We start from the raw sequence: 51,422 nt of genomic DNA on the forward strand, positions 1-51,422 counted from the left end.
TTTCAGAACTGGAATGAATCTTACAGCTCATCTAAACCAGATGCCCCATTTTACAGAGGAACGAGGCATTCAGAGGCTAAGTGACTCATGCAGGTCCCCCAGTAGCTGACGGCGAGGCTGTGATTTCGGACCTCCACTTCGCTCGAGCAGTGATGGGAGGCTGTGACTCCAGGCTCCGGCAGGTCAGCCCGGGGTGCAGGAGGCCGCTCCTGGGCTCCTGCTCAGCAGCAGCTGGAGGGGGCACCCCCTTCCTGAAGCTTTGAGAGCTGGGGTGCTGAGCACATTCTTGGACTGTTGGGTGACACCATTCCCCTCTCTGAGTCCCCCAAAGGAGTGGCTGTGGCTTCCCACACTTACAGGGCTTCCTATATTATTAAATCTCTGCTCTTCGAAACACCCAGAGTGGTTTCTCTTGTTCCGACTGGACCCCAGTTGAAACAGATGGAACACCAGGAAAAGAGCCCGGGATTTCAAAGTGAAACCTGGTTTTGCCATTTACCATCTGTGTGGCTTTGGGTAAGGCATGTAACTTTTCTACCTTAGTTTGTCCATCTGTAAAGTGGGCATATTCATACTTCAGATTAGGTCTATAGAATAGACATTTCATCAAGGTTGAATTTTTTATGTGCTTATATAAGTGAATATCTTTCTTTGTAGGAGTACATGGGCTTGATGTTCATTTGTAGGGATAAATGGGCTCAGATGGCTCAGAAAAAAATATGCACTTGCACGTGACACACACACAGAATTATTTAGCAAATACATAGACAACTGGTCAGTGTAGGAGAAGGAGATAGAGGTGTTTTTCAGTTTGAAATTGTTTCAAAATAAATGCTTTCAGGTCCGGCACGGTGGCTCGTGTTTGTAATCCCAGCACTTTGGGAGGCCAAGGCAGGCAGATCACCTGAGGTCAGGAGTTCAAGAGCAACCTAGCTAACGTGGTGAAATCCTGTTTCTACTAAAAATACAAAAACTAGCCAGGCGTGGTGGTGCGTACCTGTAGTCCCAGCTACTCAGGAGGCTGGGGCAGGAGAATCACTTGAACCAGGGAGGTGGAGGTTGCAGTGAGCCGAGATCACCCCACTGCACTCTAGCCTGGGCAACAGAGTAAGACTGTGTTTCTAAAACAAACAAACAAACAAACAAAAATGCTTTCAGGAAGGAAGAGACAGATATGCTAATTTACATCTACTGACCTTTCAATAAATGTGCAGTTTAATGGAGGGGATGTTTGTTTATTTTCTATTGCTATGTAGTGTTCTTTAAAACACACATACACACACAAATTTTGTGGTTTAAGCCCCACCCCTTCATTAGCTCCCGATTCTGAAGGTTAGAAGTCACACTGCCTGGCTGTGGCTCTGCACAGACCTCACCCAGCGGAGATTGAGGTGCTAATTGGCTGAGTTCTCATCGGAAACCTCTGGAGAAAACTCCACTTCCCAGCTCCTCCTTGCTGGCAGAATTCAGTTCCTGTGGAGTGGGATTAGGGTTCCCATTTCCTCACTGGCTGTCAGCGGAGTCACTTCTAGAAGCCACCCTTGTTCCATGCCACCTGGCTCCTCTTTCCACAGGGGCAAGGGCAGGTTGGATCTTTCTCGTGCTTTGAACACTGATGTCTTCTTCTGGGTCCTGCAGGAGAAAGCTCCCTGCCTTAAAGGACTCAGGACCCCAGCAGTCTCCCATCTTGCGATCAGCTCATGGGGACCTTAATTCCATCTGCACAGCCCCCCACCAGCAACTGCTAGGTTAAAGCCAAGCTGAACACCTGGGAGGAGGCGCACACAGCAGCAGGCTGCTGGTGGGGGCAAGGGGCTCCCCAGGGCCCCATGGTCCGCCTGGCCCGGCCCGGCCCTAGGACAGCTGGTGTGCTGTGCGCACCCTTTCTCTCCTGGATCATCCTCCCCTCAAAACGCAACTCCTACGTGCTGCCCTGGCTCTGGGGAAATGTGATGAGTTATCCTTTCTCCTCCACTCAGCCGAAGTTTCAGACATCAGGACTTCTCTCTAGGGAGAGGCTCTTTTCTTCTCTGCGGCGAAGTCCCCGACAGAAGAAGAGGAGCATTGTGTTGATTGTCCCGCCGTCCTGGCAGCTCCACAACCAGGGGAGCAGGACAGTGCCCAGGGCCAACAGGTCAGGCAGCCACCCCTTCCTTCACAAGGGATGAGAAGTCACAGGGAGGCTGCAGAGTCAGGGGAAGTCTCTTGCCAGCTGTTCACAGTGTCACTTGGGGCCTCCACAGCCGGCTGAGCCAAGGACAGTGTCACACGGGTGACAGAGGCCCTGAAGACACCAGAGCCCTCAAGCATGCTCATCTGTTCCCTATCTGCCTGCTCTCAGAAAGTCCAGCCCCTGACAAATATGCAACAGGCCTTTTTCTTTTTCTTTTTTTTTTTAATGTTACAGAGAACCTTCATATAATTTTTCCTACAGCATCCTGACAAACTCTTGATTCAAGCAGAGGCAGCGTTCACCCATTTCACTGCCAACAAAGCTGGCCTCAGCCAGGGTGGTGACTTGCCCTGATTGCTGAGCCAGACCAGGGGCAGAGCCCCAACCCCAGGTCTCCTGGCCAGGCTGTGTCTCCTCCCGCCTCCATCCTCGTCCAAAGGTTGGGATGTCACAGTCCTTGGAGGCTTGCTTAGCTAGGAACTGAGGACCTTCGATCTCAGTGTACTGAGTCTTCATGACCTGCGTAAGGCGGAGGAGCCTGGCTGCCTCTTTCCCAGAAATTAGTCTCGGTCTCTAGGGCCAAGTGGTTGCTTTCTACTGCATTGCGCTCCTGGAATACGCTGCTGTCTTCTGCAGAGGAAATCAAAGTCATGGTGACTTCAGATTAATCACATACGCACTTCCAGAGAGAAAAGGGATTCTCTGTGGTGGGGTTGCACTTTGCCTGTAATAAGGACGCTTTAGAGGCCAAACTAAACCATGCAGGAGAGCCAGGCTGTTGGGGTGGGGCTGGGCCTCTGCTCTGGGCATGCTCTTCCTTCACCTGTTTCCTCACCTGTAACATGTAGGCAATGTTGATTAGTGGCCAAATGTGAGGAGCAAATTACTCTTTTTTTTGTTTGTTTTTTGTTTGTTTGAGACAAAGTCTTGCTCTGTCGCCCAGGCTGGAGAGCAGTGGCACACTCTCAGCTCACTGCAACCTCCGCCTCCCAGGTTTAAGTGATTCTCCTGCTTAACAAAATAGATTCTCCTGCTTAACAAAACAGATTTTCTCCAGCTTAGGCTGGAGTGAAGTGGTGTAATCTCGGCTCACTGCAACCTCTACACCCCAGGTTCAAGCGACTCTCCTGCTCGGCCTCCCGAGTAGTTGGAATTACAGGCATGTGCCACCACGCCCGGCTAATTTTTGTATTTTTAGTAGAGATGGGGTTTTGCCATGTTGGCCAGGCTGGTCTCAAACTCCTGACCTCAGGTGATCTGCCTGCCTCAGCCTCCCAAAGTGCTGGGATTATAGGCGTGAACCACCACGCCCGGCCTGTACCCAGCCTATTTATTTATTCTTAACTTTATCTTTTTTTTCAATAAGACTTTTGCACTCCTACATTTATTTATTTTTAACTTTTATTTTAGGTTCAGGGATACATGTACAGATTTGTTATGTAGGTAAATTGTATGTCACAGAGGTTTAGTGTAGAGATTATTTTGTTACCTAAATTATAAGCATAGTACCCAATAGGTAGCCTTCTTTATTATTATTATTATTATTATTATTATTTTTAATTTGAGGCAGGGTTTTGCTCTGTCACCCAGGCTGGAGTGCAGTGTCATGATCACAGCTCACTGCAGCCTCGACCTCAGGCAATCCTCCCACCTCAGCCTCCCTAATAGCTGGGGCCACGGGCATGCACTATCACATCTGGCTAATTTTAAGTTTTTGTAGAGATGGGGTTTCAGTATGTTGCCCAGGCTGATCTCAAACTCCTGAGCTCAAGCGGTCTGCCCGCCTCAGCCTCCCAAAGTGCTGGGATGTCAGGTGTGAGCCGCCGCGCCCAGCTGATAGGCAGCTTTCTGGTCCTCACCCTCCTCCCACCCCCCACCCTCAAGGAGGCCCCGGTATCTGTTGTCCCCTCCTTTGTGTCCTTGTGTCCTCAGTGTTTAGCTCCCACTGATAAGCAAGAGCATGCGGTATCTGGTTTTCTGTTCCTGTGTTAGTTCGCTTAGGATAATGGCCTCCGGCTCCATCCATGTATAACTTTATTTTATAATACAGAAAACATTGAGCCGCCATTGTTAAGGAAAACTTTGATGACTGTTCCTATTCAGAAATTTACTTATTTAAATGTCCTTGAATTTTTTTTTTTAAGACAGATTCTTGCTCTGTCACCCAGGCTGGAATGCAGTGGCGCGATCTCTGCCCACTGCAACCTCCACCTCCTGGGTCCAAGCAATTTTCCTGTCTCAGCCTCCTGAGTAGCTGCGACTATAGTCGCACACCACCATGCCTGGCTAATTTTTTGTATTTTAGTGGAGACGGGGTTTCACCATGTTGCCCAGGCTGGTCTCGAACTCCTGAGCTCAGGCAATCCACCCACCTCAGCCTCCCAAAGTGCTAGGATTATAGGCATGAGCCACTGCACCTGCTGCCTTAAAATTTTCTTTTTTTTTTTTTTTTTTTTCTGAGACAGAGTCTTGCTCTGTCACCCAGGCTGGAGTGCAGTGGCCGGATCTCAGCTCACTGCAAGCTCCGCCTCCCAGGTTCACGCCGTTCTCCTGCCTCAGCCTCCCGAGGAGCTGGGACTACAGGCGCCCGCCACCTCGCCCGGCTAGTTTTTGTATTTTTTTTTTTTTTTTAGTAGAGTCGGGGTTTCACCGTGTTAGCCAGGATGGTCTCGATCTCCTGACCTCGTGATCCGCCCGTCTCGGCCTCCCAAAGTGCTGGGATTACAGGCTTGAGCCACCGCGCCCGGCCAACCTTAAAATTTTTAAACTGCATTTATAATATTAATACTTTATACTTTTAAATACTTCAATTTACTCACAAGCATTCTCAAGTGCTTAACAACTAACTATAGCGCACTTCTGGTTTTCTTAAATGTTCCCATACTGCCTACAATCTTAATAAATTGGCGTTGAATATCTGAGTTTAAATCACAAATCTATATCAATTACCCAATTACATATTTTTAGTTGTAATCAAGAGGCCGGTCCATTCATTGCATTTAAAATTACAAGTTAAAATATGCCACATTCTCTTAAAACAGCAACTTCTTAAAATATCAAATACGTACAGATCACCTAAACGTAACCCCAAAATATCAAAAATAAGAGTTTGTTTCACGCTGCTCTGTGTAAACAGACTTTTCTAGGGTTGAGAGAGACTTACCCAGTAAAGAAACAACGACGTCATACCAGCAAGTCTGGGGTCCCGTCCCAAGGAACTGAAGTTGCTTGTTGACCAGGACAACCCCTGCTCAGGACCCAGAATTGAATTCTTGCCTGTAAAAGGGACAGAAAATATGGAGGCCTGTTGGAGCTCTTATAACAGGAGCTCCTGGCCCCCCACGGGGAAGGGGTCCCCACCACTCTTGTTTCCAGACCTACTGACTTTCCTTCAAAGACCACAGTGGCCTCAAAGGGTCAAGAGCCCATCCATGCAGGTGCCTGGCTGGTTGGCTTGGGACATCCCTGGCCCAGTCACACCCCAACTCAGGTGACAGTCCAGGAGCTGTCAGCAGAACCTCCTCCTGGGAGTATGGAGAATTAGCATTTCTCCACCCTTGCCAGAAAGCAATCTCAGTTAGTGCAGATGCAAGAAACCCACATCATTTTTCTCTCCCCATGGGGGAAGAGCTAGCTTTATTAAATCTGGTGTACAAATTAGTCATCACTGTCATTCCAGCTAAATCGAGGTCAGCTTTCTCCCAATTTAGACTGAAATTAGCAAAGACCCTTCTGATCTGACAGTCAAATGGGAAGGGAATTGTTGGATCCCAGCACAGAGTTTGAAGGTGAGAGGCTGCAGGGATCCGCAGGGTGCCCTGCGCTTCTGTTGCAATCTTTTTTTTTTTTCTTTTCATTACTTTTTCTTTTTTTAAGACGGAATTTCACTCTTGTTGCTCAGGCTGGAATGCAATGGCGTAATCTCGGCTCACTGCAACCTCCGCCTCCCAGGTTCAAGTGATTCTCCTGCCTCAGCCTCCCGAGTAGCTAGGATTATAGGCAGGTGCCACCACGCCTGGCTCATTTGGTATTTTTAGTAGAGATGAGGTTTCCCCATGTTGGCCAGGTTGGTCTCGAACTCCTGACCTCAGGTGATCCACACCCCCCACCCCGCCCTCAGACTCCCAAAGTGCTGGGTTTATAAGCGTGAATAAACCACTGCGCCTGGCTCTCTGCTGCACTCTTGATGCCACGTGCTTTACTCCGTCTCAGAGAAAGAAAAATTTTTTTGCTCTCTCCCTAGAAACCAAGAAAAGTAGGCTAATCAGGCAAACAAGTGGTAAAGATAAAAGACTCCCCCGCTCCCCACTGACCCCACCACACACACACACACACACACTCTCACACACACACTCACACACACTCCCCCAGGTCCTAGCTCTCCTCCTCCTGCCCCAGCAGCTGAGCCTGCAGCCCTCCCTGCTCCCACCCCCACCTCAGGGGCTTGGACTCCTCTGCCCTCTGCTCACCTTCCCCATGGCTGCCCAGTCATCCCCAACTGGCAACATTCACTGCGATGGGAAGGGCACAGGCAGCTCAAGACTAAGTCGTTTCAGGAAGATGGGAATCCCCCTGTTCACACCACAGAATGAGGTTTCCTGTGTGCAAAGGAGGAGGAGGGCTGGGAAGAAGCCGGAGACAGGAAGGAGTGACGTGCAAATGACATAAAGAGAAAAGACACTTCTAAGTCATCAAGAACAGAATGCTAAGAGGAAAGAGGTCTGTACTGGAAAATGAAAGATTAGGATTAGATGGAGAAATTTTCTGAAAGTTAAATCTGCTACAAATAGATTTGTAACGGGCATGGTGGCTCACACCTATAGTTCCAACACTTTGGGAGGCCGAGGCAGGCAGATCACCTGAGGTCAGGAGTTCAAGACCAGCCTGGCCAACATGGCAAAATCCTGTGTCTACTAAAAATACAAAAATTAGCTAGGTATGGTGGTGCACACCTGTAATCCCAGCTACTCGGGAGGCTGAGGCCGGAGAATCGCTTGAACCAGAGTGGCAGAGGTTGCAATGAACTGAGATTGTGTCATTGTACTCCAGCCTGGGTGACAGGACAAGACTCTGACTCAGAAAAGAAAAACAAAAAACCAAACCAACCAAACAAACAACAAAACAAAACAAAAAAAGAAAGAAAAAGAAAAAGAAATGGCTTCTGGGATATAGGATCTGCAATGCGTGAAACCACAGCCTGGCTTTCTGTCCCAAGCTCCCGTGCTGCCGTCCTCACCCCTGGCTGTCCAGGCCCCTCCTAACAGCTGTGTGTGAGTGTGTGTAGACACCACACAGATTGTGTGTGGCTCTGCACGTAGAAGATCAGGCATCAATAACAGGACTGCTGGAATTATTTTGGATAGGGAGGCCACCTCAGTGCACCCCAAATCTCACCCCCTGGGGAGATCACTAAGTTGAAACCAGTGTTGACTGAAACAGGTTCATCCACCTCACCTGATGGTTTTTGCTGATGGGTTAGAATCTTATCTCTCGAGTGTGTTTGCACACTTCAGAAATGCTTTCGGCTACATGTAAATGAGAACCTGACTCACGGAGGCTTAAACACATTGGGATTTGTTTTTCTCACAAAACAGGAAGGTCTGGAGGCAGCAGCAGTCAATCCTGCTTTGGAGGCTGAATCATGTCAAGGACAGCCTCTGTAGCTCCCGCACCCTCTTCCCCAAGGCTGCAGCCAGGCTGCGGTAGTGGCAGGCATCACGCTGCATTTGGGATTCGGGCAGCAGCATATGTCTCTTTAATCCGGAAGGCTAGGCGCTCCCAGAACCCCCTCCCCGCCCCCAGTGGATGTCTGCTTATGTCTTCTTGATGAGCTGCAAAGTGGTGCTGAGAGACAGAGCAGATGGAATGTTTCTGAAAAGTTAAATACAAGAAAGGGTTTGGGAATGAGAATCGGGTTGGACTTTTCCCAGGTCAGCCCCAGTGCACCTCTTTCTAGATAACACACTGCCCCGCCAAAGGCTTGGAGGACCACCCTCAAGACCACCCGAGCCATGGCATCCAACTGCCCGAGTCCTGCGTCTCCAGATGACATGCAGGTGTCCCCTTGGGGTCCAGAGGGAGCGCCTCGTGATCCCACCAGCTATAGCCCAAAGACAAGTAGCCCACCATCAACACAGCGAATAAGGAATGGTGGAAGAGGAAATAGATCGTTGCAATAAAAATCCCCCTTCAGAAACTCAGAGGATGGGAAGACAAAACGAGTCACACTCAAGATCCCGCTGAAAGGAGCAGTGAGGTCTCCCTGCCCTGGCGATAGAGCGAGCTCCCCGGTGAGCCAGCCTGGTACCTCGTGTCAGACCTTCCCAGTGACTTCCATGGTCTCTGGGAGGGTCCTCCACGGCCTCATTTAAGGAGGGCCCAGGGCAGGACATGCTTGATGGAGAATGTAGGGTTTTGCGATTCAGTTCCTGAGTATGGGTTCAGGAGCTGCAGATGGCTTCATGGCCTGAACAGACAGGGGTTACTGCTAGCCAGCCTGAGGGCTTCTTTGTTGCTGTTTTTGAGATAGGGTCTCACTCTGTTGGCCAGGCTGGAGTGCAGCAGTGCAATCATAGCTCACTACAGCCTCGACCTGCGGGGCTCAGGTGATCCTCCCACCTCAGCCTCCTGCGTAGCTGGGACCACAGCAGGCACGTGCCACTGCACCCAGTTAATTTTATTTTTATTTTTTAGAGATGGGCTCTCACCGTGTTGCTCAGGCTGGTTTCAAACTCCTGGGCTCAACGGATCCTCCCACCTTGGTCTCCCAAGGTGCTGGGATTACAGGAGTGAGCCACTGCACCCTTTGGTTTCTGGGACAATGTAATTACCTTACACAGTTGTAAATTCCTGGTCTATTCTATTTAGTCGCATGCTTGAGCAGCCATAGCAAAGGCCTTCTCTCCACACATCATCCAACCTAACACCTTCCCTCTCCCAAAGGCTGGCCCTGGTGACCTGCCCACCTCCTCTTCTGTCTCCTGGAGGCTGGCCCTGGTGACCTGCCTCCCTCCTCTTCTGTCTCCTGGAGGCTGGCCCTAGTTGCAGGAAAACAAGCTCAGGGCTGCCACTGATTCTACATTATGGTGAGTTGTTTAATTATTTCATTGCATATTACAATGTAATCATAATAGAAATAAAGTGCACAATAAATGTAATGCGCCTGAATCATCCCCAGACCGTCCCTCAACCCTGGTACGTGGGAAACTGTCTTCTACAAAATTGGTCCCTGGTGCAGAAAGGTTTGGGAACCACTGTTTTATGCTACAGCTTTAGTCTCTAGGTCTCACAACAGGTGAGCATGCAACTGATCATTTACCATCAAGTAGGACCCTGATTTTCCAGGCTGAAGGAATTGGGTCCCTGCCCCACCACTGGACCTCCTCTTAGCCAACGCCATACATTAGTGTGTTCCCTGGCACCACTGGCTTTCAGATACCAAATTCCCTATCCGTTAGGTGTAGGTCTGTTTTTTGTTTGTTTCTGAGATGGAGTTTCATTCTTGTTGCCCAGGCTAGAGTGCAATGGTGCGATCTTGGCTCACCGCAACTTCTGCCTCCTGGGTTCAAGTGATTCTCCTGCCTCAGTCTCCCAAGTAGCTGGGATTACAGGCATGCGCCACCACGCCTGGCTAATTTTGTATTTTTAGGAGAGACAGGGTTTCTCCATGTTAGCCAGGCTGGTCTTGAACTCCCGACCTCAAGTGATTCGCCCGCCTCGGCCTCCCAAAGTGCTGGGACTACAGGTGTGAGCCACTGCACCCGGCAGGCATACGGCTTTTAAGTAACAGAAACCCCAACTTACCGTGACTTAACAAAAAGGGATTTCTTTTTCTTGTAGAAGTCAAGGTGAGCTTGACTTCTCCGGGACTGGTGCAGAGCTTGACTTCTCCAGGACTGGTGCAGAGGCCGGATAATGTTCTATTCCCCCCACTGCAGTGAGCTGGAGTTGCTCACGGTCTGAGCCCTCCCCTGCATCTTCAGGCACCGGGCCCCAGTTCAAGGTTGAAGCCGGGGACACAGAAGTCGCAGCAGCAGCGTTTTTCCTTTTACCAAGAAAATGAAAGCTTTCCCCAGAAGATGGAGATATTTCCACTTTCATCTCATCAGACAGAATGATGGCACTTAGGTGCTGGGGAAGTGAGAAATGTGTTTGCTACAGAAGGGGTTTCCCGGAGAAGGGCTGGGGATGACGGGTCACCAGCTCAGCGAGGTCCACAGCGCTGCTGTCTGGGGAGGAGGAGAGGGCCTCCGCCGGCCTGCAGGGCCTGTTCAAAACCCCCTGAGCCTGGGGTGTTTAAGGTGCTTGGTACCTGAGTCCTTACAACTCACTCAGAGCAGATGGTTTAGACAAGCACCAATCCTGAAGGAACTGAAAACACTTTGCTAAATAAAATGAATGATTTCAGATTCCCAAGATTCACTGAAGTTCTGTAGGTGGGCACAAAGTCGTGGCTTTGCTGTCTGATGGAGGACGCACAGCGGTCGTCTCGGGCTGGGTAGACTGAGACCTGAAGGCTGAGGGACTTAGGACCAGCGGTGCCGTCTAGGCCTGGCTGCAGACGGTGAGTCGCTCTGCCGCTCAAGGATCGGGCAAACGTGCGAGCCAGTGTTAACTTTTGAAGTTTTGGTGTGGATTAGAGTTCAGTGGCTTCAGTGAGGGGTTTGTGCTTTGGAATTAAAATTTTTTTTTCTTTTGTTTTTTAATGTGAATCCTCAGTCACCAGAATTTTTTTTGTTTGTTTTAATAAGGCTGTAAAAGCCAGAAAGGGGGAAAAATAATATATTTTCTCTAAGCTCTGAATGTGCGGGTTTCTTGGGCCAAATTATATTATACCTTCATTTGTTTACTAGCATTGTTGTTTACATATTTTAGAATCATATTTGTGTCTTTTTGAATAGGATTTTGGGGTATCTAATACTTTAAACAAATTCTCATACTGCCTAATAGTAAGCACTTAATAAATCCCTCTTCAATGGTTAACTTCAATGCTATAAAAATATATACTTTCCTGAATGTTTCTTACTTACGTAGTTAAAGTACAGAGGTGGCATCTTTCAGTACTAGAAAAAACAAGTTATACCACTATTTCCTCCTTATCTAATATTTCCAAATTCATTTGTCTCAAAAAGAAGTTCCGCCTTGAGCCTCTCCTTCCCGTCACGCCCAGGGAAGATAATTTATCCAACACAGATCAGCTCACTACGGGCCACCAAACAGCTCAGCAAATCTGGCGGCACCACCCCCATCGGAAATGTTATTTCAGTCTCTGGAAACAAGTTCCGGGTCTGCCTGAAGAACTGTCATTAGCGGGAGGGACTCGCTTCTCGGAGCGAGAGGCTGTGTGGGAGAGCAGTGGGAAGCCTGAGAGGACATGTGAGCCAGAAGGATTATTTTTGTCATAAAACATGCTTTGTCCAAAGGCTTGGAGGAAAAAAGCACTGGCTTCATTTCTGCACAGTCATTGTTGTTAAAATAGCACAATTGGTGCCATGCAGCAGAATGTGAAGATTCCGTATCCTCCTCCTTGCAAGGGTGAAGGTGTTCATAAGCTTTATATGCCAGTGTCCACTGTGAAGGCCACAAGGCATCAGAGCCTTTTTTCTTTTCGAGATAGAGTTTCACTCCGTCACCCAGGCTAGAGTGCAGCGGCACAATCTCGGCTCACTGCAGCCTCCACCTCCCAGGTTGAAGGGATTCTCATACCTCAGCCTCCCAAATAGCTGGGATTACAGGCACATGCCACCATGCCAGGCTAATTTTTGTATTTTTAGTAGAGACAGGGTTTCACCCTATTGGCCAGGCTGGTCTTGAACTCCTGATCTCAAGTGATCCAATATTGTTGAGCTGGATCAGTGGGTGTTAGGCATCAGAACTGCCCTTAAAGGCTGGTATGGTGGCTCACACCTGTAATCCCTTGCACTTTGGGAGGCCAAGTGGCGAGGATCACTTGAGCCCAGGAATTCAAGCCTGGGCGACAAAAGCAAAACTCTGTCTCAAAACAAAAACAAAAACAAAATAAAACAAAAAACCGCAAAAAAAAAAACCCCAAAAAACAAAACAAAACAAGAGCTGAACGTGTTTCCCTTTGGAGAACGAGACTGGTGGAGGCAGAGTGCTGTTCTGATTTATGAGTATTTGAAGAACTTAGTTGATTTTATAATTATGTACATATATTATTTTGACAAAAACTAAAATTAAATAGGAATACCAACTGTAAACTTACTTTTCAATCCAAATTTTGGTAATAATTATGCAAAATTCAGTTCAGAATGACTTAATCCAGTTGCACCCTCATACAATACCTATGTATACAGCAGTCATCCGGGAGAGTTTATTGTCACCATCAGCTTAATTCTGAAGCGACTCAGCATCAATGATTGTTACTTAGTTCCTTATTCTGAACCTAAGTACAGTATTGCAAGTAACTGCAAAGCACGTCTGCCAAATTATCAGACTTTTATTCCATTTGTTCCTTCTGCTTTTTTCCAAGAGAAATGAGTAATAAAGTTCCCTTAGCAACCCCCTTCTTGTCAACCCACTTCCTCCCCTCATGTGAAACCTGGTTTCAGCAAGCCAGGGACCCACATGGGTTTGTCACGAACCCATCCATGGAGAGACACTGTCTTAGCTTATCTGAAACCTTATATGTTCACTGCTTAGACTTGAGACTTAAGTTGTGGGAGAAAAATGCAACAGGAAGAGAAGAGGATAATAGAGATTTAATAGGAGGTATTTAACTACTGTGTGAGTACAGAGGAGGAAAAAAAGGGTGGTTACTAAATAAAAAGACCCAACTATTATCAAATCTGCAGCTTGATGATACCCTAAGACCATGTTTAAAAATATATTGACCAGGTGCAGTGGCTCAGTACCTGTAATCCCCACCCTTTGGGAGGGGGAGGTCAAGGCAGGAGGATTGCTTGAGTCCAGGAGCTCGAGACAAGCCTAGGCAATATGGTGAAACCCTGTCCGACAGAAAATACAAAAATTAGCTGAGCATGGTGGGATGTGCCTGTAGTCCCAGCTACTCTGGAGGCTGAGGTGGGAGGACTGCTTGAGCCGAGGAGTTCGAGGTTACAGTGAACTATGAACTTAATAATCTTGACATTTCAAAATCTTTACAATATCTTGCTATAAATAAAGTAACGTGTACAGCTCCATCATTTACATAAATCTAGACCCTTAAGGCTCTGGTCAGGACTCAACCACCTCTATACCTTAGTGCCTTAGATCAGGGCTTGGCCAATAAAAGAGAAAAGAGAGAGACCAACCCAAAAAGAAACTAACTAGTAAAAGTCCCAGAAAGAGAAATACAGTGAAGGAAGGAGGGTAAATTATTAAAGAAATATTATGAGAAACATTTCCAGAATCGAAGGATTCGAGTTTCTAGATTGAAAGAGTACATCCCCTGGCCAGGCACAGTGGCTCATGCCTGTAATCCCAGCACTTTGGGAGGCCGAGGCAGGCGGTTCACTTGAGGTCAGGAGTTCCAGATCAGCCTGGCCAACATAGTGAAACCCTGTCTCTACTAAAAATACAAAAATTTGCCAGGCATGATGCACATGACAGTAATCCCACCTACTTGGGAGGCCGAGGCAGGAGAATTGCTTGAAGCTGGGAGGTGGAGGTTGCAGTGAGCCGAGATCACACCACTGCACTCCAGCCTGGGCGACAGAGTGAGTTTCCGTCTCAAAAAAAAAAAAAAAAAAGAGGGTTCATCCCCAATGCCCACCATGCTGAATGAGAAGAGGTCCACGGCATAATCGTGAAACTTCCAGACAGTGGTTCCAGAACCTTCCAGAGAGAAGAAAAACAGGTCAGCAAGAAGGACACTGACTTTACCAACAGCAAAACAAGAAAATGAGAATGTAGCAATGCCCCCAAAATTCTGAGGGAAAATGGGTTTTAATCAAGAAGTCCACATTTAGTCAAACTAGCAATTCAGCATGACAGAATTATGATTTTTGTGGATGGTGGCGAGTGCCTGTGGTCCCAGTTACTCTAGAGGCTGAGGTGGGAGGATGGCTTCAGCCTCCTAGTTCAAGGTTGCAGTGAACTATGACCGCGCCACTGCACTCCAGCCTGGGCAATGGAGACCCTGTCTCAAAAGAAAAATAGAAAAAGAAAAATGCAGAATGAAGATTTTTCAGACACGCATGGCCTAACAAACTGTATCTCCCCTGTATCTTTTCTTAGGAAACTACTTCAAGACAAGCTCCACCAAAACTAGAGAGGAAATCAAGAAGATTAAGACACAGGATCCAGCGCAGCGCTCCAGCACAGGAGAGACAGAGAACGTTGGACAATCCACCGACTTCCTGGAAAACAGAAGAGTGGGCTGGGCATGGTGGCTCATGCCTGTAATCCCAGCACTTTGGGAGGCTGAGGTGGTTGGATCACCTGAGATCAGGAGTTCGGAACCAGCCTGGCGAAACCCCATCTCTACTAAAAATACAAAAATTAGCCGAAAGTGGTGGTGCACGCCTGTAGTCCCAGCTACTCAAGAGGCTGAGGCAGGAGAATGGTGTGAACCCGGGAGGCAGAGGTTGTAGTGAGCCGAGATCGCGCCTCTGCACTCCAGCCTGGGCGACAAGAGAGAGACTCCGTCTCAAAAAAAGAAAAAAAAAGAAACAAAAGTTTGGCCTTCCCATGCCCACCCCCCGCCCACCCACCCCACACCCCACACCCCACACCCCACACCCCACACCCCACCCTCCTATTCATTCTTTCAAGTTAGGCCTAAGGCAACATTAAAAAGCAAAGCCGTAATCAGTATTTATATGATATGGCATTTTGTGTATTCGTCTCAGCTGAGTCAGTTGTATATCATGGTTAATTATTATTTTACAACTTTGGAAAGCCTCTTATCTTCCTGCTCCCATGTGGACCACGAGTTCTCCAGGCTCCTGTATGGCTATGGACCAAGACTTCTTCCATCATCACCTTGGGAACTGCTTTCCTCTCTCCTACTTTGGGTTCCCTATTTCCCCAAGTCAATGCCATCATTTTCTGGATTTACTCCTTCAGTTGTAGCGAGTTAAAGAGTGAATTGAGACGAGGGAGGTGGAAAGTAAGTACAGCCTCTTCTTCCGAGACATCTGCTTAGGAAGAGAAGGAAGGAGCCTCACGATGATGTATTTATAAGCATGGAGGCAGAGACCAGCAGCAGGCCAGATAAAAAGTTAAATGTAGTTTCCGCGGGGGAGGTATGCAGCTGGGGACTGTTGTTTCTCAATTATGGGGCTTGTGGTGCCAATAAACCTCGCATGAGTAGCAACTCAGCAGGCCCAGGATACGTGTTGGAAGGAGAATAAGGGAAGGGGCAATTCTCTAGGCCGCGGGGAGAGCGTGAGCAGAAGTCACTGCCAACGCTCCCACCACAGGAACCTAAGGGGAAGGCGCGGCTCAGTGAGGGCAGTGAGAACGCCCCAGCTTCCAAGCAGGAGTCTAGACACGGTAAGGATTGTGTATATGGGAGTGGCTTGAACAGCTGAGGCATTGCCTTGGAAGACGAGAGGGGTGCAAGGTTTAATGCAGGGAGACCAGGGGGAGCCCACGGGCCTACTCCCAGGAGATGAGGGCTCAGCAATGAAGGCGCTCCACGGCGCTATCATGAAAGATGGAAAAGAAACAGAACTGGCAGTCCTCAACTACAGGCTGGATCTAGATAGTGAGGAGTCGAGGGGATTCTTGGGTTTGAGTTAGATGACTGAATAGATGATGCTTTCCCCAATTCAAGAGCGTTTAGCAGGAGAGCTTGAAAGGGAAGAAGTGAGTTAAGTTTGGGACATGTGTTTGAGGTGCAAAGGGGACAGTCAGGGGATGATGTCTAACAGGCACTTGGATACAGATCTGAGGTTTGGTGAGAAAGACTGGCTGAGATTCAAATATGGGTGAGTCACAGAAGAAACCCAAGGCCAGGGCAAGGAGAGAAAACCACATGGGAGGAGGTAAAGGGTGAGCAATACAGGGAGGCACTGGCAGGGCCTTGGTCTCCGTCCTCAGGGAGTGGTGACCAGCGTCAAGTGCCATAAAAGGTCAGGAGACTCACTGCACAGCTCTTAGCTGAACTATCGAGGAGGCCTGGTGGAAGCAGAGGTCCAATGTGTAGTCGGCGCAGTCCTCATTCTGCAAGTGTGGGCTGAGTGGAAGAGGCAGTCAGAAGCAAGGAGGTGGAGGCGGGACGTTGGGATTCTCTGAGAAGAAAGAACAGGGACACGAGGGAGTTGGGGAGTGGCTAAAAATTCAAGGTTTGACCTACTTCCATTAGATGGGAGAGATTTGAGGAAGTTTATATGCCAGTACAGAGAGAGTTTGAAAAAGGGCAAGTCTGACCATGTAATCCAGCAATCACACTCCTACATATGTACCCCGCTAACGTGAAAACATACGTCCATGAAACACCCGCACATGGATGCTTAGAGCTTTATTCATAGCTGCCAAGAACTAGAAGTGATCAATATGGCCTTCAATGGGTGAATGGATAAACATATGGTGGTACATCCGCACAATGGAATAAAAAGAACGAGCTATCAAGCCACAACAAGATATGCATGCATCTGACACGCACATTGCCAAGCAAAAGCAGCCGGTCTGGAAAAAGCTGCATGATACGTGACTTCCAATTACATGACATTCTGGCAAAGGCAACACTACGCATAGTCAACACATCAGTAGTTGCCAGGAATGCAGGTGGGGAGGAGGGTGGAAATTTCACTACATAGATGAAGCACAGGGGATTTCTTAGGGCTGTGAAGTCATTGTGAGATACTATAAAGACGAATACAAGACTTTTGTGTGTGTGTGTGACAGAGTCCTTTTGTCACCTAGGCTGGAGTGCAATGGCGCAATCTTGGCTGACTGCAACCTCCACCTCCCGGGTTCGAGCAATTCTCCTGCCTCAGCCTCCTGAGTAGCTGGGATTATAGGCACGTGGAACCGCACCCGGCTAATGTTTTTATTTTTAGTAGAGACAGAGTTTTGCCATCTTTGCCAGGCTGGTCTCAAACTCCTGACCTCAGGTGATCTGCCTCCCTCGGCCTCCCAAAGGATTGGGATTACAGGCGTGAGCCACTGCACCTGGCCTGACATTAAGCTTTTGTCAAAGGCCATAAAACTTTAGAGCACACAGAGTAAATCTTAATTTATGTACATTAAAAAAGAAAAAAAACAACACAAAAAACCAGGCCAGTGGCTCACATGTATAATCCCAGCATATTGGGAGGCTGAGGCATGCCGTAACACCAGCCTACAGTCCAAGAAACAGCAGCAGCTTGGCTAAATGCCTCATCGCCAAATAACGAGGTTCACGTTTTTCAGCCCAGGGAAATTGGGTCCTTACGAATCCCATCCTACCTCCTCCATCTTTCAGGATTTGTCGTGCAATCTCAGTTATCAATCTGTTATCAGTCAGGGGTCTTATGTGCAGACTTAAAATTCACTCTAGTTTGTTTAAGCAGAAAGAAACCTACCAAAAAAATAAAAATTATAAAAGGATTGGGTGCAGTGGCTCATGCCTATAATCCCAGCACTTTGGCAAAAGGAGCGTTTGAGCCTAGGAGTTCAAGACCAGCCTGGCCACCATGGCGAAACTCCTTTTCCACTAAAAATAAAAAAATTAGCCAGGAGTGGTGGCACATGCCTGTAATCCCAGCTTCTTGGGAGGCTGAGGCACGAGAATTGTTTGAACCCAGGAGGTGGAGGTTGCAGTGAGCTAAGATTGCACCACTGCACTCCAGCCTAGGCAACACAGTGAGACTCGTTTCAAAAGAGGAAAAAAAAAAAAAAAAAAAAGGAAAAGGATCTCCAGATAGGCCAGGGGCAAGCCGCAGGATTTATGGAAAGCAAAATTCCCAAACCCCTCCATAGACTGCTCTGCCAGACACCACACACCAGCAGGGGTGACAAGGTATCTGCCATTGCTGCCCCCAGTGCCACACAACACTGCAGGGGAACCCTTGCCAAAGCGAGAGGACAGACTCCTCACACAGCTCTCTCTCACACTGCGGTGCTGTCTGATCAGAGATCCCAAGCGCACAGCCCTACTTCACACAGCTCTCTCTCACACTGCGGTGCTGGTCTGATCAGAGATCCCAAGCGCACAGCCCTACTTCACACAGCTCTCTCTCACACTGCGGTGCTGTCTGATCAGAGATCCCAAGCGCACAACCCTACTCAACCTGCAAGACAGGCTGGGAAAGCAAGTTTCCAGTCTCTTGCGGGGAGGAGGGAAACGAGGAAGTTCCCCACATCGAAAAAGGGGTTTCAAAAGATCACAGATGGGCCACCAAGAATGACAAACGTCTATGACACGGAACCTTGCCAGTTAGATTGTAGCTTACGTGATTTTAAATTTTTATTGAAATCTAAAATTCTTATATTAACTTGCATGTTAATATTGAAAATAAATTTCAAATTTCTCAAGTACTAACTTGCAGGAGATTTAGAAATTATTCCACTATCAGAAATCCATTATAAATAAAGCACTAAGTGATTAATGCAGTTACGGATAATTTTAAAAATAAAAGACTGGGGAGAAAGGCATGCACTAAGTTGTGCCCATGTGAACGGAAATCAAGTAGTATGAGCTGCTTGCAATTCTCTGGTTGCTGACCATGAGAATGTGAGGAAAGGCCACCTAAATGCAAGCAAACAATGTTATTACAAAGCATAACAATAAATGCAAGCATGAAACGTGGGTTGGAACCATTCATTTCTGAAATCAAACTAGTCCTTGTTACATTCAGCATGGCACACTCGGGTACCTGTAAGCTCAAACATGGTGTCCGCTTGAGGAATGGTATGCCTAATTCCATAGATAACTAGTTTCAGGGCTGCTTTTGATTCTTTCTGTCCTCTACAATGTTCAATTATGTAATTTACCTCACATTCCCTAACCCCAACTGACTTTACAGAACAGGTGCACTTTTATCATAAAACTCAATTTTATTCAATAAAATAATACCACAAAAGATAAAATGTTATTCTTTTATTTATGTTAAATAAAAACATGAGAAAATCCTTTTTTAAAAAGGGTCAGAATATTCCTTATGTCTCCAAACCAAGTCCATGGATGCAAAGAAATGCTGAGTTCTTGATACACTTTCATGTCATAATAACCAAAGGAGACAACACGGGCTCGAGTCTTTCAGCTGCCACTGAGGAGAGTCACATGCAGTATTTGGGAAAGCAAGGAACAGAACACAGGCATGAGTATTTTCTGGAAATACCTCCTGCCCTGGCAATGAACCTTAGTACCAAATATTTTTGTTTTCTTTTTTGTGGTCCTGATAAATTTTTAAGCCACACACCCTACTGAACTTCAATGATACAATTCTCACAATTCCAGAATTCTGTTAATTGGCAGTACAGTTTATGTGGCCAATGTGGATAATTTTATAAGTTTTAAAATTACATAACAATACTATTGCAAATTTTGCCAGTAGAAACATGACCCCAAGGAACTGCCATTTCCAAAACATAATTGGGCACACATTTACAATGCACCTGCTAGGTTTTGAATTCATTTGTCATTTCTGATCTACCCTAAAGACTATGCTTGAATCTCTGAAAACAAATGCTAGATTCATGATTTCTATACCCACATATTCCATAAATCCATCACAAACCCTACAGTCTGACTTAGCTTAACGGCAAATGATTCATCCAATAGGCATGGTATGCTCACAATTCTTCAATCTTATTCAGGTTGTAAAGACGTTTTTCTACGACTGGAGTCACTAAGAATTTCTCTGTTAGAGAAAGCATCATTTTCACCTTTGGCACACTGCCAAGATGATACTTTATTACAGAATTTATGAAACTACATACAGTAACTTGCAGGCTTTATTAAAAGAAAAACAAAGAATAATTTAATATCACCCCATGTCCCAAAACTTTCTATTTTTTTTTTTTTTTTAGTGCAAGAAATGCTGTATCATTGAAGCACTTGAGAATTACCATGAAATCTAACAAAAAATGTCATCAACTCAGGAGTAATAATAAAAAAGAGAAACAACCAGAGAGGCACACAGATTGTTGTTTTTTTAAAAGGATTTTTATACTATATTAAAAAACCACAAAATAAAAAAGGGATCAATCAACATATATCTTAGAAGTCCTTCCAAGAGTCTTGGTATGCAACAGCCATGGAGGCTGTGGCCTTTTTCCTTCTTTTCTCAGCCTGCAGTTCATTTAAGGATCACCGGAGATGACTCGTGCTCTAGTTCTCAAAATCAAACTTGTTCTGCCAAATCCAAGACCCTGAATTTGTCCAAATTGTAGAAACATGCTTTTACCACCCGTCCACCAAAATACCTCCCATTCAAGTCAACAACCGCTGAAAGGCAAACACAAGACAGTTAATACAGGTATCCTATAAGACATTAAAAAGGTTTAACTTTAATGAAACAGTAACTTTACTTGTAAAGACTAAGGCTGTAAATTCAACTTTTTAATTCTTTAATATTTAGCTGTACAACTAACCTTTAATTGCTGATTCAACTCTCTCAAATTCTAAAAATATCCGTACTGCTTCATCATCAGGGGCACCAGGAATCTGGAAGAAAATGAGAGCGTGATGAGTAAAGGGATTTGAGATTGCACTGAATGAGTTTTCTCTTTTAAATGATTTCTCAGAGTGAATATTCTAATCATCATCATATACAGTCAACTAGTTGTCAAATACCAAGGAAATAAGTATAATTTGTTCATCATCAAAAATGTACTGAATGCCTGTTTTTATGACAGGCATTGTTAGGTGCCAGGAACACAGGGTTAAGCAGTTTCTGACCTCATAAAGGCCCTGTGCCAGCGGATGACATAAACAAATAATTATGTGGTCAACAAACAGCAGTAGGATAAAGAAACAGAGTAAGCAGAGTTTTAAGATTAAAAAGGTTGGTGCTCTAGTGGCCTTTCACATCAGGTCTCATTTTGACTAGCTCTGTCTAGCTTTCCTAGCCCACTGTAATGTGGTCCATTCCACCTACCTAAGCACTTCTGCTAATCTCCAATGGGCCCATCCATTCCATTTTGGTAGTCCTGATCTTCACTGTCTCCTAGGAGCCATTATCCCAATCAGAATACCTTTCTCTACAAATCTCACCTCTTCATTTCAAAGCGTAGTCCACATCTGCTATTGCTCACAAGGCACTCTCTATTTTTTCACTGATCTAATTCTTTTCTCAACTCCTGAACTTAGTCAATACTACCCAGTCTAGTAACTGAATATCCTTTATTTTTGTGTTTCTTTTGTGTTTCTTCAACTGAACACACCACTGAGAGTACAGAGCATGCTTCCTGTAATCCAAGTGCTCTCCGTACAGTGCAGTGCATGTAAGAGGCACTAAATACTCACCAAATGACTGAAACCAAAGGCACGTCTAAGGAACTAAACTACTGAGCACACTACAATCAAGGTCTTTAGTCACCATACTGATTCTCAATCATGAAACATTCCTGTTTCTTCACCAAATAAAACTCCAAGTCATTCTTGTCTTTATGTTTAAAACTGTAATAACTGAGCAAGAGAAGCACAAATAACCAATGCTTGTCACCTTCTGCAGTAAGAATGTTACTTATAGCATACCCTGTCCTGTTTATAGAAAATGTTTTGTAATCTGCCAATAACAACTTGTGTTATAAACATCAAAAGAAAACGCTCTTACTTCAAATATCACACATTTTCCAACTTTGCCATATTTTTCACATTCTTCCTTGGTTTCAACTTCCAAGTCTTCATCCACCTCTCCGGCACCAACCATGTTCTTTAAACACAAAAATAAATAAATTCAAGTACCAAGTATAACTTACAAACACCTAGCAGGGGTATATAAATATGACTTACTTTAGTGATGGTAAATGTTCTCAATCCCAAATGACACAACGAAAAATTTCATCCCCAAAGTACCCAAAAGTTAGTATTTCTTAAAACACTAAAACATACATTAAGCCTGTAAAGAGTTACAAAAGCACCTATGTAAGCACCAAAATGTATAAACTAGCTGAAGCTCTTGCAATTTCAACTACTGAAAGTAATTACTCACTGCAGTCATAAACACTGTACTTAGCAGAGACTTACACATTAGTGAAAAATCTAAAATCAACCTTACGTGGGATCTGCCCAAAGTATTATTTGCAAAAGGATCATTTTCAGTTTTAACTTTTAGGGGGAGCAGGGTAGGTTGGGGTGACACACACAAATCTAGGCAGGCCGACAGCTTGCTTTCCTCAGCTTCTTACCCTTAGTAGGACCACTTTAGTAGGACACTTAAGTATTTCAGTCAGTGGATTTGAATCTGACTTCTTGGATGCATCTGTATCAAAACATATCATTAGATGTGTTACAGAACTGAGTCCTACTTATAATAATTAATTTGATTTCAATAGTGATCCCCACCATTTATGTCCTAGGCAACTACACAATTGGTCTTTAAGCAAAAACACAGCCTTATCTGCAACAAAAGCCTCTGCTTTGCTTTGGCATGTTTTTACAATAGCATCTGGATGTTCTGAGCCTCCACCATTACCTGCAATTTTTGCTCATCTCACTTCCCCAAGGGCTGACAGGGCATGTGAGTGATAATTCCTATAGGTGAGTTGACTTGTAGCAAACGTTCAAGGTCACGGGCCCAGGGGAATATGCAGTTACTAATCCAGCCACCGGCTGCCTTACTTCAGATAACCTCACAAGTCGGGACGACTGTTGGTTTCTGGCACTCACCTGTCAGGCTCGTGATGTATCCTAAGCTGTGCATGAACAGGGCTGCCAGAAAAGTTTTCTTCTTTCTTTAGCAAAGGAAGTTCAGCTAGGCTGACTCAAACTTAATTTCCCTGATTAAAATGCTAATATATGTTTGTTTCTTTCCTGAATTCCCTCAATACAGAACAGACTGTAAAAATTAAATGACAAAACACCAACTAGGCATCATTTACCAAGAGACTGCAAAATAACATTAGATCTCGCAAAACAATCTGTAAGAGAATTAGAAACCACATCTATACTGATAGGGCAAGAGGGAAAAGTAGAGAAGACCTCTGAGATGGAGATGGCAGGTATATTCACTGCCACACTAAATGGCTCTGTCCTTCATGCTCTAAACACATAACCAAGATTTCTTCCTGAGGACTATTCATTTTCTGCCCAAGTCTCTCACCATCTTTTCCTCCACGAGCCTTCATCTCTCTACCTCTGTTCTGAAAAAATAAAGATGAGCCTCAGGATTCCTGGTTTCACAAAACAGAAGTGGCAGTGCATCATATGATCAGGACGGCCTGTGTTCTAGTGATGGCGGGGCCAGCCCTCTCCCTCTGGCCACACTTGTCATTGTCCCCCTGCTGGCATATCAGGATCAAGACTGGCCACGTCTGATACGGATGGGGCCAGTCCTTTCCCTCTAGCCACACGCTTCCCTGGGGACATACCTTTCTCTGTGGCGTCACCCACAATGATCTTGCCACCACGCTTGCTGGTCTTCTCCACTGACAAGGCAGTGCTCAGCCCCTGCTCGTGCTTCCCCAGACCCTGGCCCTCCCGAAAGCCGTACTTCTGCATGATCTTGTGTGCCACCGTGCCCCTGGCAGGAGGAGAAGGGAAAGGACTCTTAGCCTTGACATCGTCAACTGGAGACAGGTTGCATTTTTACATCAAACCACCTCCTTCTGGAGAGAGTGCATGCCCCACAGGGTTTCAATAAAGTCACTCATTAACTAGGAGTGGACTATCAGACGGAAGCTATGGGGATGTGCAGCATGAAAGAAATAGAAAACGCTATGACTAAAGTCCAGAATATTCTGTTGTCTTGGAGGAGAAATGCCAGTTTCTCTGGTGGAGTCTCCTCAGTGCCCTGCTAGGAAACACAAGACCTTTTGTGTGCTCTAGATCTGCACTGCCACATAGCTTGTGACCAGAGTTTATTAAAAAGTGGCTATCGGCCGGGCGCGGTGGCTCAAGCCTGTAATCCCAGCACTTTGGGAGGCCGAGACGGGTGGATCACAAGGTCAGGAGATCGAGACCATCCTGGCTAATACGGTGAAACCCCGTCTCTACTAAAGAATACAAAAAACTAGCCGGGCGACGAGGCGGGCGCCTGTAGTCCCAGCTACTTGGGAGGCGGAGGCAGGAGAATGGCGTGAACCCGGGAGGCGGAGCTTGCAGTGAGCTGAGATCCGGCCACTGCACTCCAGCCTGGGCGAGAGAGCAGTGAGTATCAGGTATATACCTGATATACCTCTCAGGTATATAGGTATATCAGGTATATACCTATATACCTGAGACTCCGTCTCAAAAAAAAAAAAAAAAAAAAGTGGCTATCAAAAAGTAAGTATGAAGTTTCATGTAATGAAGATGATCCCATTTCCTGAATGGCACAGAAGAGTTTCCAATGACAGACTATGTAAATGAAAGAACCCTTAGAGATCACCTATCTAACAAATGAGAAATAAACGGAGGCTAAGATTAGTTGACTAGCTTAAGGGGTGGACTTAGAAGTAAAGCAAGACGCCACATTAGAAATTATTTGTACAGGCCGGGTGCAGTTGCTCACGCTTGTAATCCCAGCACTGGGAGGCCGAGGCGGGTGGATCACCTGAGGTCAGGAGTTCAAGACCAGCCTGGCCAACACGGTGAAACCTCACCTCTATTAAAAATGTAAACATTAGCCGGGCATGGTGGTGTGCACCTGTAGTCCTAGCTACTTGGCAGGCTGAGGCAGAGAATTGCTTGAACTAGGGAGGCAGAGGCTGCAGTAAGCCAAGATCGCACCACTGCACTCCAGCCTGGGCAACAGAGTGAGCCTCCATCTCAAAAAACAAATAAATTATCTGTACAGCTGTTAATGGTAGAGCTGAAACTGGACCCCACAACTCTCAGTCCACTGCTTTCTGTAATAACCAAATGGCTCTCACACTGTGCTCTGAGGTGCGGCATGGGGCTGAAGGGCACCCCCACCCCATGACCACTGCTGCTTAGGGCTTAAGCCACAAAACCCTGCTTCAACTGGAACTGCACCTACATTACTTCTTGTATTTAATTCCCTTAACATGTTCATTTTAACAAGCGATTCTAGGGCTAAAAACACCAAAAACTGCTGAATGGTACCACCTTGCATCTTTTCTAAGCACAAGTTAAAGATGTAATTCCTGGTTAAAAGCAAATTCAGTAAAAAGTAAATTTCTATCATTAACAGGGAAAACAAAACATAACCAGCTTCATGTCTGTCCAACCCTCCAGCACACAAAGCCTCCCCAGCCACAGCCATGTCCTATGTCTGCACCATCCAACATGGTCACCACTTGCATGTGGTCACTGAGCACTTGAAAGACTAGTGAGTTTCAACCCCACTCGCTGTCTCACCGGCTGCATTTCTGCTACAGGCAGCAGCCAGCAGATGCAGCACAGCACAGAACAAAGCCTTCGTATGATGCCACTTCATGGGACAGCCGTTTCACAGGATCAAAATCAACAACATAGAATATCCTCTTAACCAAAATGTTTGCCAAGCCCAGTACAGTTTAAAAAAAAATCCCCAAGCCCCACCTGAGCGTCAACCTTACAGTCAACTTCTATATGCTGGCAAACAAATGTCTACTTGTAGTTAGAATGACCCCGAGAACCATGACCTTAAAGCAAATGGCCCACTTTATCAGGAAAAAAAGTATCACCAGCCCTTTGGAGATAGTAAGTCAGCTCTGATTCATATGAGCTATTTTATTTGCAAATGTCATGAAGGCAAATGTAAACAGTTATCAGGTTCTGTCCCTGTCTAGAAAAATAATGTTCAACATCAAAATGAGTCAAAACTTCTACTGGAAGGTTGCTGTTTTGAACAAGCCCCATCATTACACTGGAACATGCTCCACATGATTGAGGCAGGCACTGTGTGACCTGCACACACCAAGAGTCTCCCCACAGCCTGAATGTTCTCAGTTTCAAACAAGCTGCATCTGTTGAAAGGGCTATCAATGCTTCACATTGTCTCTCAAGTCCTTAGATAAGAACATTAAATCATTACCCCATGTTAGCGAGGAAGGAGTTGCTAGGCCCAGTTGGAGATCTCGGTCTGTCTTGTTCCTCGTACACTGGGGGAGGAATGGCAGCTTTGGAAGACTGTGATCGAGGTCTTGAGTCCTCTTCATAAGGAAAATCTCGGGGTACTATTGGAGAAACATAAAGTAGTCTCACCAAAATACTATAGAAAACCCTCTGAAACCTCACTTGTATCAATTATTTACCTCGAACAAATTTAACCTACTTTTTGGTTTACCACAAGGAGAAAAACACCAAATCAATTTTACAGCCTTTATATGACTTTTTTTAAAACCACAGAGGAAGGACACTACTTTCCTGATTCCAGCTTTGCTTTTGCTATTTCTATCTCCTCAAACGTCCTTTTTATACTTTACTGAAACGTTATTTACCCTTTAAAATCTCATTGAATGAATATTCTTGCTGGAAAGAGCTTCTGTATGTTCCAAGGAGATACAATCAGGCCATCATTTGACTCCTGCAGCACCTTGTGTGCACCTGTCTAGACCCCGACCTATCTCATCAGCCTCATGGCCCACAAAGGTCTCCGAGGTTAGAGGCCATGCACTGGAGCGGTGGCTTCAACCCTAGTTACATGAAAGTCAGCAGGAAGCTTTAAGACCATCCAGATGCCTTGAGCCCCACTCCCAAAGACTGGTTTCAATTGGGGTTTATTGTTTGTCCGTTGTTTTCACGTAACAGGCATTTCATAACATCTTAGAAATTATCTTCTTTAAAAGATAAATAAAATCCAACAAGTTTTAAAAAGTACTATAAATGAGAATATCTGCTTGGGATAGTTTAGGTATGATCCAATCCAGAGAATGGGAAAATGACCTAGATGATATTCAAGTGTCCAATCCCAACCCCCAAATTCTACTGCGAGAAGAAACAGTGGATGAGGGTGTTTTGGCAATAAAATAACATGCAAACCCACCTGCACTGAAATGGAAAGGGAAGAAAAAAATCTAATCAAGGAAGGCACTGCCACCTTGTGGAGGGTCATGAATATAACAGCCCCTAAACCTCTTGAGTTAAAACTGTAATGATCTGCTGTTTTATCTCCACATGAATCTAACAACAAGTAAGAAATGTTAACGAAAACAAAGTGAATTGCATAAAAAAGAGATGGATTCCACTGCATGAAATCCAAGCCTCAGAGCCTGGCATAGAAAGGTCTCTGCAGGAGGGCGCTGCATTCTGAGATCCAGGTGCAGCCTCAGGTGACACAGCCAGGCAGGCTTGCAGGTCTTTTCCCTCTAAACTTAGGAAACCTGAGGCCCAAGCTGAGATCCCCCGCCCGCGCCACCCCCCCCCCCCCCCCCCCCCCCCCGTGATTGGGTTAAAGACCTGTATCAGAATAAAAGAGGAAGACACAGATCTACTTACACTCTTTGTCTTTCTCTACCAGAGAAGTGGGTGGGGCAATGGCAGCACCGCCCATACCTGCAAAACCACAAATCCAAGCATTAAAGGAGGTTTCTGATGCCAGACTCCCAAGGACTATGACACACCATATATCTATCACCCACCCCACTAAGAAAAAACTAAAAAAGGAGGACCTGCTACTTCTGATGACCTCCTGCTACATATAAACAAACCTCTGATGCTAGGATTTAAAATGTAGAAAAGCGGCAACACTCCCTCAGATACGCAAAATTGTTTCTTCATAAAAGGAACTCAAGAGCCCCACAATGTAGTTTGCAAATGATAACTTTAAGGCAAAACAATACAACCAAGAGAACCAGCAGTTACTTAAAAAGAGAGTAATGTAACTATCTACTGAGAGCAATACCTATCAGGCCCTTTATACACATGGCCTTGTTCGGGCTTCACAGACCTCTGAAGTAGATATTACTGCATCCGGTTTACAGATAAGAGAATGATCAGAGGGGAGTGAATCAACAGAAAGGGAGTAAACCCAGCTCCCTGCGTTGCCAAATCCCCACCACCACACAGCACGCTCCTTTTCCAGGGTGCAAACCACTGGAATTAAACACACATTTGAAAGTGTGGGTCCTTCTGGCTCCTGATGAAACTGCCGCGTGTTGTCACTATTCCTGGTGTATTTCCTGGACAATGAATGGTGAACACAAACAAACCAAAAGAGGTAAGACAGATCTTTTCTATCTGCTATCCGACAATTGGAAGGAGAACATCAGTGGAGACCACAGGAATTTTGCATTAGGTATAAGTCCTAACATACATGGATTATATATACATAATATTATATAATACATATGTATTATATCTTAATCAACAATGAAATAACATAAAATGTAAAATTTTAAAAACTGATTACAAAGTCATGCTGCATCAGCACAAAACGTTTGACAAAAGAAATTATTCTGGCTGGACACAGTGGTTCACTCCTGTAATCCCAGCACATGGGAGGCTGAGGCAGGCAAATCACTTGAGGCTAGGAGTTTGAGACCAGCCTGGTCAACATGGTGAAACCCCATCTCTACTAAAAATGCAAAAATCAACTGGGCATGGTGGCGCACACCTGTAATCCCAGCTATTCGGGAGGCTGAGGCAGAAGAATCACTTGAAACTGGGAGAGGGAGGTTGCAGTGAGCTGAGATAGCACTACTGCATTCCAGCCTGGGCAACAAAGCGAGAGGGTCTCAAAAAAAAAAAAAAAAAAAAAAAAAGAGGCCGGGTGCAGTGGCTCATACCTGTAATCCCAGAACTTTGGGAGGCTGAGGTGGGTGGATCACTTGAGGTCAGGAGTTTGAGACCCGCCTGACAAACAGGGTGAAACCCCGTCTCTACAAAAAATGTAAAAATTAGATGTATGTGGTGGCGCACACCTGTAATCCCAGCTACTCTGGAGGCTGAGGCAGAAGAACTGCTAGAACCCAGGAGGTTGGAGGTTGTGGTGAGCCGAGATTGCACCACTGCACTCCTGCCTGAGCGACAGAGTGACTCCAATTCAAAAATAAATAAATAAACTATTCTAAAGAATAATTCTAGAAATTATTCTAAAGCCAGTGTCCATGCATTTTGATCAACAGGACTGGACGATATAAAATCCTCAAGGAGAAATATGAACCTGAGTAAAACCTTGTATTTCTTTTGAAATACTTCCTATGATCATTTTACTAACCTCGTCACTAGGACCAAGAGTGATTACTGATTCTGAAAAGCAGATTAGCTCTAATAAGTTCAGTTAAAAAAATTCAGGGTGATTACTGGAAATCTGCTACTAATCACATTAAAATAAGAACATCAATCTGTCAACAACTATACATATAATGGGCATGCCACTACTTCCCTATCATGAGCTACATGGTCAAACAAAGTCTTCTCATTCAAAGCTATCTAGTTCCCGCTGGTGTTTAAGAAAAAAACAAAACAAAACAATGTCCTTAATACGGAAAGCATGTCTCCTTATTAAAAAGCGCAATTTATAAGCTGGAAAAACGAGACCTACAAATATTCAATCTGTATACTGAATTCCAAAACAAGTTAACAAAAACCAACATCTGAGGATTAACTAAGACAGTGGAGATGAAATGTGTCACAATGGCCAGGCGCGGTGGCTCAAGCCTGTAATCCCAGCACTTTGGGAGGCCGAGACGGGCAGATCACGAGGTCAGGAGATCTAGACCATCCTGGCTCACACGGTGAAACCCCATCTCTACTAAAAATACAAAAACTAGCCAGGCGAGGTGGCGGGCGCCTGTAGTCCCAGCTACTCGGGAGGCTGAGGCAGGAGAACGGCGTAAACCCGGGAGGCGGAGCTTGCAGTGAGCTGAGATCTGGCCACTGCACTCCAGTCCGGGCGACAGAGCGAGACTCCGCCTCAAAAAAAAAAAAAAAAAAAAAAAAAGAAATGTGTCACAATGCCCAACACAGACACACTCAATGTTAACTATGCTTCTCCCCTAAGAGAAACAACAGAGTGGATTCAGCATAGGCCAACTGGACTGTGCTGCAGGTAAAGACAGTATAGGAATAGATTTTAAGCTAGTCCCAAAGTATCCAATAAATAAATGTTAGAAAGTGGTTGTGAAGCTCCAAGGAAAATATATATGAAAGCCCAATATAAATTAAAACTTACACAAATGTGTATTGCTCGGATTCCAGAAAGAAAATTACCCAAATCAATGTCAAATGAACTATTTATCAAACTGAAAAGAAAAAGCACATAGTGGAATTGTACTTCCACTATTTACATATATTTAAGACATATTTGTTCACGCCTTACTTCTTTTCCTCCTCTCTCGCTCATAATCTTCATCTTCATCAGAATCTGGATCTGGTCTCCTTGCAAACCCACTTGCTTCATGTCTGTCTTTGCGCCTTCTGTGATAATAAAGGAAATAAATGTTCATCACGGATGAACCAATTCAGAGACCTGAACCTGGGATGACTTCCTCTTGGCCAGAAGATAACCAAATCCTTTCACAATCAACTATTAAGTTGTGGGGGTAGGAAGCATAACTGGTAAAAGATTAAGTAGATAAAGTATGAAAAGTGAGAAAAATTCAAGAGATAAATTGAATCAATAACTACATTAGAGTAACCAGCAGGAAAAAAAAGGTTCCTTGACATTGACCTTTTCCAATGTTAAAGCCTATCAACATAGTAATAGTTTAATCATTTCAACAGTCTATAACACTTTCACTCATAAAATGATTCAAAAAATGGGACAGTATATTAATATTTAATACATGTTAACTATTTGACAATACTAAATATTTTTCAAAAGAAGAACTACAAATACATTCTACTAGTCAGTCATACTTTGCAAAAACATAAATAAAAGCTGCATATGAATTTTTTAAAATTCCACCTGGCTCAAAAATAGTAAAAGTTAAGAAGAGTATTTTAAGTACTTTAAATAGCTGTGATTTTACAAGTTGAGAATCCCTTATTCCAAATGCCTGAGACCAGAAGTGTTTCGAATTCTGGAATATTTGCATTACAATGACCGGTTCAGCATCCCTAAGCCAAAATCCCCCAATGCACATTTCCTTTGAGCGGCATGTTGGCATTCCAAAGATTTTGGAGCGTTTCAGATTTCGGATTTTTGAATTAGGGATAGTCAACCTATAGCAGAGTACCAGCACAGAAAAAAAAATTTTCAACATCAGGTTTTTAAGTTATTTTTCTAACCACTCACTCAAAATATACACTTTAGATCTTCAGTCTATAGGTGAAGTCTACATTCTGAGATGTAACAGGTACAAATCATAAAACAGTTTGATTCCTTGTAGTGACTGATCAGATCACCCATGAAAATTAACTTCAGCCTTACAGACAGCAGCGAAGTCCATTCATTAACATTTTAATGAACATTTCAACTGTAAAACATTCCTAAATCCGAAGGAAGCCTTACTTTTCCCTTTCTTCTATTTCCTTTTGTCTTTCCAGCTCCCGCTGTCTCTGTCGTTCCTCTCTTTGGCGCTTCACTACTTTCTCATAATCATTAGGAAACATAGGGTCATATTCGTCAGCTAAGGGAATCAGAACTTCCCCTGCAGAAAACCCACTGGGAACAGGATCCTGAGGAAGGTAAAAACAGCAGTAAAAATCATCTTTATAGCTTACCGCTTTACTCACAAAATTAAGGTCAAAGTATATGGGAGATCAAAGGGCCTTGAAGATCATCTAGCCCCTCCTTTGTTTCACAGACAAAGAAAACAAATACCAGACAAGGCCACATGCCTCATCAGGTGGCAGCAGATACAGGACACAAAATGCCACCTCTTAGATTAGTACTCTCTCTATAATACTCTATGGCATTTTTCCTGGAATTCCTAAATAAGCCACCACCAGCTAAAATGTTAGTTGAGTAAAAAATTTGAATATTTATAGGAAAGCAGTGAATGCTTTTTTTTATAGATCTCTCTGACAACTTAAAAAATAAAACAACCATGAACACCACAATCATTCTTGCAGTCATCATTTTAATAGAATAACTTCAGATTCTGATTACATGGAGATAACAATATATGGAGATCTCAGAAACCATCTTCTTGGTCTTTTTAATCCTCTGAACACATGTCCCTTCCCAGGCAGGCTGCATTTCAGGCACTGAGTTTGACAAATGGGGATGTAATTTCCCTTCCAGCATCATATTTTTTTTTAAGGTTCACTAAAATCGGGTTTAGATAACAGTTTGTGCTTTCTCATCTATACATTCAGAAACTTGGTCTACTCTTTGAAAGAAAAGAAGTAGCCACGACAAAGAAATCAGCAAAACAAGAGAGGCAGAGCACAGCCAGTATACTAGGAAATACCTGAGTAGACACAGAACTTTACCCTAGGCTGGCCTCGGTCTACACGTGGTGCTGGAAGCCCTGACCCAATTTTACTAAACCTTCCCACACTTTCTCCTGTTAGTTTTCTTAGCATAATTATGCGTTATTAGCTGTAACAATAAGATGCCTTTTCTCGTTTTCAAAGACACCTCAAACAAGCACAGGTTAGGATTAGTGTCCCCTTTTATTTAAACACACATCCAAAACGACAAGGATTCATGTCCTTGAGCGCCCAGTCTGTACCTCTTACAGGAGGTACACTGTCCAACTGTAGAAAAGGCAAGAAGGTCGTTCGTAAACATGTTTCCTGCTTGAACACAGAACCGATAAGAACAAGACAGCTTACATGCCATATTAACACACCTAAATCTAACAGTTTCTTTGTTTCATGGTTGGGTCTGACATTTTACACTATAAAACAAACACTTCATCATTTCCTTACGACGAAATATCAGGAAATGCTATGATCCAATGAATAAGAGCAATTAGGAAAATAACTATAATCACCTCCCAGGCCCTAACATTGGAAAAGATACTTAATGTAGGGCTCCTAAAGGTTAGTTATGCATTTGTATTCATTTTATAAAAGACATTTAAAAAATACAAAAGCACAGAAGATTTCTTTTCAGTTATTATTTAGAGAGAAACTGACAATCAGCCACTCAATTTATCTAACACAATTATCACAACGTGTCTAAGAGAACTAACTGTCAATATGAAGGTTCGGGCCGGGCGCGGTGGCTCAAGCCTGTAATCCCAGCACTTTGGGAGGCCGAAACGGGCGGATCACAAGGTCAGGAGATCGAGACCATCCTGGCTAACACGGTGAAACCCCGTCTCTACTAAAAATACAAAACAAAACTAGCCGGGCGAGGTGGCAGCGCCTGTAGTCCCAGCTACTCGGGAGGCTGAGGCAGGAGAATGGCGTGAACCCGGGAGGTGGAGCTTGCAGTGAGCTGAGATCTGGCCACTGCACTCCAGCCTGGGTGACAGAGTGAGACTCCGTCTCAAAAAAAAAAATAAAAAAAAAATAAAAAAAAAAAAATATGAAGGTTCATTCTCTGACACTTCAAAATTTCAAAGAAAAAAACTTTTACGTATAAACCCTGCTACGCTTAACAATGAAATCAATCATCCTTTTCTAAATGCTGCAATGAATAAAGTGATTTGTTCAATTAAAAAAAATTAAAATGTTAATACCCTCAATGCTGAGGAGGGAGGATGGGGTAAAATTCACCCTCATATGCCTGAGGTGATACTGTGCACTGCTGGGAGTAAACCGGTGCCAGAACAGACCAGCCATAAAAACGGCTATCTTAATGCCACCTCAGGAAATCCAAGAAAATAACCCTAATTACACAGAAATATCTCTGTAAAGATGTTCATTAGTGGGCTGGGTGCAGAGGCTCATGCCTGTATAATCTCAGCACTTTGGGAGGCCAAGGCAGGTGGATCGTTTGAGCTCGGGAGTTCAAAACCAGCCTGGACAACATGGTGAACCCTCGTCTCTACAGAAAATTAGTCAAGCGTGATGGCATACGCCTGTGGTCCTAGCAACTCAGTAGATTGAGGTGGTAGGATCGCTTGAGCCCGGGAGGAGGAGGTTGCAGTGAGCCAAGACTGCCACTGCTCTCCAGTGTGGTGACAGAGCAAAACCCTGTCTCAAAAATAAAAATCCCAAAACGATGTTAATTAGAATGGTATTTATAAAGGCAACGTAAAAGCAAATCTAGGTGGTTTTACAGTTAGGGAATACTTGTGTAAATTATGATGCATTCACTTAATGAGAATAAAATTAAAAATTGATCGTGAAAACTATGTAACAAGGAGGAAAAAGGCTTACTCATTAAATAGGAGACTAATATAGGTACTAGAACCAATACACAATTAAGAGAAGAAACGATGAGCCAGTTTTTAAATTAGATGTAGTAGGAAAAAACTAGGTACCAAATTTATGGGGGAAAATGCTCAATGACTAGGAATCAGCAAAAAAACACCTCCACCATGGGGTGCCTTCCCTCCTGAAGAACTACCAGCCCTCAGGAGCAATACCCGCTCCCCTCAGAAAAGGATAACTCAAGGGTAAGCTGCAGCCACAGCCTGGCCCAGAACACAAGCAGGACAGGCCGCAGGCGGAGCCCAACCCAGAACAGTGAGGCGAAACGAAGCCGGCAGGAGTGTGCCCTTGGGGCTGCCCCAGCCTGATGCAGCCCTTCCCACATGTGGTGGGAAGGACAAGCACGCCTTGCTAAGAAACTGTCTTGATAGCACTATTATTAATCTTCTGGTCATTTTCCATCAAGCGGTTTTGTGCGATTCATAGTGTTGTTTAAATGACCACAGTCATTATCTGAATGCCATCTGTGGAAAGATAAACGTACCCTTTAATAGTGGGTATAATTTTAACTAGTTTATTCACTCATTTTACCTAGTTTTAACTATGACTTTGAGTTATCCTTTTCCAGATCTTCTTCATCCGCAGTAACCCAGTTTATAGACTTGACCACATGTTTGTTTTCCAGCATATGTAAAATCACTGGAATCATAAAGGTTAGGGTGGAAGTGGGTTTTAAAATCCCTTTCTCTGTTTTAATCCACAATAAATCAGTAAGTACTAACATTGTTATGACAGCAAAAAATAGAAACAACCCATGTACCCAGCACTAAAGGAATCACAGTTCATCTACACAAGAGAATAGAGGGAAGCCATGAACGTGACACAGAGTCACCACGTAATAAGTAAGAAAAGCAAGTTAGCAGAAGGTGGAGCAGGCACAGAATGGAAAAATGTAAGTTCTTCACTTCTGGAGTGTATGACTGAAGGTAATTTGTTTTTCTTTCTGCCTATCTCTAGTTTCTGATCTTTCTACAACAAATTATTTTATTTCAAATAGATAAATTTTAAAATTGGCAAAACAAAAGTAAAAATTAAGTGGAAAATAATATTGACTTGGTTTCAAAGGCCTACTAAGGAGACTATCTGTTAAGAGTAACATATATGCAAAATAAGCCACATGGAAAACAGGAAAATGTATCAAGGTCACAGGTAGGTGCGGCCTTACCTTCAGCCCAGCTGCTACATGTGGTGGAGTGTCCACAATTTGCCGGTCATCTGAGGAGCCACCTCGCTTCAGGTCAATGACTGGGGCGAGGACTGTACTTTGTTTCGTCCTTTGGCTCTAAAATCATCAAAAACGAGGAAAACATACAGAAGTTTCAAATTAAAATTCACACTGTTTGCAACAAATACTTTCTTTCTGGTCCCTGCAACAAACCTTTGAGATATGACAAAACTATAATCTTAAAACAACAGCCTTTTAATTTATTACTATAATCATATGTTATTTTCTTTTTAGCTTTTCAAAAAAACACGAGATTTTCTCCATTTCTGTGAAAGGTTTACAATAAACTTGGTCACTTTCAAAAGATACTTGGGGATGAGGATTTTGTTCCCTCCTACTAGGATACAGAATCCTTCCTACCTCCTTTATTACGAATCTACAAAAAAAAGTTTTTAAAAGAAAACAATCATTCCCACACATTCAATTATAGTTAATGTTCTACCATACTTTCTTGGCCTTACACCTACATTTCTTGCTACACCATTTGAAAGAAAGTTGGAGACATCATGACGCTTCACCCTAATCTCCTGAAACTGTGGACATTCTCCTATGTGAGGTCACCACCCCTACAAAAATCACTAATTCTCGTGTCATTTCCCATCCAGTTCAGATTCTCCAAGATATCCCCAAAATGTCCTTTAAACAGCTGATTTTTTTGAACCAGGATCCTACCAAAGTTCCTCAAATGCTTTTGTTTTTTAAGTGTCTTGATTGAGAACAGTACCTCTTCCCCATTATCATCATCACCATCATCTTCATCTCCTCTTCCTTTTTTTCCTCTGACACTATCTTGTAAAATGCTGTTTGTTCTAGATCTGTCTAATAACTACCTGACTATTTAGTTTAGCTTGTTCCTCTATTCCTTGTAATTCCCGAAACCTGGAGGTTAAAGGTTAAAGAATTCAGGGTAAAGCTTTTAGGCAAGAACACTTCCCAGATGAGGCAGTGTGCCCCTTCCTGCATCACACAGCAGGCACACTGAGTCAGGCTGTCTATCAACAATGCTAAGGTTGATCACATGGATATGGTGGTAACCATTAGATCTTTTGATTAGAAAGGTTTAATTTTTCTCTTTTGCAAGTCAAAGTGTTACAAATTTTCATTACCACTATAAAAGGCACAAAATAAGCCTTCATCTCTCCTGAATATAACAATACTTATAAATTTAAGCAAACAAAATTTAATCCAATTAACAACTCAAAGTAAATATGCAAGTTTAAAGAACGGAAGGGAGATTTATTAGAATCACATATTTTCTTTCTTTTTTTTTTTTGAGATGGAGTCTTGCTCTGTCGCCAGGCTGGAGTACAGTGGTTCGATCTAGGCTCACTGCAACCTCCGCCTCCCAGGGTGAAGCAATTCTCTTGTCTCAGCCTCCAGGGTAGCTGGGATTACAGGCGCATGACACCACACTGGGCTAATATTTGTATTTTTATTAGAGACAGGGTTTCACCATGTTGGTCAGGCTGGTCTCAAAGTCCTGACCTCAGGTGATCCATCCGCCTTGGCCTCCCAAAGCACTGGGATTACAGGTGCGAGCCACCATGCCCAGTCAGAATCACGTATTTTCTATTATTATTTTCTATTGAATATAGAGTTGGCCCTCTGTATCTACAGGTTCCACATATCTAACCCCAGGCTGAAAATATTAAGAACATAAAACAATACAACAAAAAATACAAACAAAAAAAAAACCAATACGGTATAACAACTTTTTACACAGCATTTACATTGTGTTAGGTATTGCAAGCAATCCCATTATTTAAAATATGGGAAGATATGTGCTGGTTATGTGCAAACTCCACACCATTTTATATAAGGGACTTGGGCACTCTTGGATTTTGGTATCCGGTGAGGGGATCCTTGAACCAATTCCCTGTGGACACCAAGAAACAACTCTGTATTTTTTCAAATAGAGATACAAATGAAACCACAGCTTCAAATTTTCTCTACCAAATAAATATCTTTACAGGTTTGGCTAGGCCAATCTAGTATTCTGAGTAACTAAACAGCCTAAGAGAATGCAATCTTCATTGCCCTTAAAAAAAAAAACAAAAAACCCACAAAACTAACTGTACATAGCAATCTCAAAAGTTTTAGAAAGTTAGTAGAAATAACTTCACAAGCTACCTCAAGTTTTAAAAATCTATATGAGGCCGGGCACGGTGGCTCACATCCACATCTTTCCTGCAAAGCAAAAGTTACACGAAATCTACAAAGATTTTATATATTTACTTTTTAAAAAAATTAAAGAGAAAAACGAGGTTTTGCTAACCTTCCTTACATTTGGAATGAAAACTTGTTTAAAAAAAACAAAAAATACTGGCATCCAAAAAATCTAAATTTGGTAATGATGAATTTAAAAAAGACAAAAAAGCTTCTACAATACTGAACAATCAAATGTAAGCACTTCCATGTAAGTATCTATTGATGTGGTAAAGGGAAAAGAAAAATGAGTAGAACTTTAAAAAAAAACCTGTGTATTATGGAAATTTTCAAACCTGAAATTAAAGAGATTATAAATTCTTAAGTCTCTGCTATCCAGTTTCAACAATTACCAACTCATGGGTAGTTCTGTTCTTCCCTGCCTCCCCTGCCCGGTACTGAATTGGTTCGAAGTAAATCCCAAAAATGACATCATCTTATCAGTAAATATTTCAGCATGTATCTCTAAAGTACTTTTTCTCAAGTTTAATTATTGCCTCCCCAACAAGGAGCCTTTTAATACATTTTCTCCCATACATGAAATTTTAACACTGTGCACAATATGAGCAAGATTTTTTGCACCCCCCAAAAGACCAATATTCGCTCTGTTTGGGGGGATATAGCCTCCACTGCGAATGCAAACTCTAGAGCATAAAGACCTCTAAAATAGTAAACAAATCATACCATTCTCATGCCTACATTTTAATGGCAAAGAGCCAGTCAACAACTATGTTTTTAATGTTTTACATGTTGAGTTATTTCAAGGACATTGCCAATACCCAACATGTACACAACAGAAACAAAAGCAATTAGCATCCAGAATACGTATGCCTGACGCCTTCACAACCAACCCCAGCCCTCAATAGTCACACCCAGCAGCTTAGGCATTCTGTGGAGCTTCTTCCCAAAGTGCTGCTTCCAAACTACCTCCAACAAACCAGTAGGAATGCTACTTAAAAATGCCCACTCCTGGGGCCCCAGTTTAAACTAGAGTTTACCAGAATATTAGGAGTATGGCTACAAAATCAGCACCTTAAACAAGTTCTCACTCAATCTTAGACCTCCACTACTTAAGTTTGAAAACCAGTGTCACTGCTGGTTCAGAGTACCGGTTTTTGTTTTTTTTTTTTGAGACGGAGGCTTGCTGTGTCGCTCAGGCTGGAGTGCAGTGGCGCAATCTCTGCCTCCCGGGTTCAGGCCATTCTCCTGCCTCAGCCTCCCGAGCAGCTGGGACTACAGGCACCCACCCACCATGCCCAGTTAATTTTTTGTATTTTTAGTAGAGAGAGGGTTTCACCGTGTTAGCCAGGACGGTCTCCCATCTCCTGACCTCATGATCTGCCTGCCTTGGCCTCCCAAAGTGCTGGGATTACAGGCGTGAGCCATGGCGCCCAACCCCACAGAGTACTGTTTTTCTTCGTTCCTGTCCCATGAAATGTTCCTATTCCCAGGAGCCAGGAGCAGCAAAGCGGCCTTAAACTCCTCCTTCCTCTCCCCCTACAAATGTTTAACACCATTTACCCAATACAAAGGCAGAAGAGCAAGCTGAAACCAAATTCCTTATCATCCTAATGAGGAACCCACTCTGGAGGCCTCTGCTCTCCTGCTCTGGGCTTGTTTTTACCTTTGCCTGAGTGAGAGCTGCTTTCTTCACCTGAAGCTGAGACTGCAGAAGTTTGAAGTTTTTGGACCAGCCTTCCGTTTTTGAGTCACTGGTCTCCACTCCTAGGTCATCGTACAGGGACATCTTTTCTTCAGTTTAATGCTGAAAGGCAAAAGGGGTGGGGATTAAAGAATGCACAATTCAATAAAGGCTTTTCATGTTAAAATAAAAATCATGAAATTTTAGAGGTAAAAGGTCCAGGACCTTTCAGCAACAGAGGCCAAGGCTCCTGGTACCATTCATGTAGGGTTCTTCCTGATACATGAAGCTACGTCATGTATTATTTCTAAAATAAGCCCCTAGAATTCATTTTTCCATCTATAAGACCATGCAGTCAGGTGATCCATGAGTGAAATCCTTCAATGCTAGGGCACATAATGAGGTAAGAATTGGGACATTATTAATTACATATATCCAATTTTTAAAAAATTCTATTCATGTCAGTGCCAAAAAGTAGAAGCCTTACAAAACACAAATTACCAGGTTGATTTAGCACAATTAGCTACCCTTTCATAAAGAAAAAATTTAAATATACTCCTAGGGAAAAAAATGACAGAAATGACCTCTTAGATGTGATTTTGTCAATTACGATTATCAAGGGGGGAGCTGGTTATATCTTAAATATTATGACTTCCTCATATCCCACCAAGTGGAAACTTGTCATCTTTAATGATAGCGATTACAAAGACAATCAACAATCTGCATGTGAACAAGCAACATACAGCTTCCGTGCAGAACAGAGGAACATGTGAAAACAAAAATCGAGTCAGCAGGCACAAAGCATAACATGCAATGCAGCATCGGCAGCAGGTCCCATGAAAGCCCAGCACTGTACAGACACGGATGCTGGGGTTTAGGGAACCAACCTGCCCAAGGCCACAGTGGAAGCCCCTTCCAACCCAGCCAGGCCAACTCCAGAGCCCTCACCACTGAACCCCAACTGCCACTTTAAAAAAAAACTCAACATTCTGAAACCCACCAACATGCTTACTTCTTCAAACAAGAAATCAATCTCACAGACAGAAAGAGAACATAATTTAAACAGAAACCCACAAGTTGTAAGCAAATGCTTAGCATAGTAGTTCCCAATTTATGGACAAATTCCCAAAGTCTGTCAGTTCCCAGGGGGCCCATAAAGCACTTTCCCATGGAAACAGTGTTATCGAAAAGCCTAATTTGCTTGTGTTCTGTGGCTCAGAAGAGAAGGAAAATATTTAACACATATCCTCCTTAGGTCTGACTCGGCAAGCATTTCTCTTGAAGGTACTCTTACTTCTCAGCTCCTCCATTACCAGGATTCTAAGACCCCGCCACCCCAACACCTCGGCTGATGTTGGTACCACACTGTTTGGAGTGAGGGACGGAGTGCACACCAACTTCTATTCCCTCAGAACTGCCCTGGTCTTAAGTACAGGAACTCCCTGGCTGAAGTCAGCACCCGAAAAACTGGTACCACTTTTTAGTTTCTTCCATTCCTTCATAGATGAACCCTCTGATTAATTAAAACCTCTCCTTTTTCCTTCATACGTGAACCCTCCGATTAATTAAAACCTCTCCATTTTGATTTTTAAATGAAAGGCCCCCCAAGGCCGTACAGAAGCAGGGAAAGCAGACTGTCCAGGGGTATCGATGGCTGACTGCTCAAACGAATCACATAAGAATGAAGGGATGGCAGCTGTGGTGGCTCACACCTGTAATCCCAGCACTTTGGGAGGCATAGGAGGGCGGATCACTTGAGGTCAGGAGTTCCAGATCAGCCTGGCCAACATAGTGAAACTCTGTCTCTATTAAAAATACAAAAATTAGCTGGGCATGGTGGTGGACGACTGTAATCCCAGCTACTCGGGAGGCTGAAGCATGACAATCGCCTGAATCTGGGAGGCGGATGTTGCAGTAAGCCAAGATCACACCACTGCACTCCAGCCTGGGCGATAGATTGAGACTCCACCACCTCCCCAGCCCCCCGACCAAAAAAAAGAATGAAGGTATGCTGGGATGCAGACAGACTCTCCTCCTGACATCTTCATTGCCAAACTGCACTTTCTCAGGAACTTGGGGATGATGTCTCGTGACATAGGCCTGAAGCACTGAGGCCAAATCAGGAAAAAATAATGAACTCCATTCTTTAACAAATATGGCTGAAATATAACCATGTCCTCAAAGTCTTAGAGGGAATCTCCTGATGTCCACTGCAGAGCCTAGTTTAATAACTCTGAACTCCAAGAAAACCTAGATCCAGTTTGTTTTGTTCACTGCTCTATCCTCAGACTAAGATCAATATCCAATCCACAGCTAAATAGGAAATGAGGCCAAACTGCAGTTTATACTCCATTTGCAAAGCCCTCTCAATTAGAAATTTCTGGCCAACAATCACTGGCCAGCAGGAAGAACACTACGCCAAATAGCTTTTGAGGTTTTTGTACACTTTTCTTCCAGCTTACCCAGAACTCAAAACTCATTGTTCACCATCTAGATACATATCCTTAAATTTTAATCTAAAAAAACTCAAACAGCAACAATAAACAAAAACAATGCTGGGTGTCCAGCTTGGCATTGTGGCTACCAAAAACACTTCTTCAGAAATGACCATGCACCTTTCATCTAAATTAATCTTTTGAGTCCTCTTCATCCAACTGGTGACCAAACCAAGCCTACTGAACTACGGGTTCTTCTGTTCCTTCTTTATTCTTAAAATGGAGGGGGAATACTAATACATTCTGAGAAATAAACAATGTGACTTTCTGGAAAATCACAAAACAGAGATAAATCAAAATTTGTTTGCAACTCAAACTAAACTCTACTTTAGATATTTGCTTTTCTCAATACAGACTATCTCCAATATGAAAATCTGAAATCCTTCGAATCTGAGCAACAACATGACCCCAAAGTAGAAAATTCCACATCAGGCCGGGTGTGGTGTCTCGCACCTGTAATCCCAGCACTTTGGGAGGCCAAGGCGGGCAGATCATAAGGTCTGGAGATGGAGACCATCCTGGCTAAGACGGTGAAACCCCGCCTCTACTAAAAATACAAAAACTAAATTAACCGGGCATGGTGGCGGGCGCCTGTAGTCCCAGCTACTGGGAAGGCTGAGGCGGGAGAATGGCGTGAACCCGGAAGGCGGAGCTTGTGGTGAGCCAAGATCGCGCTACTGCACTCTAGCCTGGGTGACAGAGTAAGACTCCATCTCAAAAAAAAAAATCTACACTTGACTTCATGTGATGGGTCACAGTCAAAAACACAGTGAAATCTTTTTGCATGCACAAAATTATTAAAAGTATTACATATATTGCATATTCAGGCTATCTGTAGAAAGTATATATGAGGCATAAATGAATTTTGGGTTTAGACATGGGTCCCACCCCCAAGATATCTCACTATGTATATGCAGGCACTCTGAAAATCTAAAAATACTCGAAATTTGAAACACTTCTGGTCCAAGCATTTTGGGTAAGGGATACTCAATCCATTTCTCTTTATAACTTGAGAACTTTACCGAAAGTGTTTATGAATACGTTAGTGCCACCAGAAATGGGTTAACCAAATGCCCATTAAACTTCGAGGGGAAAGGCTCATTTATTTATTTTTGCATCTACAATTTCCGTCATAGAGCAGGAATTTAATAAGCTTTATTAAAATACTAATAATGGGTTGGGTGTGGTGGCTCACGCCTGTAATCCCAGCACTTTGGGAGGCCAAGGCAGGCGGATCACTTGAGGTCAGGAGTTTGAGACCAGCCTGGCCAACATGGTGAAACCTCATCTCTATTAAAAATACAAAACTAGCCGGGTGTGGTGGTGCATGCCTGTAGTCCTGTCCCAGCTACTCGGGAGGCTGACATAGGAGAATCGCTTGAACCCGGGTGGCAGAGGTTGCAGTGAGCGGAGATTGCACCACTGCACTCCAGCCTGGAAGACAGGGCGAGACTCTGTCTCAAAAAAATAAAATAAAAGATAAAATATAAAAATGTGTTAAAATGGTAATTGGATATATGTTTCACCACACATAAAAAATTTTTTTTTTTTTTTGAGACGGAGTCTCGCTCTGCCACCCAGGCTGGAGTGCAGTGGCCGGATCTCAGCTCACTGCAAGCTCCGCCTCCCGGGTTTACGCTATTCTCCTGCCTCAGCCTCCCGAGTAGCTGGGACTACAGGCGCCCGCTACCTCGCCCGGCTAGTTTTTTTGTATTCTTTTAGTAGAGACGAGGTTTCACCGTGTTAGCCAGGATGGTCTCGATCTCCTGACCTCGTGATCCGCCCGTCTCGGCCTCCCAAAGTGCTGGGATTACAGGCTTGAGCCACCGCGCCCGGCCATAAAAAAATTTTTTTAAAGAAATAGGTAAAGAGGCAGCACTGGGGAATAAGGGAAGGAGGTAAACCCCAGGGAGGGAGGCAACACTCCTCACCCTCCCCAGAAGAGTCAACACTGATGGAAAGAGCTCTCTAAACTTTGAGGTTAAAAATCAAGCAGTGTACTGGATCTCAGCTGCCAACAGTTCTTCCATCAATAGATTCAATATTAAGCAAAAAATTCAAAAGTGAATTAATGAGGTTTTATGAGACCACACATCTCCTCTGATTCCATGCCATTTAAGATGGCTGACTGACAATTCCAGTTGATTTGCTGCATTGTGCAAAAGTTTCAGAAACCATTAGGCAGCAAATCTCATGTTCATTTAAAGGTCCTCAGTTCTCTTCTGAAACCTGCAAAACGCTTTAAATATTAGAAACTGATGTCATCTCACCAGCATCTGCTAGTTTTCTTAACACTGAGCTTATAAAATCAAATCTCTGCATCACAGCAAATGCAAAAGAGCTTTCTTTGTTTTTCTCATTTTCACTGAACTTTAAGTTCACAGAATGGGATTAATCATAGCAACAACACACTCTCATCCATCCACATACGTATTACCTGCTTTTGTTTAATTATTATAATGCTGCAAGCACCTGTGATTTCACCGCCCAAAATAAGACAGGAGTTAGACTCAGAAACCACACTCAACCACACTGCTCCCCCAACCCATTTATGTAATTTCCCTGGAATCCTGTTCTCATTATTTCCTTGCTTTCCTCCTTTTATGTAATTTTATTTACAGTTTTAGTTAATCTATTCCTTAAAAAGTGTGTATTCCTTATTTTAGCTGTATTAAGCATTTATGAATATACAATAGTTAATTCCCCCCACCGCAACTACTGAAATGTAGTAAGTGCATTAATAGGACTGCCAAGACCCAAACTTACCCTAATTAACGTTGACATATTACTTAGACAACACAACACATTTATTTCATTAAGGTCTGCTGCCAGGTAACAAAAAGCTGTACTTTCTAACAATTGGATATACCACAAGAAGCCAGGATCAAAAGTAAATACAAATTGCTGGGTTTTATAACTTTAAAATATTTGCTATTTCCTTCCTTTTAGTGGCAACACTACGCTTTGAGCAACCCACGTTTCATATAGGCTACATTTTCTCTCAAGAAACATAACAAACATGGTTCTGCCAGAAGGAAGAATGGTGAGTTTTCAAGATTCCACCCAAGCTGGAAAGTATTTTTTTTTAAAACATGTGCAACTGGCAGGAAAAAGAACATGGAAGAGTCTTCTCAGAAGCACCCCACCTACTTATCTTTCAAGTGCATCTCAGAAGCCTTTAGTGACTATTGCCCCCACGTAAAACTAACTCCCCCCAATTGGTTTCCTCAAGCATACTCAGATCACAGCAACCTTGGCAAGTTGTGCTGCCCATTGTTTCACACACCTGTTTCTTCCTGCAGTGTAAGCCCCCTAAGGGCAGGGTTGTTTTTTATCTTCAGCTTTGTATCTCTAGCTTAGCACCATGCTGGAACACTGTAAGTGGCTCTATTAATATTTTTTAAATGTGTTAGTGAAAGAATGAAAAATGTTAATGCACCTATTTAAATCACATTATTATGAAACAGTGAGATCTGCAGATCTGCTTTTTAAGCACATAACTTATAAGTAGCATAAAATTTAAACTGTAAACCATAAGGAGAGAAAAACTACCACCACCACACAACCAATAAAGAGTCGAGGTCTGAGTTCCGAGCACCTAAAGAGGCAGGCTTGTTAGGAAGAAATATTTCTATCACTAAATAGCTATTCATGCATCATAAAACAAAGCATGCCTCTTTGAAGCCTAAAGAATATGGCAAGACTGGGCCCAGTGGCTCACGCCTGTAATCCTAGCACTTTGGGAGGCCGAGGCAGGAGGACCACCTGAGATCAGGAGTTCCAGACCAGCCTGGCCAACATGGTGAAACCCCGTCTCTACTGAAAATACAAAAATTGGCCAGGCATGGTGGCAAGCGCGTGTAATCCCAGCTACTCAGGAGGCTGAGGCAGGAGAACCATTTGAGCCCGGGAAGCGGAGGCTGCAGTGAGCCGACTTGCACAGCTGCACTCCAGCCTGGACCACAGAGTGAGACTCTGTCTCAGGAGAAAAAAAAAACATGGCAAATATACACAAAAATGAACAGGAGGGGAAACGGAAGGGGTGGTGCACTTTGGTGTCCGCAAAAAATACAACTAAAAAAGCATCTACTTCAAGTATAACATCTACCATGACTTTCTAAAGAATTAAAAAAAAAATTTTCCCGTACCTCCATCTGACACCCTTGTCCATTTAATCTTTCCGTTCAATCTCACACTCTGCTGTTACCAAAATGCAAACAGTCGAGTAGAGTCACCTGTAATTTAGGCGAATAAACAGAACTTCCTTCACTATTGACTATTACGAAAGGTTTGAGAGATGACTAGCCTGGGATCATCTGTTCCCTGCTGGGGGGAGGTCTGAAAAATTCATATGCAGGGGATAATGGAAAGGTAATTTAAAGCAAACCAGGTAAAAAGAAATCCACTTTAAATAAAGTTGCATTTGGGAATGTACAACAATCCTCTCAAGAGCCTCCAGAAACGCTGTCTTTGGTTCCGCAGAGTTCCACAATCGCACAACCTGCTGTTAGAAACTGGACTGCATGCAGCACCTTGCTTAACTAACTAAAAGCCCTCTCGTTTAGCTCACTAAACTGTTACCCGATATTCCCTAAAAGCCGTCATTACGATCAAAATATCCGCAGCCTTTATCAACTAAAAATGTGGAAACTGAGTTGCATCCTTTTAAAAACTCCATCTGCTGCGGGGAGCCAGTGCTCATCTTGAGTATATGCGAATCTTGCGCTTATCTAGAATATACTATTTCCCATCCATACGCCTGGCTCTAGCAAAATATGGACCCTCAATGGCACTCCTTTACTGCTTCTCAAGAAACCTCCATGTTCTGACCTGACTACTCCTCGAAACACAGCACCATCCGCTCCTCAAACCTTTCTCTCCGCCTTACCTGCAGTTTCCAGGACGCACTACCGGGCTTCACTTCTGCTACTTTCGCAATTACCGCCGGGAGCCTTTTTTCCCACCTGTCACATCTAACAAAGTACCTTCGAGACTCAACATAAGCATCACCTCCTCTCCCAAGAGAGGTCCTTTCAGACCCTACTTGCGTCTCTCCGATCAACCCGGGCCTGGGTTTTCACGCCTGCTGTCCTAGAAACCAAACTCCTGCAAGCAGGGGCAGAACCTCATTCCACCCGCATTCTCCGATCATTACACATCGTCTGGGCAAAAGGTGAAGCTCAAAGACTGCTTGGGGTCGGGCGTGAGCGCGGAAACACCGCTCAAACAGCACGAGCGGAGGCGACGCCGGGGTCAGGGCTGCCTTCCTGTCCTAGGGAGCTCTGGAGCATGGGAAACGACAATGTCTGCACTCCCAGTTCTGAGACCCGGGGAGGAACCGGCTTCTTTCTCCGAGCCCCGGAGAGGGGCAACTGTGCGGGGTCGGGGGGACACGCTCCGGACTACTGGGGTCTAGTGACCGGACAACTTCGTCAGGATGTGGTCCACGAGGCGAAGGAGAGACGCTCTTCAGTACCAAAGAGCCAGGGGCAGACAGGAGAAGGAGGAGGGGAAGAGGGAGAAGGTCAGGGCCCGGGTCACCGGAGGCGGCGGCGGGCGGAGGGTCCCGGGCTGCAGCCGCGAGGAGAGACCAGGGCCCGCCGCGGGAACTGACACCCCCAGAGGCTCGGGCTGCGCTAGCCCGGCCCCCGCCCCTCGCGACGGGCCTAAAGCCGCGGCCTTGCGTCCGGCGCCTCCCGGGAAGGCGCGCCCGCCTCAGGTCCCGCCAAGCCGCCCACCCGGGGCCGCCGGGGTGCGACTTACCTGGCCCGCCCGGCCGACTCTGCCCATGGGCCGCGGCGGCGGCAGCGCGGAGCCGGGCGGCACTCCGCGGAAACCCGCCGGCGGCACGAGGCCTCGGCGGCGCCCACCCTCCGCTGAGTCCTCAGGGCGCTCTGCGGCGCGGGGTCAGGGAGCGCGGGCTGCCGGGAGAGCGCGCCCGCGCCTGCGCCGCGCCTGCGCCTGCGCCTGCTTCGGCCTCTGCGCCTGCGCCGACGGCGCCTTGCCGCACTGCCCCCTGCCCGCGGGAGGACCGCACTGCACGCTCCCCTCCGCCGGCGTCTTCTTCTACCATCAAGAGGTGTCGCCCTGGCGCACATTTTCGAAATTCCACAAGGTTTGGGGAGCGCGGCAGCGCCCCCAGATGGTGAGGAGGAGAAGTGGTCCGAGGCCGGGCTTTCTGATGGGGAGGTGGGGGAAGTCCCTCCAGGCCCCTCGCTCTCATTCATTCAAAACCACTCCTATATAAGCAAAAAGTTGAAAATAAGTCTGCAGAGGTGACATGCTGCAAAAGGATGGCAAGGAGCACGGGGTTCAGCTAAGATTAAGGAAACAGATGCCGCGATTGGGGGTACAGAAAAGAATGTCAATGCTATAAAGCCTCGGTCTTTAAAAACGACATCGCTGACAGAAGTAGGGAGGGGAAGGGAACGTGGGACTTCGGGTTAATATGATTTTTACATCTGTAATTGGGTGTCAAATAGAGTTCAAGCCGATAAATCAAATAGTAGAGATTTAAGCAGACGTCTTAGTCGGAAGGAATATACCAAGAAAGTTACTATAATCCATTAAAATCCAGTGATTAAGAAAACAGGAAATGGGGGAAAAAAGAAATATAGTGGAGAGACAAAAGACAATCTAAAGAAAGAGAGGATTAAAGACGTCATGGGATGGTATAATTCTGAGGGTAACCCAGAACAAAACTACAAAGTTTTCAAATAATCCACACATACATGCACACACACACACACGCAACCACAGCAAAACAAACCAATATAGGGAAATATTTGAAAAAGTTACAAAACAGAAAGCATAACCAAACTATATGACAGAACAAGACCAAATGTCTCACAAGAAGAAATACACACCTAAGCTTACCTATTAAAAAACTACAACCTCAGATTGGAGCCCAAACCATCATGCAACTCAGTGTTGTAGACACGAAAGTGCTAAAGTTATTCTGAGTTTGAAAAATACAAGATTGGAAAAGATATACCAGGAAAATGCAAAAAAATTTTAAAAAATCAGGAATCACAAACAACTTACTCAAATGTTGATTTCAGGGCAAAAAGCATTAAGTAAGAGTAAGAAGGGCATTTTATAATGTTGAGGAGCACAATTCACAATCAAGAAAAAAATTGGAAAAGTAGGAAAATCTTTGCACCAAATCACATAATCTCATTATTCATAGCAAACACTGTAGGAGTGAATGAATAGGCAGAAATAATTGGCACACTCCTTGCCAGACTAAGGGTACAAAAAGTAAATGAGGATTGAGAAGAACTAAAAATACAATTCCTATGATAGATATCAAACGCTGTCCCCTAAATAGACATAACATCTTTTCCAGTGTCTAAGGAATATTCACAACAATTAGTCCTATTTTAGACCACAGAGAAAAATCTTAATATAGTCCAATAAGTAGAATCATATGGGTAATATTATCTGCAGCAATTCAATAAAAGTAGAAATTAATGAAAAAACAGAAAATAAAACATGCCTACCCCTTAAAAATTTTTAAATGCTTAAATAACACTTGGACCAAAAAGGAAAACAAGATCAAATAACGTAATATCTAGAAAAGTATGAAAACGACATACTCATGGGATTTAGCTCAGATAGTACTAAGAGGAAAACTTATGGTTTTAAGTTTTTGTATCAACTAAAAACTTGGAATAAACTAAGTGAATTAAGCACTTGTGCAAGAAACTGGAAATAAAATAAAAATGTGAAAAGCAGAAGGAAGTACTTGGTCAATAAAAGAAGCAGAAAGTAATAGTGTGTAAACAGAAAAAGGAAGAAAAGCAAAGATAGAAATTATCTAGACTGGGTCTCTCCCCACTCCCTGATCAAAGCACGTGTGGGTGTGCAAAGGCCCTGATTAGGAGGCCCAGAACTGCAGGGATTCCTCCAGGTTGAATCTGCTGTCTACCCGTACTCCCTAATCTGCTTGGCCTCTCCACTCTGCAGTCTGAGACGACTCCTTCCTCCCTTTTTGGTTGAAAATTTGTGCATTTGTTCCCAAATCATTTCATCATACATACACAAGTAACTTTTTGGTTTACAGACCATTTAGGAATTTTCTAGTTTAACTCCCAGAAGGAAAGCTGCCTTACTTCATTTCCTAGTACGTAAGCAGTCTCATGCTTGCCTGCATTTCCTGTCAACAGTAACAAATATCTTTATTTTATGCACTGAGAATCCAAAGCTTAACCCAGTGGAGGAACAGAACCCAGGCCACGCAACTACCAGGAAGCACACACAAAACGGTGGAGCTTTAGAAGAGGGACAAGACAGAGGCGCTGGGGCGCCCCCTCGAGGCTGCAGAGCAAACATAGGTAGTGACACCTGCGTAAACAAGTCGTGTGATCTCCAGCTGTGCTCAGCGCCTGGCGGGAGGCAGGCAGGCAGCAGATGGTAGAATTCATCGAAAACTGGGAATTAGCAGGGCAGTTGTTCCAGGAAGAAAGAAAATAAGGGTGGTGTTTGGGCTAGCAGGAAAGGCTGGGTGAAATGCTACAGTATGCAGCATGGATGGAGCCGAGGGGACCCCGAAACAGGGAAAAGAAATAGGTGCAGGCCCTGGAGGGAAGACAAGCTAGTTAAGACAATTTGATCAGATTTTATTTTGATCAAAAATTAGTATTCCCAAGGGTTCTGTGTGCAGATATGCTTTCGGTGCACCGTGGAGAATGATTTTTGTCTCCTTTTTTATATCTTTTTTTTTTTTTTTTTTTTTTTTTTGAGACGGAGTCTTGCTCTTGTCGCCCAGGCTGGAGTGCAGTGGCGCAATCTCGGCTCACTGCAATCTCCGTCTCCTGGGTTCAAGCGATTCTCCTGCCTCAGCTTCCTAAGTAGCTGGGATTACAGGTGCCCGCCACCATGCCCGGCTATTTTTTTTTTTTTTTTTTTTTTTTGAGACGGAGTCTTGCTCTGGCCCAGGCTGGAGTGCAGTGGTGCGATCTCGGCTCACTGCAAGTTCCGCCTCCCGGGTTCACGTCATTCTCCTACCTCAGCCTCCCTCCCAAGTAGCTGAGACTACAGACGCCCGCCACAACACCCGGCTAATTTTTTTGCATTTTTAGTAGAGACGGGGTTTCACCATGTTGGCCAGGCTGGTCTCGAACTCCTGACCTCCGGTGTTCCGCCCACCTCGGCCTCCCAAAGTGCTGGGATTACAGGCGTGTATATTTCTAAGCACCTTTGTCCATTTCAGAAATTTTTCTTTCTTTTTTTTTTTGAAACAGAGTCTCGCTCTTGTTGCCCAGGCTGGAGTGCAATGGCCTCATCTGGGCTCACTGCAACCTCCACCTCCCAGGTTCAAGCAATTCTCCTACCTCAGCCTCCTGAGTAGATGGGACTACAGATGCCTGCCATGACACCTGGCTAATTTTTGTAGTTTTGGTGGAGACAGTGTTTCACCATGTTGGCCAGGCTGGTCTCAAACTCCTGACCTCAAGTGATCCACCCGCCTTGGCCTCCCAAAG

At 44.3% G+C, this 51,422-nt stretch overlaps 1 protein-coding gene and 1 long non-coding RNA gene across 2 annotated transcripts; both read right to left on the minus strand.

Moving 5' to 3' along the window:
- Positions 1-2,043: 2,043 nt before the first annotated feature.
- LOC117082012 lies at positions 2,044-6,768 on the minus strand. Its single transcript, XR_004436418.1, has 3 exons — positions 6,643-6,768; positions 5,337-5,449; positions 2,044-2,803 (listed from the first exon to the last, which is right to left on the minus strand). It is a non-coding gene; the product is annotated as an uncharacterized LOC117082012 (long non-coding RNA).
- A 12,380-nt stretch (positions 6,769-19,148) lies between these two features.
- Positions 19,149-47,903, minus strand: RBM17 (RNA binding motif protein 17). The gene is made up of 12 exons (XM_033208460.1): positions 47,701-47,903; positions 39,425-39,565; positions 35,536-35,652; positions 31,549-31,715; positions 30,415-30,512; positions 27,591-27,647; positions 26,188-26,329; positions 23,600-23,751; positions 22,418-22,491; positions 21,844-21,942; positions 20,660-20,732; positions 19,149-20,513 (listed from the first exon to the last, which is right to left on the minus strand). Exons 2-12 carry the CDS (start codon positions 39,545-39,547, stop codon positions 20,410-20,412), a joined length of 1,206 nt encoding a protein of 401 aa, XP_033064351.1. The 5' UTR covers positions 39,548-39,565; positions 47,701-47,903; the 3' UTR covers positions 19,149-20,409.
- Between the last annotated feature and the right edge of the window lie 3,519 nt (positions 47,904-51,422).

Source organism: Trachypithecus francoisi, unplaced genomic scaffold, assembly GCF_009764315.1.
Source record: "Trachypithecus francoisi isolate TF-2019V2 unplaced genomic scaffold, Tfra_2.0 Lachesis_group9, whole genome shotgun sequence".
Taxonomy (NCBI): domain Eukaryota; kingdom Metazoa; phylum Chordata; class Mammalia; order Primates; family Cercopithecidae; genus Trachypithecus; species Trachypithecus francoisi.

Coding starts and splice junctions, on each gene's coding strand:
- RBM17 (XM_033208460.1), bottom strand. CDS start 39,547: ATGTCCCTGTACGATGACCTAGGAGTGGAGACCAGTGACTCAAAAACG. Junction 27,648..30,414: donor GCGAGAGAGGAGGAAAAGAA/GTAAGGCGTGAA, acceptor GTGGTTTTGCAG/GTATGGGCGGTGCTGCCATT. Junction 20,733..21,843: donor GAAAATGTGTGATATTTGAA/GTAAGAGCGTTT, acceptor ATTTTCTTCCAG/ATTCCTGGTGCCCCTGATGA.